Source organism: Asparagus officinalis, chromosome 8 (assembly GCF_001876935.1).
Source record: "Asparagus officinalis chromosome 8, Aspof.V1, whole genome shotgun sequence".
Classification (NCBI taxonomy): Eukaryota; Viridiplantae; Streptophyta; class Magnoliopsida; order Asparagales; family Asparagaceae; genus Asparagus; species Asparagus officinalis.
In genome coordinates, this window is record NC_033801.1 from 104,191,712 (window position 1) to 104,256,705 (window position 64,994).

Below are 64,994 nucleotides of genomic sequence, written 5' to 3' on the forward strand. Positions count from 1 at the left end.
CTGGTCTGTAGATTAAAGAAGTTAATATATGGTCTCAAACAAGCTTTCAGACAGTGGTACTTAAAATTTCATCAAGTGATAAAATCAAAAGGCTTCCGAGAGAATCCTGTCGATCGCTGCATATACCTCAAAATCAATGTAAGCCGATTCCTCATTCTAGTATTGTATGTAGATGATATATTGCTTACCAGCAACGATATTCATCTCCTACATGAGAATAATGATTTTCTTTCGAGGCATTTTGATATGAAAGACCTCGGAGATGCTCATTATGTTTTGGCCATCAAGATCCATAGAGATCGGGCTAAAGGCTTGTTGGGCTTATCTCAAATGGCTTATATTGAGAAAGTCCTTCAGCGATATGGTATGAAGTTTTATGCACCGGGTGAAGCTCCAGTTGTCAAAGGAAATATGTTCAACAAATCTCAATGCCCGAGAAATAAAATTGAGCGTAAGTTCGTGAACTCTGAGGAGTATGTCTCTACAGTTGGCAGTCTAATATATGCAGTGTCATGCTCAGGCCTGACATCAGTTATATCGTGGGAATATTAGGCGGGTTTTAGCAAAATCCTGGTGTAGCTCATTGAAAAAGCTGTAAAGAAGGTTTTACGGTATTTGCAAAGGACCAAGGATTTCATGTTAGTCTACAGAAGGTCTGAAAATCTAAAAGTCGTCGGTTATTTAGATTCAGATTTCACAGGATGTGCTGATAGCAGAAAATAGACATTAGGTTATATATTTCTACTTGATGGAGGTGCAGTTTCCTAGAAAAGTGCCAAGCAGTTCTTAGTGACGACATCCACCATGGAGACAGAGTATGTTGCTGTTTTTGAAGCAACATTGCATAACTCTTGGCTCAAGAATTTATCAGTGAACTAAAGGTGGTGGATTCCATTCAGAGACCAGTAAAATTGTATTGTGACAATCAGGCAGTCGTACAGTTTGTAAAGAACAAGAACTTTTCCAATAGGAATAAGCACATCGGTGTGAAGTACTTGTTAGTCCTTTATAAGGTCGAACAAGGATTGATTGAGGTTCCTCATCTATCGACTTAGTTGATGATTGCTATTCCCTTGACCAAGGGAATTTCTCCAGGGCTCTTCAAGGAACATGTCTCCAGTATGGGTGTTTTAGAGTCATATATATATATATATATATATATATATATATAAAGTAAAGAGTTTCAAGTTAATTGTAAAGAAACTCAAATTAAAGATAGTGGTCCATAGAGTCATAAAGGTTAAGTAAAGAGACTCTTAAATTTGTGCAAAAGCTGAATGTGATTGGGCACCATATTTGAGGCTTTCGTTCTGGACTAAAGGTGATGATTTTCACATGACGGATGCCGGTAAAAGTTTCAAAAACGCATACACATTTGTGTATGTTGCAGAGGACACTTAAGAGCATACATCGGATTTGACCATAAGGGATGTACGGCTCTATTACACTCTACTAAAACCACCATTAAGGAAAATGTCTTTAGAACATTAGCGGTACTAGCGGTTGGACCGTGGAGTGACCTTGTGCCATATTAGAGCATATAGTGTTCTCACGACCAACCATTAGTGCTACTTTTGTTTTAAGGAAAAGGTTTCAGAAACTATCCTAATTAGAATCATGGAAACAAGTTGTTTTCTAAAATAAATGGGTGCGCATCCGACTTTAAAAGTTTTTGAAAATTTAAATGTTTTTAAAATTAAAATAAGGTATGTTGTGCCAAGTGGGAGATTGCTGGGTTCGATTAATCCAACGAACCCGTGTGGCCCAACCTACTCGTTTTTTTATTTGATTTAAAGTTGTCATCGATTCAAGTTAGGATCAGGATGTTAACCACATTGTCTGGTTAGACAGTTTCATATTTATCAAGTTAGATGATTATCTTAAATATCTAAAGGATAGGATCGATTGGAGTATAATCCTACGGTTGTGATTAAACCATGATGAGTAGAGTTAATCACAAATATCTATTTAAGGGTGGGAGTCCCTCCTCTCAACCGTACGCAGAAAAGAGACCAAATTCTCATTGTTGGCTATGAGATGAGAGAGGAGAAGACTTCTATTATTTTCGACGGTGAACGGTAATTTTAATCTGAATTTCTAGTTCAACTATTCATGTCTAGATCGTTCAATAATCCAACAAAATGGACATTAAGCTCCTTCATTATCCTTTTCCTACAGCTTATATGGATCCTAAACAACCTCGATGTTGTTTCGATTGCGGTGATAATCAACATTCTGTCAAGTTTTGTCCAAAGGGAGCGTTCACCTGTTTTGCCTGTCATGAAGAAGGGCATATTGCTAAAAAGTGTAAATCTCACCTTCGACCTCTAGAGAAAAAGATTGACCTTTCTGATTCGAAAACTCTTTGCAACAATGCTAAAGTTCTTATCACCTTTGCTTTTCTTACAATTACTGAGGGATCCCCTTCTCTAGAGTTGATTAAGATTAAATTATCTTGGTTATTTCAATGGCACGGATGGTGTGGTAAAGTTATTCCTATTCTCAATAACAGATTCTTGGTAGAATTACCTTCAATCTTTTAGTTATCAAAAGCAGTGGATGAAAAAATTCTGAACTTCGAAGCTTTCAAAGGGTGTTTTGCACAATAGAGTGAAAGTATAGGCATGAAGATAGTAAATTCTGCTTTCTACCAATGGATTAAAATTAAAAATATACCTTTTCAATTTTGGTCCATGGATATTTTGGAGAAGATTGTAGTAGTTTTGGTGAATTAGTCAGAGGATGCAAAAACATAAAAGTCAAACTTAATGGTCAGGATGTACGCATTCTTGTTAAAGTTAAGTTTGTTGAATGCATCCCAAAAACAATTGTCTGCTCTTACACTTCTCAGGTGGATTCATTTACACGGGAGGTTTCTTTGGAGTTGATTCCAATTGGAATAGGTCAATTAGGCTCAGAAGTTATTGGTAAATATTTAACATTGATGGAGGCGCAAGGAGAAATTGTTTTGTATTCTAAATGGGTTGATCAAATCACTATGCAAGAAATTGATCAGAACAGGAAATCAACGACGATCAATCACGGTCAGAACAGTTCATCTATTATGAATAAAGATAAGGATATTTTTGTATCTACAAAAAATTTCAATAAAGCAGAAATTGAGGAGATTGACATCAAATCAACAAATTCTAAGGAAATAATTCAAAAAAATTCCATTCTTGTAATAGAGGCTGATATTCAGGCACCAAATCTGTCGAATCCTATTATTGCCAATTCGGATTCTATATCAGAGACTCACGAAGATTTTCCTTTTGAATTGGTCAAACAAAATTGGAAAGGCAGAACAATATACATAGAGAAATCAACTTGGGAATCTTATTTTGGAAGAAAAGCAGGATCTTCAAATTCAAATTCTTCATCTACATCATTCCCGCCAAAATCTAATCAGACACCAACAGTTCAATGTTCCTCATCAATTCCACCTGGTTTTCCAAGAAGAGTTACTTCGTCATCGGCTTCTCGTTCTATGCGCAAGACAATCTTTTCTCATAAGCATAAGAGTTTTTTGAATCAGGCTTCCTCATTATCTTTGAATTCGTTACACAAAGAAGTTATTGAAGAAATAGCTACCAATTACGGTGTTAATTTATCTGATAAATCTGTGGATAAATTAAAGACAAAGGAAATTGAGGAAAATTTATAGACTAATTAATTGGTTGTAAAAAGTTAGTTTTTTGGGAGTGATTAAAATCAATATGTTTATGAAACTCTTAACTTGGAATATTAGGGGTCTTAACGACCCACTAATAAGACATTTGGTCAGAGATTTTATTGCTAGTTCAGCCATTGATATTATTGGCATTCAGGAAAGTAAACTATCTAAGCCATCGGCTAAAAAACTGAGATTAATAGGTGGTTAGTAGATCCCATTAGTGTTTTCTTGATTCTACTGATTCTAGAGGGGGAGCAATGGTAGGGTGGTCTAATGCTTTCATTCTTATGCAATCGAATGTGGGTATTTTCTTTGTATCTGTTTCTCTTCATGACAAAGCAACAAATTGGAAATTCATTTTCTCTTCGGTCTATGCACCTACTGACAGGGAGGATAGAGAAGTATGTTGGTGGGAACTCAACAGAGTTCGTTCTATTCTTTCTGGTCTATGGGTTGTATGTAGAAACTTTAATACCACATTATCTTCTGATGAACACAATGGTAATAATCGGTCTATAAGAGACATTAATTCTTTCAGACATTTTGTTTCATCTTCATCTCTTATTGATCTTCCGCTTTGTGGAAGATCCTTCACATGGTCAAATAAACATTTGAATCCTTCTATGGCTAGTTTGGATAAATTCTTTATATGTGCTGATTGGGAAAGAAAGTTTCCCTCATGCTTACAATACTCTCCACCATCTCTGGGCTCTGATCATGTTCCTATTATTCTAGACAGTGGAGGTATCCAGCTGATTACACCAACTTTCAGATTTGAAAGAAGTTGGTTTCAGAATAAGGATTTTATTCCTTTCATTACTTATTCATGGAATTCTTTCAAATGTCAAGGTTCTTCTATAGACATTTTCATTATGAAACTAAAACTCTTTAAGAGGAAAATTAAGTGGTGGAGGAAAAATATTCTTGGCACTATACCTCAAAGGAAATCTGATATTTTATCAAAAATCAATTCCATAGACTTGATTGAAGAAATAAGACCTTTATCCCTATCTGCAACATCTCAAAGCAAAACTTTGTTTTCCTCTTATACATCCCTCATTAAAGAGAAAGAAACCTATTGGCATCAAAGATCAAGGATCCAATGGTTAAAAGAGGGTGATGCAAACACTTCCTTCTTTCATAAAACTACCTCTTTTCATAAGAAGACCAATTATATCATTTCCATCAATTATCAAGGCAAGGACTTATCAGAAAACCGGGATATAAAGCAGGCTTTTTATGAATATTACAACAATCTCTTTGGTCAGACCAAAAGTAATTACTTATCAGTAGACTGGTCCATTCTATATCCTGAACAAGATCTTCATCTTTCAGATCTAGAAACTATTTTTACAGAATCAGAAATCAAAGATGCAGTTTTCAGTATGAATCCTAATAAAGCTCTAGGACTTGATGGTTTTTCAATGATTTTCTATCAAACTTTTTGGGAAGTCATCAAAGAAGATCTTATCTCCATTATGAATTCTTTCCATCAGAATCCATCTTCTCTTCATAGAGTAAATAAGATCTATATCACTCTCATTCCAAAGATTAAGGATAGCTCTTTGATGAAGGATTATAGGCCAATCAGTTTAATCAACTGCTTGTTTAAAATTTTCACTAAAATTCTTGCAAATAGGCTATCCTCATACATGTCAAATCTGGTTTCTCCAATACAGTCTACTTTCCAAAAGGGAAAATGAACATTAGATTCAATCCTCATGGAAAATGAAATTATACATTATTGTTCTAAGAGGAAAAAGGAGGTATCTATGATGAAAATTGATTTTACTAAAGCTTTTGATTCGGTTGACTGGTCTTTTCTTGTTGATCTGCTTAAAGCAAGGGGCTTTGGACCAAAATGGTGATCATGAATTTATCATGTCATTTCATCATCAAGTTGTGCAGTGTTAGTGAATGGTTCCCCAACAAAAAATTTTAAATGTAAGAGAGGCCTTAAGCAAGGTGATCCTTTATCACCTATGCTCTTCAATATTTCAGTTGATGTCCTTAGTAGAATGATAATGAATAATGTAGAAGAGGGATTACTATCTAATCTTGATATTAAGGAACCCTTAAATCAAATAAGGAGTCTGCAATTTGCGGACGAAACCCTTCTTTTTGTCAAAAGCTCCCTTAAAGATATATTTGTTATAAAAACCATTCTATATATCTTTGACGAAGTCTCAGGGTTGGGTATCAATTATTCAAATCATCCTTGACTCACTTTGGCAAAAATGCTCAAAGAGGAAATGTTCCAGCCTCTTCTCCTAATTTTAAGCATGATCGTCTTCCTATAAAGTATATTGGTTTACCTTTGAAATATGGCAAGCTTTCCAAATCTGATTGGCAGCCAATTATAAACAATCTTTATAAAAGACTTGCTTCATGGAAAAGGAATTATCTATCATTTGGGGGAAGATTGGTTCTCTTGAATTCTGTCCTTACTTCCATTCCTCTATATTTCATGTCTTTTTTCAAACTGCCTAAATGGTTGATAAATGAAATTAACAGAATTAGAAAGAATTTTTTGTGGACAGGCAAATCTGAAACTAACAATTTTAAATGTCTTGTTAGTTGGAAAAAGGTATGCATGAGCAAAATAGAAGGAGGTTTGGGAGTCAATGATATCAGCACTTTCAATCAAACTCTTTTATCAAAATGGCTATGGAAATGTTTAGACAGAGACTCTTCAGTAGGCTCTTTCCTTCATCAACTATATATTAATAGAGGATCCATTCTTTAGTCTATAAGTTACAATTCTTCAAATTCACCTTTCTGGAATGATATTATCTCTACAAAGGAAGATTTTTTTCATCACATTATTTGGTCACTTGGCTCTGGGAATAATATTAGATTTTGAGAGGATAAATGAATTGGTGATAACTCTCTAGCTAGTTTATATACATCCTTACTTACTCTTTCTTACACTTTTAATTCAACTATTAGAAGTCAGGGTTTCCTTCAGGCTAATTCATGGCATTGGCGCCCATTGTTAAGAAGAAGTATATCCCCTATCTCTCAAGCAGATAGGATAACTTTCAGGCAATTGATAGACACGTACAATGTATCCAATCTACCTGATCAACCAAAATGGTCTCTATCATCAAATGGAGTTTTTTTTAGTTAAGTCTTTTTACAAGTTTCTAAACTCCAGAGGGATAATATCTTCTTTTTAAAAATTAACTTGGAACTTAATTCTTCCTAGCAAGGTGCAGATATTTACTTGGTTATTATCCCTTAATAGACTACATACTAAGGAAAACCTTATGACTAAGGGATGACAAGAAGATTCTATATGTTCTTTTTGTAACTTGCAATTGGAATCAAGAGATCATCTTTTCTTTTCATGCCCCTTAAGATTCTATATGTTCTTTTTGTAACTTGCAATTGGAATCAAGAGATCATCTTTTCTTTTCATGCCCCTTATCTGAAAAAGTTTGGAGACACTTACTTGCAATTGGAATCAAGAGATCATCTTTTCTTTTCATGCCCCTTATCTGAAAAAGTTTGGAGACACTTGAAAAACTATTATCTTCCGTTCCAATGGCCTTCAACTCTCGATGAACTTTTACAGACTTTGGAGAGACTGCAAAATAATAAAGGATACATGTGGCACACTATTTTCTCTTCAGTAAGCTAGAGTCTGTGGATTGCAAGAAACAAGTATCTTTTTGAACATGTTAATTTCTCCCATCATTCTATCATAAACTTTGCAATTTCTGGATTATATGATTGGACAGGCTCTAAAACTGGAACGAAAGCAAATAAGGTCTCGACAATGCTTGAAGCAAATCCTATTCCAAGGAGCAGTGAATGATGAGATATTCTACATGTTAATTGGTTATGTTTGCTTCTATATATATTTTATATTCAGTTATAAATTTGACTTCTGGATGTAAGTTTTTTTGACTGTTAGTCTATAGAAAATCTAATTTCTGCTAATTATACATATAGCTGCCTTTGGTTTTTCCCTATATCCATGTCAACGATGAGTGACGGCAATGCCCACTCATCATCTTCACAGATCTTTGGAAGAAGAAGGTTATACGTCACTAATTAGAAGAAATTATATTTTCTATCTACTAATATTAGGATACAATTCGTATCCGTGTTTTATATGTAACTAAACAACTTTGTACTCTTTTGGGTTTTTAATGAACATGGATCATCCCTTGTTTTTCTATAAAAAAGGTTGACTAGGACTCTCTCTACCCACTAAAAGTGCCATTTACATCCCTCAATTTTTAAATTGTTCCAAACTAATTCTCTTAATAGATATAACTATTCTTAATTTCAATATCAATTTCAATGATTTGAGAAATTATTCAAAATACAAAAGATTTTAATGGACTAATATTTAAAAAATGTTTAACTAAAAGTAATTGTACAAGAAATATATTAAGATGAGAGCTAGTAATGTCTTATATAAAGAACATGAGTTGTGGTCCTAGGAAGAGAATGACTAAGTCACGAGTCTTTGGATGAAAAGTACTAAGTGCTGTAACTAACAAATTAGTTAATTTCATATTTTCTCATCCTTAATTAACACAAAAGCTTCATTTTTTTTTTCTTTTTCTTTTTCACGGAGGGCATGTTTTAGGGTATGAAGTCAAATGGGAATATCTTCAATGAAATTATTTCTTGGGCATTGTGGGTTTTTCATTTCGGCCAAAATGTTGGGATTTTCGTGATTATCATTTGCAAGTAATTGTTGTTCAATGTTTCTCTTTATTTAAAGTTGTAGCAATTTGTAATGGATTTTTATTTAATATTTTCATTTAAACTTTGTTTGCATTTAATAATAGAACTGTGAAATGAGGTTATATTTTCATGTGTTTTTTATATTTTGTGGTGACATTGTGGAATAAGGGTCTTCCTATTTTATTAAGTTTTACATTAAGAAATAATATGGGAACTTGTATAACTTGACAAAGTCTAGCGATGACATTCTCTTTATGATTGGTCCAGGTGTCTCTGTTAAAAAAAATAGGGCAAAATAGGTTTTATTTGATCTTAGTTCAAAGGGTAATAACGTAATTATATTATTAGCTCATTCCTCTCTCTTTTTGCAGCTCTATCTGATGTAGGATGCATAACGAATAAATTCATGGAAAAATGGGATATTCACAAGTCAAATGCGGATACAGATGAATTATTGACTGGTCGCAGAGAAACAACCATATCGCATGCTAATCCGGAAGGCAGATTTTAACATATTATATATGAAAATCGCCTATCTCGACGAGACAGAGTCAATCAGTATGGTACCACAATCCTATCAGTAACACCTATTTTTAGCAGGATTTCAGAATTAATCAGCATTTAGTTTATTTTTAATAATAAAGTTAGAGTCAATTTAGATTAGGAAACAAAATTAATTTTGATTTAATTAGAACCGATTTGTTTCCTTTATTATAGAGAGTCTTTTTTAGGATAGAATTTGATACTTTCTATTTTTTTGTAATTCTAGTCTTATTAAGAGTCTATTTTATTTTTCTATTTAAGAAGAAACATGTAACCCCAAAGGATCAATTCACTTTTATTAATAAAATTCTCTTTTATGTTACTCTGTGGATTCGAGGTTGTCTCTTCATGGATTCAAAGATTGTTCTTTGTGAATTCAAAAAATACCCATTGGTGGATTCCGAGCTTTATCACTTCCGCGTTGCGTTAATTGGTATCAGAGCCCTGTTTCTCTGATCCGATGGTAGGTGACGAAGACTCTATTTCCCTAACTCAGATTAAGACACACATAGACCCGACTTGCGTTGGCATTGGAGCATCTGAACCAGGGACGAGTTCGAGATCACGTTGATGGTCGCCAAAGACGAGATCCAACACTGCAAGACAAATCCTATAGCGATGATTGTAGAGGTTACCAAAGAAAGGTAAACTATGACGCTGGAGGATTAAAGATACCATCATTCAATAGGAAGCTTCATGTCGATGATTTCCTTGATTGGATTGATGAAGTAGATAGATATTTTGATTATGAGACAATTGGAGAAGCTTGGAAAGTTAAATTAGTGGTTTACAAACTTAAAGAAAAAGCATATGCATGGTGAGATGAAGTATTGTTGAAAAAGCATATGCATGATGGGATGAAGTATTGATGAATCGATACCATCAAGGAAAGGATCTGGTTTGAACGTGGCAAAGATGAAGAAGTAATTGAAAGCTCATCTCCTTCCTACCTATTATTATGCGTTCAATCGATATCTGAGTGTAGATTCTAAATATGATCATATAGAGATTAAACAAGTCTTATCTATCTCTAAGCAAGACCTTGGAGTTATGAAGAGGACTGAAGAAACAACAATGAGAGAAGAACCACCTCAGAAGCATAATATTTTCCGCACGAGATGCACCATGATGCAGAAGATATATGATGTCATTATTTACAGTGACAGTAGCAAAAATCTTATCTCGCAGCGTATGATGGAGAAGTTAGTCTTGAAGACAAAGAAATGTCACACCCCGTGTTTGATCAACTAGATTTGCAAGGATAATGAAGTGCAAAACAATAACATATGTCGGGTACCTTTTTATATAGGTAGGCCATAGCAGTTCGATGTTGGTTAAGGTGTGATTAAGATGGATGTTTGTCATATGCTCTTAGGTAGGCATATCAGTTCGATGTTGGTGCCACCCATAGAAGTAGAGACAATGTTTATGTCTTCAAGAAAAATGGACGTCGAATTATACTCATGCCTCTTTCAGAAAAGGAGTCATTCATGATAGAAACCACTGAGAAGAAGAAAATTATGGTGATAGACAACAAGACTTTAGCCGAAGGCTTGAAGCAATCTGAAGAGGTCCCTGCCTTGGTTGTAACTGGAAAATGAGAAACTACCCCTACTGAATTTCCTCCTAAGGTACAAACACTCGTTATGCATGAGATTCATGATGCTGATATATGGTGATATGATAGTGAAGATGGATATTATGCATGATATTCCCAAAGAGGTTGTAAGCGATATTGCACATATTGATATTGTCTCGATGGAGGAAAATAATAAAATAGAGAGTGAGACAATTGATGATATGTATAAACTGCTTAGGGGAGGGCCTAAAAAAAAGGAGATGGAGCACAAGAAATTTTTTCTAAAATAAAGAGTGTCAATGATTTTGACAAGATTGAGATGAAACTGAAGGCACAATAATATAAAAAGCAACAAGGAACTAATTTGGGGAAGTTTTTCATGTCATCTTTAGATCCACGTGCCATAAGTCATATTAAAATAATGTAGGAAAGATTCATTCAAAAGTTTAATTCTGAAGAAGCCTTAACTGAGAAGGTAAAAGAACAGATGGAGAAAATCAATGCTAAGTATTAGGTGGATGTTGATCGATGCATGAGAAGAAAAGTGTTTATCAAGAAAGATGTTATCCAAATAAATATAAGCTCGGGGTCGAGCTTCTTTCAATAAAGGGAGACTGATGTAAGACGTATAACGAGTAAATTCATGGAAAAGTGGGACCTTCACGAGTTAAATGTAGATACAAATGAATTATTAACTGATTGCAGAGAAACAACCATATCTTCTAACAATCTGAAAGGCGGATTCTAACATATTATATATGAAAACCACATATCTCTATGAGACGGAGTCAATCAATATGGTGGAGTCCCACAATCCTATCAGTAACACATATTTTTGGCAGAATTTTAGAAATAATCAACATTTAGTTTATTTTTAGAAATAATTTTAGAGTCAATTTAGATTAGGAAATAAAATCAATTTTGATTTAATTAGGACCGATTTATTTCCTATATTATAGGGAGTCTTTTTTAGGATATGAATTGATACTTTCTATTTTTTTTTATAATTCTAGTCTTATTAGGAGTCTATTTTGTTTTTTTATTTAAGAAGAAACATGTAATCCCAAAGGATCAGATCACTTTTATCAATAAAATTCTCTTTTATATTACTTCGTGAATTCGAGGTTGTCTCTTCGTGGATTTGAAGACTGTTCTTTGTGGATTCAGAGAACAGTCCTTAGTGGATTCTGAGGTTTATCACTATCGAGCTGCATTACTATCTACCCAACCAACGGAATCAAAACCCTGTTTTATTTATTTATTTGCTATTTGTTTACAAGCATCATTATGGCATAGAAGTTTTAAGGATTTCTTTTTCGTTTCCCACTTTGTTTCCTACTTGGTTTTTCTATAAACTGAATTTTGGAGCTAGAGAATGGCGGAGAGGAGGTAAACAAGGCAGAAGCAGATCGAACGAGGCAGATAATGAGGGCTAAGAAGTAAATTGTGCATTTTCACCCGTGGTATTTGGTGAGGAAGCTCAAACGTTTAGGAGGGTTTTGTCAGACACCCAAAAGTTTAGGGGGTAATGTAAATAAACATGTTTTAGGTGTTTGTATAGAACGTCCCCAAAGTTCAGGGGGATTTGTGCAATTAACCTAAAGCTAAAAGATACAATACCGTCTAAACGGGCCGATAGATTGGTTATCTGAGGCCCAGCCCAACATGCTCAACTATCGGGTTCGGACACAAAACAACCCATCATAACCCGACCCACTAACATCCCACCCTCCTAAATCCCCTCCTCCTCAACCTTCAGAAACCTCGACTAAAGACTCCAATGGCGTTCTCCTTCTCTCGCAAACTTCTATCTCGACGACGACTAATCCAAAGATCGTTTCTTTCGCTTCTAGAAGCTTCCTCTCTTCCGGATCCCTCCACGTGCCCGTCAAAATTCGTGCGGAGGCTTGATTTCCCTACCGTTTCTAGGGTTTTCTTTTCGTCGAATCCTTCGCACTCCAACGAAGTCCAAGGACCTGCAGCCATAGAATACAGGTGAATTTACCAAATTTTTTGGATTTTGTGATGCAAGTTTCAGCTTTTTAAGGAAATTTCGTCTTTTTTAATTATTAAATATGAACCTGAAGTTTCTAAAAGAAGTTTATATTTCCACGAAAATTCAACATTCCAATTCAAAATCGCTACATTGGTTAAAAAACGAAATCAGACTATACTGTTACAGTGCACAAAATTGTTTCCTTACAGATATTTACAACCTTAATTGAAGATAGCATCATTTTAATCTGAAGCATGTTTTGGGATTGAAGAAAGCAACATTTATTTGCTTTTTTACACAAGAAAACGATTTATGTTATAAATTGTGTTCCTTTCTGTAAGTATTTATAAGGCTAGTAGTAGGATTTAAGTTTGTGTACGGCCAGATATAATGTTGATTTTGTTTAATTCGTATAGTTAATGAAATCATTATGCGTGTTCTTGTGTGTAAATTTGGATGATCACTAGTCGTGAAAAAGCAAAAGGTGAGTCCTTTGATTTCTTGCTCAGAATTAGGGTTTTCTTAGAGATCAACTAGATCTCTATGAGACTTTCTGTACGTGAATTGTTTCAGCTGAAATTATTTATTATTTTGTTTTAATCTTATTTATTGGCAGCTCTATTCTGCCAGAAGAAGAGTACCACAAGTTAGCGGATGAAACATTGCATGATCTGCAAGAGAAGTTTGAGGTAACTCTTGATATTGTCATGAATTCCTCGATAGTTATCTTCTGTTGTTATGTGCTTGAGAGATTTGGATATAGGAAAAGTTGATCAGAGCATAAAAGGTCATTCTGTAATATATTCAGTTTTTAATCCTTGACAGGAGTATGGTGATGAGATCCAACTCGATGGGTTTGATATAGATTTTGGGGTAAGGTGATACACAGTTAATTGTATGGTCTTATGTGTATACACCAATAAGCTACTTGTGACATTCATTGTGCATTTGAGCAGAATCATGTTTTAACACTAAAGCTTGGCAACATGGGCACATACGTTATCAACAAGCAAACACCAAACCGACAAATCTGGTTGTCTTCACCAGTGAGGTACTTGTTTTTTTAGATTTATTTTTGTGTTTGGCATATCACTATGCATTTGATTTTGCTTCTTACTATAAAATCAAGTATTGTCCTTTTATTCTTTGGTTTAGCATTGCGATGACCTTGATTCTATTAGCTGGTCCTCCAGCTTTTCTGTTTTTCTGAAACCGATGAATCTATTTAACTTGCCTAACAACTAATATTGACATAGCCCCTGTTCCGTGTTTTGTTAGGAAGGGTGCTTGCTAGTATGCATTGTATTCTTGAACTTTATCAAGTGATATCCTCCTGACTTTTCTGCCTTGATAAAATAGTAGTTTTTTTCTATCACTAAGCTAGTGACCATTTAATCTTATTATATACCTATGGGGTTTAATTGCTATGTCTAAAAGTTTGATTTATTCTGAAAGATAATTCTTTTGCAAGAGATATTGATATACAAGATTTCCATTTTTCTTGCAAATACTAATTCTCTTTGGTTTAAAAAAACTTGGTTCCTCTTTTGCTTGAACCTGTCAATCGAGTTTATATAGCTTTTTTCTGACAACTATACAGAGAAATATTTTAGGATTGGTTCTTTATTTCAATTAATTTGAGGGAAAGTAGGCTACCTATGAATACTTGGTTCAAAATTACTAAACGTAGACCAAAGCCAGCAAGGCTAATTTCAAAAATCTTTCATATAGGCTAATGTTTCATAATTCCATCCAAGAATGCTAGATATATTGTTACAGGGTGCTTTTAGTTTAAGAGGAGTATGAAAGAATTTGGTGATCCGTTTATCAAGTTAATTTTTTTCTAGATAGTAGAACTTCTTTAGCTTAAAGAATTTCCATTCTTCTGTTATATATGGAAATGGGCATGGAAGAAACTAAGGCAAATTGAGCTATTAGCCAATAGTGGTACTCAAGCAAGAATTATATGTGAGTTTGAGTTCGCAGAGAAAATTTAGACCTTAGGTTAATAATATGTTGAGCTCACATTTAGCAGCTGTCATAGTCAAAGATGAGTGCAATTACTTGATATTAAATCTTGTTCATCCCCTCCCCTCTAGACGTCGCCTTTTCTAGGAGAATTTGAACAATTCTTCTCAGCTACTGAGTGATGAAGTTGACTGTATGAGAAGCCTCTTTCTCGCATCAATTTAATCCTGTAAATTAGTGATATATACGATGTAGCAACCCTATAGGTTGTTTTCTTATCATACAGAGAATATTAGAGAAATTTGCTAAGTCCTTTTAAAACTTTTCCAGAGTTGTCATTGTCTTATTTGATGGTAAAAAGCATTGGTATGATTCCTCGGTGCACGTTACAATCATTTGAGCCTAATATATGTATCTGACAATCTTTCTGTGGTACATTGACAAAACAAAACAAGAATTATGACATATATATCAATGGTTATTCTAGTGACCAATTAGTTTATCAAATCACTTTGCGGATTGGGATTGATTGTCTCTATCCTTTTGTAGTTGTTGCACTAGTTTCAGGCCCGTGCAATGCGCGAAATTATTTTATTAATAACTTTAAATATTTTCTAAAAAGAAAAATATCACATTTTAAAGAATTTTATGTACTAAAAAAATTAAACTGATTATTGTTTAATTGCAAATCTGGTACGTAATAAAAAACAAACTAGCAAGAGATTCATTATCACGAATACCAACTTAGGTCAAAAAATTACAACATATAGTCATACATAATAATGTCACATAAGAGTTATTGTTTGCCAACACAATGATCAACAACATTATGATAGCACAAACTTTCAAATCAACCTTACCTTACAAATTTTTCATCTTTTAATACTACTGAAGTTTAAAAACAAACATCCCTAACAATTTTTGATCCTAATACAAAACATTTAAGAAACAACACCATACCGAATGTTATTAATCAATTTCCATAGAGGTGCTTCCTCATATGAGAGTTCTTAAAAAGAGGCAGATGAAGACAGCTAAATGAATCAAATTATGCATGATAAAAGTAATCCATAAATAAATGGAAGAAATGAGATGAGTATTTAGGAAATTCGTTGCAGACTCAAATATACTAAGAAAAGAAGCAATATTTCCATGACAAATAGAATGCACAAATAAAGAAAACAATAGAATTACCACATTGAAGCAATTGGAAATATGATAACTAAGCTGTAGATACATGTTTATTTTTTAACGCAATAAATTTCTTCATTTTTATGCAACAATTTCTTCCATTAGACTAAATTATCTTTAATTATAAAGAGAATTAAGCCAATGAAAGAAGCCACAAGAAAATAAAAATATAGGAAAATACCTCAGAACTTTTGATTGCTCAAGTAAAGAATTGTGCTTGGAAATACTATAGAAAATTTAGAAGACCATTGAATTGCTCAAAAAGTAAAAGTTTTACCTTGCAAATTGTAGAGTTACATGTATAAGAGAAAGAAAGGGAGGGAGCAAAAGTTAAGAAGGAATTGAAAGTAGTTTGTGAATCTAAAATGGGTCATAGTAAAAACATAATCCAAAAAGTCATTAATTGCTTTCTTCTGGGTAGTTCAGAGATCTATTTTGAGCATAGATCCCTTTTTTTTTGTTGGAAAAGTGCAACAATGGTTTGAATAATTCAGATTTGTTCTAGTTAACAACAAAGCTCTAATTTCATCAATCAAAACATCTCTTGTACCAGTAAAGTCATCAAAATCTAACAACAAATTATCTCTGCATCCAAGTTTTGTATTAGTTTTTTTTAAAAAATAAAAGAAAGAGGAAATAAATCTATATTCTCATTTATTCCCTAAATTATTTCTAACAGTCCTCCTCGAGCTGGCACATGTATCACAATCATGTCTAACTTGTTACAAATAAGATTCACCTACTTCCACTGTTTTAAAAAACCTCCGCCTAGTCCGCTTAGGCGTACGCCTAGACCTAGGCGGTACCTAGGCCGCCTAACTAGCGCCTAGCGCTTAGGCGGTATTTAGGTTACCCACCTAGATTTTACGAGCGTTTAGGAAAGCATTGTCTGCTTACGTGGATTGCACCCTGTAGGCCTTGATTGTGATTTTATATGTCGTAGCCTACACGTCCTCCAAACACCATTAACCTCCAAATATGAACACCTCCACTACCTCCTCCGACCTTCAACAAAACCTCATCGACCACCACTTAAATGAAGAAAGAAAAAAACGCCCATAAACCGTTTAGACGTCCGCCTAGGCGACTAAGCGCTGGGCGCCATGTCCGACGCCTAGAAGCGCCCAGCGTGTAATGTAACATTGCCTACTTCAGAATTCAAAGACTTGAAATCTTTTGTATTACATTTCTTTTTGCAGTACTCTTGATCTTCTACTCCTCTAATTGAATATCCTCCACAACGAACAACATCAAATGTGATACCTCGATCTTCTTCACAGATCGATCAAACAAAATGATCCTTTTCAGGGATCTACTAAATAAAGGTTTCTTTAGGGTCAAACTAAACAAATGATTCTCTCTAGGAAACAACCAAGAAAACGATCCTCTCCAGGGATCAACCAAGAAAACAATCATCTCTTAGGATCAACGAAGCAAACGTCATTTCCAAGGATTCACCAAACAACTGATCCTCCTCATAGATCAACCAAACAAACAATCCTCTCTAAGGATCAGTGAATCAAACAATTCTCTTCAAGAACCCACGAAACACATGATACTCTCTACAGATTAACCAAATAAACGATTCTCTCTTACTGAGATTGATGATGATGTAGAGTCAATATGACATGAATACTTGATATGGCCACACTTCTTATAATAACAACACATCATCCTCTCCAATTGAAAAACAAATACCGAGCACCTCCCTACCTCCCTTTCAAACCCAACTCCTAGCACCACCCTTCCACCCTTAAGCAACCAAACAAACTAGCAGTAAATAATCCTAAGCTTTGACACCATCTGCAAATATAAATAATGCTGACTAAAAGCAGCAAACTCAAAAAAACCTCATCAGAAGAAAAGACGATCTAATAACTACACCAAAGCCGTCTCTATAGCAAGAGAGATGATGCGACGACGACCTAAAACAATGGTGGCGGCAGCGGCGGCAGTTCGACAGTGATGACAACAGCGATGGAAGTTAGCCGGCAGTGATTAGCAGCCTGACGGTAGCCGTGCGATGTAGAAAAAATAATAATACATAGTATAAAAATAAAGAAAAAATAAACAAAAGAAATTAGGAACTAAACAAATCACCGAAATAATAAATAGCTCGCACTGTTCTTCTTACAGATCTGTTGTGCATTTGACTTGATGGCTTCCTCGATCCACCTTTCGTGCACCTCAGTCACCACTGTGGATGCTGGCACCATAATGTGGCATTCAAAATCAACAACAAATACAAAATTAAGAAACTTAAAATTTTAATTCTTCTCTGTTAATTTGGAGAGAGGTTCTTAAAGAGAACTCAGGGATGGCAGGGGATATGTAATGAAAGAACTGGATCGTGTATTACAACCACAAGATTCAAGCTATTACAAAATACTTTTCAAAATCAAAGTCTCCAAAACTAGTGAGCTCTTCCAAAGTTTCATAACTAAAGTACTCAGTAAAGTTGACACTTTGAAGTGAATGCAATGAAAATGCCTCTGATATACACGGGAAAAAACATTAAACATAAATAAACATAAGACCCTCACGGTGGTGGCAAATTGCTGCATCGTTGAAATCTAGTGGTTAGACCAGTGAGGGAGAGGCAGACGGCGTGGTGTCAACGAAGAGTGTCCGTGGTATAAGTCGGTGGCGAGGATGTCAAGGCAGTGGTGGCGGAGCCTGTGGCAGGTGGCAGGCTGCAGAGGAGGGTCATATATTTTCACAGTGATTGTTTGAGAAGTAGACAAAAATTGAAAAAAAAAGTGCTTCGTTTCTTGGGGAAGAGGGAGGAGAGTGATTAGGCAGAGGGAGAAGAGTGAAAGAGGATTTAACTGAGAGGAGCTAGAAATTGAACTAACTTATTCTTGACAGAAGTTGCAACTGTTGAAGAGTCCTTTGAAAAACAAAAAATTAGATATTTCTAATCATTAATATTACTCTATTGGGAAATTAAACAGCTAGCCATGTTGGTTAAGGTGAAGATCTAGGTAGTCTACGTTTTCAGAAACTGTAATAGGGAAAGCCAAAGGGATTTAATGGGTGCTGAATAGCTGAGAATAATAGCTTAAAGTTTAATTTTGGGTTTCTTTTCCTCTATGAGTTCACCTAATGGGGGTGTTTCTCAACGTAGGAGGTGGAGACAGCTTTTTCCCTGGGGGCTTCCCGGTGTTTTTTTTAGGTTTTATGTTTTGTTTTTATTTTATTATTATTATTATTTTTTTTTTTTTGGGGGGGGGGGGGGGGGGGGTTCAATTTCAAGATGGGAAGGATGTTCATTCATAGAGGTTACACAAATACTGAAGTTAAAAAGTCAGATTGATGATGATGCGCCAAATGAAAGAATGCATAGAACTATTTATTTCATTGACATATAAAAAAGATGAAACACAGATGGAGAAAAAACTGATCTAGAATTTCTTTTTCCCAGTTGTTGACACGTGGCATAGAGATGAAACACTGTAGTATGTAGTAAGGGGCTGTTTGGTTCCCTGTTTTTGAGGGAAAGCCACTGTTGAAAGTGTCACTTTTTGGCAGGCTTTCAAGCAAAATCCTCTTTTTTAGAGGCGTTTTTGCTTAAAGCCTGCCAAAGAAGTGACACTTTGGCAGGCTTTCAAGGGAAATTTTTTTAACCAAACAGCCCCTAATAGATTCTGTTTATTTGTTTTGGCTAAATTTCAGAAAACCCCCCTTTACTTTGAAAGTATCACAAAAAACCCCATAAGTTTAGGGTTATCACTTATCAATGAGCCTATGCGTTATTTTACCCACCCATGTGAAAATTTCACGTAACGCTGTAAGATGGTTTTTTGAAAAAAAATACTAAAGTTAAAGGGGGTTTCTGATGACCTCTAAATTGAAAGGAGGTTTTCTGGTATTTTGAAAGTTTTGTGGGGTTATCTGACGATTGTCCTAACTTAAAGAGGGTTTTCTGAAATTCAGCCCTTTTTTCATCGACATATCTCCTCTTGTATTTATTATGTTGGTAATCTTTCCTTCCTTTCTCTTTCAGTGGGCCTTCTAGGTTTGATTGGGACGTGACAAGTCAAGCTTGGGTTTACCGGCGAACCAAAGCAAATTTATTGCAACTTCTCGAAGAAGAGGTTACCCAACTCTGTGGCAAACCAGTTTCTCTTACCTGAAAGCAGACGACTTCAGGTTGGATTTGTTGCCTAAACTGAGAGCTGCCATTGTAACAAATGCTGAGGGAAAAAAGGATGAGTCTGTCAGAAATTTTCGGACTCAATCTGGAAATCAAATGTTTTGTTTATGTATCTTGCAACTTACGGTTTGTCATAAGTTGATGTCGGAATTATTTAAATATTGAAATAAAGCCTTGGTTTTTTGGCTGAGTTGTTCTTGAACAGTTATTTCTGGTGCAGTTCTGAAGATCCTGATAAATTTCTTTGTTTAACAGCTTAATAGTTGACCCCTATCAATCTTAGTATTCTGACTTTTATACTTATATGCTGCTCAATTTAGCAGCAAGGCAGCAATGACGAGATAGTAATGTCGCTTTTGTTCTCCCTTAATTGGAGTTCAACAATATCGAATGTCTCGTTACGAAGTAACTAATTATGAGGCTGGGTTTCCAGTTATTTGAAAAATCATCTTCAGGAATCTGAAAAGCACATCTATATTTCAATTACAGGTAACCATATGTACCAGAAAAAGATCAATATCGCTGAAGCCCCAAAGTAAGGAGTAGATTTTAAAGAGTAAATTTTGTAATATTTGATGATAATTTTCATGTCAAATCGTAAACCCTGCTAGTGGCATATCCATATCCATTAATTTTGTACGTACATCAACTATGTGACTATAATTCTTAGTTGTTGCTTCACTTTTGCGTTAAATATTTCCTTTGTGTCGACATATATGAATCATGACTGAATTACGTACAGAAATAGATTTTTGACTTGAAAGCAGGTTATAGGGTTAAAAGCCAACATGTTATCAGCTCCAGACAGAGCATATGATGTAAACTGCTGGCTTTAAATAAAGGCCAGGCGATTTAAACTGCAATCTGAACAATCTACTCATATTTTGGCGAAATCAAGGCTAGTAATACTTATAAATAATTAATTAAATAAAAAAGAAGAAAAAGAACACAAAACTCGTAAACTTTTGCTTGCAGTTTTGCAGTAGCAACCAACTTGTAAGGGGCTATTTGGATCATCGCAAGTGGATAGACTAGTTGCATGCAATTGGAACAGTTTGAATTGATCATAATTGTTTATTTTATTGCAACCGATAAATACAGTTACAAAAAGACCTTCAGTTGCATCTGATGACCTACACTTAAGTCGAGCTAGCAAACTTTTTACAATGTAATGAGATTTAAATTGATGTAAATTATAAATCCAATCGTAATCAACCATCAACATAATAGGGAAGAAAAAACTAATACCCCAAAAACCAAACAACTGCATTTACAAGTACATTCGACAACCGTTGCAGTTGCTGCCGTTGTATACAACTGATGCTTGCATAGTAATTACTGTTGCAGCAAATGAAACAACCTTGATATGCATAGTAGATGATAGAATTCCATTGAAATCACGGACAAGACGCTCTATTAGAGATCAACATGACCAATAAACCGACCAATATAGTTTCTCGTTGTATAGATGAATCAAGAACTGATTAGTGGATCAACAGCTTTGAATCTGAGTCTTATATTGATCCCTGCCGAATGTTGAATCAAGTGCATTTCCGTATATCCCAATTTCTATCCATGATCAATTTGATGAGATATTCCCAGTTTACTGCAGGGCTGCTCAACCTGCAAACAACAAGTCTACATTAAGGGAAAAGATAAAACACTGTTATGATCACATAATAATTGATTCATACTTTCTGCAAACAATCTGGATATTGACAGATAAACAATAACTGAAAATTGCTATTTCTAATTATGAGCATTCAAAAAGTTCGAGAAAATTGGAACTTCACAATTTTTATGATGTATCACAAAGTGTGCATGCTTAAGATTTACATTCAAAATCCTCGTGCATCTGCAGTTAAATTCCATAAATTGAGCAGAAATTAAAACAGAACTAACAAATATTCACTACATGTGAACATTTCAATTTATAATATAGCACAATCTTTCGGCAAAACAATCAATAAACATTAATAATAATAATAATAAAATCAAATTCTTACCTACAGATTCCCTTCAAGAATCCAGAGTACCTTTCATATCCTATATCATGCTAATAACAGTAATTCTATTCCCGTACTCTTATTTATTTATATGGATAAATAATAAGAGAATACAGAGTTTAATGTCCATGTCCACAAATTAAGTTGCCTTTTCAAGTGTTTCTGAAGTTCCAAGCCACAAAAAGGCAAACTTTAACGAATAAACGGTAATCTAATTAGAAGATATAGTTCCTCAAGTAGTTGCATGCTTTGCCTTGAACATGTTACATGTAAATGACATCATAAACTTCTCATATTCCTCTTCAGTAAGGATACCAACTTGAGGCCTGCAGGAAGCTTTAATTAGCTATAAATAAGTTTGTGATCCTCTGCAACAGACGTTTTGCTGTTTGAGTACTTCAGTGGCTATATGTCACCTTAATACACCATGGAAGGAAAAATATCTGAAAATGTGATGTCTTCACTATCACTGGCATGAGGTATAATCATGTCTTTAATTAAGGAGTCCACATCTCTGAACTTACAGATTTATTAAGTAAATCAGCTGATGCATACACATCTTGAAACTTACCGGTGTATTTTCTGTAGCACTTTCTCAAGGGTAGCATGAAACAATATCTTGTTGTTTGATCTATAGCTACGTGCCTGTGTTTTATTAAAAAAATCTCAGAGTTACTCAATTGGGTCTCTTATGCGTGTAGATATCTCCAGTAGAGAGGCCTACTATAATGTTTCCAGTAATGTTGATGCTAAGTAGTGATGTTGAATTATTGATCTTTCTACAAGAAAGCCACCTTAATGTTTTGGCAGAAAAAAGAACCCTCAGGACTTTATTTCTTCCTTCTACTACCGAGGGCAATGGGATTTGCTCAGTGAATGATCTGACATTTATGAGAGTGGTTAGATGAATTTGAAGATGTGAACTATAAACACTTCGTTTATAATAGAATAAGCTTTTGATTTGAAGAATTATATATGTATCCAATTGAACGGGAAAATTATTGGTTGATATTACAAGGTACATGGATCAAAGGACTTTGCGCGACATTAGAAAACCTTTGTGCCGAAAACTAGTAACCATAATCTGATACAGTAAAGTTTAACTCTTGCCTTGGCTGTGAGGTAAGCATATATTGTTGAATCACATAAAGTTTTTTCCTATAATTTTCCTGAGACCTCTATGTACCAATTGTAACAATTTCAACACAAATTTGATATTAATATGCATGCTAGTGCAAAACGCTGAATATTTATATAAGCTTCAGTTAACTAATTAATTTGAAGTATTCTATTGACCAACTATTGAGCTACGACCTTTGACTGCAATTTTTTTCTACTTGTTGACCTAAGTTTTGCATGTTGTCATCTATAAAATTAATCCTATAGTTTATATCTTTCATTATTTCGTATATCTGATGGGTTGAATACATTTCAATGAAACAAGTATTTTGCCCGTGCTCGCACGGGTGAGTCTTACTTGTAAAGTAAGTAATGTGGAGCAGGTAGTGGGAACTAAACCCACATCATTAGGTTGGAAGGTTAGGGGCCTGATTTTTTCTTTCATATTTGATTTGTATGGTCTCTGCGGGTTTCTTCTTCATATGCATGTGCTTCTAAATTAAATCAAACAGTTTTTTTTATGAATTGTTATTCCTTTTTTTCTATTTTTATATATACTATTTTTTATGGATATGAGCATACAAATAGCTTATACCAATGACTTATAGCATATAGATTATTGAAAATTAGATAATTGAGATGAAGCTTTTTCTTCAAATAGTTTAAAACTTAAATGAACTTCAAAACAAGGGAACAAATTACTTCTTATTTCAAAATTAAAAATTTAGAATTAGATAATTTAACTATTAGCCTCTCCTTTACATTATTCCACTTTATTTATTATATTTTAAGATAAAAAGAGAGAAAATTAGCTTGTCCAATGAGCGCATAGATAGGTTTTATTTCAAATTTTCAAACTTAAAATATAGATAGTTTAACCATAAAACTCTCCTTTATAATATCAATCCTTGTTTATAACATTTAAAATTAAAAAAAGAGCTAAAAAATTCGGCTCACCTTGTGTGATCACAACATCGGAAATATATCTTTGATGTTGAAACTGCCACTGCTAAAAAATGAGGCATCCTAGACGGAAAATTCCGTCTAGGATACACAGAATTCCGTCTAGGATACCACTGCTAAAAAATGAGGCATCCTAGACGGAAAATTCCGTCTAGGATACACAGAATTCCGTCTAGGATAAGTATCCTAGACGGAATTCCGTCTAGAATACGAAATTCCGTCTAGGATACACAGAATTCCGTCTAGGATAAGTATCCTAGACGGAATTCCGTCTAGAATACGCGTCTAGAAAGTTTCCGCCTATGATGTAGTATTCTAGACGGAAATTCTGTCTAAAATACATACTAGACGGAATATTCTAGACGGAATTTAAAACCGTCTAGAATACATCCTAGACAGATTATTCTAGACGGAATTTTCGTCTAGAATAATTCATCCTAGACGGAAAAAATTTCCGTCTAGAATGAGTATTCTAAACGGAAATTTCCGTCTAGAATACTCATTCTAAACGGAAATTCATGTTTTTTATTTTTTTTTATTTTTTTAAAAAATAGGTATTCTAGACGGAATTTGAGCATCCTAGACGGAATTTCCGTCTAGGATACTATGCTACAGTATTTTTTTTTGAATCTGCTTTAGGTGCATGTACACAATATTGAACAACAAAAAATTATATTCATATCCAATACAATCTAATTATATTCCAATATCAAATCCAATTATATTCAAATAATACATTAACCAAAATACTAGAGAGATACATAAATTGTTTACAAACTTTTACCATACAAAGCTAATAGGGGCTGAAAATATCCCCTTTAGTAATTAAATGCACCATCAGATAACGCATTGCACATGTGTGCACTATGAAGAAACTCCAGATGAGCATATTCAATGTTAATGGCATCAATATGGACCTTTTTTCCAAGGTGGGTTGGATAAATTTGTTCAACTTACAATTGCTTGCAAAGGCAACCCTTTCTTAGCATCTTCATATGCTGTTGCTCGCAACTCTTCATAACTGACATCGCCAACAATGTCACAAGGCCGACTGAAAATTGAGATGAATGCATTGATCAGATAAAGATTGTTTATCACTGTTAGCATTTCACAAGGCCGACTGAAAATTGAGATGAATGCATTGATCAGATAAAGATTGTTTATCACTGTTAGCATTTCAATAAGAGGAAAACAAAAGAAAAGGAGGGATTGGACAAGAAGGCATCCAATTATTTCTTTCGAATGAAAAGTGAAAGTTGATCAAAAAATTATATGAGACAAAGAGCTTCTGACTTATCCAGCACAAATTGATCACCATTAAGGCATTAACTAATAAGTAAAATCCTTTCACTTACTTTTGTTTTCATTTGTAATATTAAGTTGCTCCTTTTGTTTTCATTTGTTTTCATTGTATGTTGTGTTATGATACAGTGTTGGATTTGTTCAAGTGTTTGGATGCTTATTTGTTAACATTACGAAACCATATAAACCTTAGCCTTCTAAATTTTGAAACAAGCGAGTGAATTTTGGGCTTTTTTTCCTTGTTCAAACCCCGCAAAATTACACCCCCTACATTGAATTATATTTATGCGTTTATTAGAGATCAAAGCTCATAGACAAGAACAAGAATACATATATTCATCCAAATAAAAATACAATGCAAATACAACAGTAATTAGTGAACACTGCATTAGTGAAGACAAAAGGAATGATTACCGAGGAAAATCGTGCAATGGATTCTCTCTCAACAATTCTGTTTTCCTGCTCAAACAAGTACAAAGCAGATTGATCATTGGAAAGATCGAACTTAGAACGAGATATTAATAAAGAATTGTCATTTGTTAATCCTTACTTCTTAAGATTTTTGCTATTTTCTTTTCTGAGCTGCAATGTAGAAGGCTTGGGGCTTTTGGTGATCTCCACTGGTTGTTCACCTCTGCAAATTTTTTGTGAAAAGTTTAGGAGGTAAAACATGAATATGGAATGCAAGCGTCGTACAAGATTTACAAGTACCCGGTTCTTTTACAAAAATGTAAGTGTTCTTGACGCAGCGCGGAAGTGATAACCTCGGAATCCACCAAGGGTGTTCTCTGAATCCACAAAGAACAATCTTCGAATCCACGAAGGGCTTCGAATCCACGAAGAAATATTGAGGAAAAATGAAATTTTATTAATCAAAAGTTATACCTCTAGGGCTTACAAGACTCTTCTTAAATAGAAAAAGAAACATGACTCCTACAAAGACTCTAATTCCTACAAGGACTCTGAACTTACCAAAAATAGTAAAGAATTTCTAAAACATTAAAACTCCTAAAAAGAATCCTTATGAATAGGAAAGTTCACCGGTCAAATCTGAGATCAAATCGGATTTGTTTCCTAAACAAAACAGACTCCTGAATTATTACTAAAAATAGTAAAAACGGACAAAATTGCAATTATCTCTCAAACCGTAAGGAATTTGGCGAAACTGAGAACGCAAACCGAACCCAAAGGGGTCGGTTTGGATGGCTCCGTCTCGTCGAGATAGTCGATTTTCATATATAATTCGTCTAATTCCGGAGATAGTCGATTTTCATATATAATTCGTCTAATTCCGACGTACGGTTTGAAAGTTACGGTCGTTTCTTCGAAACAAGTTATTTTCTTCGACCAGGTAATTCCGACGTACGGTTTGAAAGTTACGGTCGTTTCTTCGAAACAAGTTATTTTCTTCGACCAGGTCCGCATTTGCGACTGTCCCACTTTGACATAAACATGTCTGTTGTGTGTTCTACATCAGTTCTCGCCCACCTGAAAGAGTGCCCTCTAACCTCCTGCATCAGTTTGAATATCCAAGATATGGATATATTTAAGTTAGCAAGAAAAATCAAGATTTCACTTAATGGTTTCTTATTCAACGAGCAAGGAACTAAATAAACTAAGGGTGTGTTTGGGAACTTGGATTTGGGTCTGGATTTAAAATCCAGAGTATTTCAAATCCAAATATATAGTTTGGGTTTTGATTTAGAACTAGATTTTAAATCAATTGATTTAACAAAGAGGAATTTGAAAGCCCAAAACCCCTGATTTCAAATTCCAACCCAGACTTTGTCATTTATCAAATCCCGACCCGATAACAAAGAGGAATTTTCGCGATCCTCTCTCTCTCTGGTTTCGATCTCGCCTCCCCCCTCCTGCCGCCGCCCCCCCCCCTGCCTCTCTCTGGTTTCAAGTCCTGATCCTCTCTCTCTCGCTGGTTTCACTCACATGTAATAAAATGTTAGGGTTTCGAAATATCGCTCCGGTCTCTAGAAATCGATGAAGATAACATCGATCCTCATTCTTCGATGCCCGGACTCGTCGTCGTCATCGGATCCGGTCGTGGTCGCTAGCGCCACCGACGTCCGCCACTTCTGGTTCTTTCAGCGGAACGCCACCAGGGAGTTCATCCTCTTCGCTGCTCACACCGTCGCCAAGCGAACGCAGCCTGGCCAGCGCCAGTCTGTTCAGCATGAAGGTGAGCAATCATGATTAATTTTTGTTAATTTTTGTTTGGATTATTTGAATGAATCTGTGTGTTGGTGGAATTGGTGGATGTTTTTTGTTTTGTTTCCATGTGGATCATTATTTTGAATTGTTTGATAGGGATAAGTTGATTGATTGATCTTTTGAATCGCAATCTGGATTGTGAATTTTTGACGGATGGTTATAATTGTCCAAGAGATTGGGGGAAATTGGAGGGTTTTGAACGTGTAATTGATAACGATGCATGATTCGATGGTATTCATAGCTCTAGTTTGCAAGTGCAGAATTGTGTTGGTTACATGTTTTGTTAGGAAAACGTGGTTCTAGGATTGAAATTTTAAAATGTGAAAAGTGGTAGTATATATTCGTCTATATGTATTATATGGATGTGATTACCAAAAGTTTTTGTATGTGAATTGCTATGCATGTGCATCTTCAGATATCCTTGATATATTTGCATCATATGGTAACAGTAGAGCACTTTTTTTGAAAATATGCCGACCAATTACGGATTCATACTTGTACATATGCACATGTGTGTACACTTGTGACTCCTAGCATGTATCAGGATGATTGTTATACATAGAGAGTAGCTCTCTAGCATTATCTTCTTGTATCATTAGAAATTCGTTCTGAAATGCCCGCCTAGGAATTCTTGTAAAATAATTATTTCTAAAAATTATACGATTAAAAATACGTCAATTAATCATATCTATTGATCAGGCATGGGAGGGTATGATTTTTTCCTTTCAATGTATGCAAATAATCTTGCACTTAGATGATTGTGAACTGCATATGGGAGGGTATGATTTTTTCCTTTCAATGTATGCAAATAATCTTGCACTTAGATGATTGTGAACTGCATATATCCATGCATATATTCATGTGGACACGGTATGCAAATAATCTTGCACTTAGATGATTGTGAACTGCATATATCCATGCATATATTCATGTGGACACGTCATATATCCATACATCCATGTATTTCACTTGTATGATTGTGAACCGGCATGTAACCATACATATATTCATGCGAAAGTGAATGGGTTAGTGTGTGTGTGTGCTTATTTGTGGAGACCAGTGTCTTGACATATTCATTTGCATCCCTGTATCTTCATTGTAAATCTATGTTCTCTGTGATTTCTGCTTTGGTTTGGATATGTTAATCACAGCAGAGAGTTATTTGTTCATTCATTTATATGTTCACAAGTACGGATAGAACGGGTGCACCTCTCATACTACTTTTCTTCATCTCAATGTTATTTGAACAATATTTTTAACCGAATATTTCTAATTTTTTTGATGATTTCTTATGAATGCATTAGGGTTTGGCGATTTTGATGGATTCTTTGCTAATTCAAGTAAGGAGTGCTTGTCTCATCTCAACGGTACAAATTTTTCATTTTATTGAGAATTTTGTTCTTTTTATTTAGTGTATACTTGATTATGATGCATTTCTAAATGCATTTCTTACTCATACTCTAATAACCTTGGCATATCTTCCATTTCTTTTTATTTAGTTTCTAAATGCATTTCTTACTCATACTCTAATAGTGTGGAAATCAAAAGTTCCTTTTGCTTCATTTACATGCTTATATTAGAGTGCAAAACCACGATGTAACAAGTTTTCAATTTGACAAACTCTCAATATATGGTGGAGTAGAGCTTAATGCAATCCCACTATCATTTCAAATTAACTCCATCCGACATCTTGTTTAGAAATTCCGTTAGCTACTATATATCAAAGCTGATATATTAACAAAATATTAAAGAGACAGAAGTGTATGAATACGCACGCTTAATAATATAGCAGGGGTAAAGATAGGTGCATACTGATCCATATTTACTTTGTTGAACCTAAAGAGCGTGATTCTCGGGAAGCAGTGCCATAGCGTCCAAGTGAAATAATTAGACATTGAATATTCAATGTAATTTTAGAAAATTAGGGGAAATAGCAAGGGAGTTTCTTGTAGATTTAATCCCAAGTGAGTAATAAATAGTACACAGACTATGTAATACCATCTTCCCCCATTGTTTAGTGCAGAAGCTTGAGACTATTTCGTTTTAAAGGACTAAATAGTCCCACTAGTATCCTCCTAAATTTTGAACCAAACACATGGCTACGTTATTCTAAAGGTTAACGGTAAAAAGTTCAGCTTTTTTCCCTCGTTTGAAAGATGATCTACTCAATGGTAAAAAAATTATTGATCTGCTCATTTTCTCTTCAAAGCATTGGCTATTTTTATCACTTGTATACATGCTTATCTTATTCAGTCTCACTTATCCGACATTTTTGTTTAATTTGTTAGCTTGTTAGCTTGATTAAAAAAATTATTGATCTGCTCATTTTTTTTGTAGGTTTTGGGCTCATATCGTGATGGTATATGAATTACTCTTTTGTTGCTGCGGATAGAGTTTATCATACAAGAACTTATGAATCCTCGGTTGTAATTTATTTACATCAAGGATACTTCTCTTCTCACATGCTATTCAGTTTGCAACTCTTTATATTTTTTATTAACATTTCTCTTGGTATATCAAAGACCAAATTGACTATGTAATTGTCAGTTGTACATGCATTTGAGAAGATAATGAAATTGTTACTTATTTGCTCTGATATCAACTTATTCTCACTTTGAATATGTATGAAATATGAAACAAGCCTCACGTGTTTTCCAGCTTGGATATCTGTGAAATATGTAATGGTAATGTATTATTTAATTAGATGTTTTTTTTTGTAAGATACTTGATATGTTTGTAGAGTTTTATTCACTTTCATTTTGTTGAAACTCTTGCAAGTTATGGTGGGCAATGAATTTGAAAACTTAGCAAATGTAGCTATCATCGTCAAAATTATCTATATTTGTGTTTTTTGGTTACTATTTTACACATCTCCATTGCATTTGATGTAAACAAGATGAGTTAAGAGAATAAATTTTTATTAATTTTAAATTCAAATTCATGTATAATAAAGTACCCAAACATTAGATTTTGAAATCAAAGATTTCAAATCCTTTCATTTAATAAAGATATCCAAACAAAAGATTTCTTAAATCATGGATTTCAAATCCTAAATTTAAAATCCCTTGATTTTAAATCAACTTCCCAAATCCAAATTAAAGTTCCCAAACGCAGCCTAACTACATTGATTATGTAATACTAGGCACTGGTTTAATCATGTAGCATAAAAGTAGCTTCTCAGAACAAGAGCTTCAGCCAAATTTACTTAGATTATGGGAAAAATCAATTATATAAGCTTCTGAATATCAACAGAAGAATCAGATACACAAGGTTAAAACATTTACCTGACAAAACAATTTACTAATTCTAATACAACGTTAAAATAACAAAAACAAAGCCTCATCTATGTAGGTAAGACGGACCTACTTCTCAAATCAAGCAATTGCATCACTTAGCATACACAACCAATTTCCTCAATTTCCTACAACAACAAATAAATCTTGAACATGGATGATGACCATTCTGACCTAGAAGAACAAAAATTTCAAACCTGCAGATTGAGCTAGTTCGTCCATCCATCCAAACAATCGCCTTATAAAGAGGCAACCAAATTTCAAACCTGCAGATTGAGCTAGTTCGTCCATCCATCCAAACAATCGCCTTATAAAGAGGCAACCTCGTCGACTTGCTCCAGATGACAGTCGTCTCTCTCTGATTTGGAGCGGTGGATCGGTGGAGCGGGGGCGAGCGGAGGAAGCAGGCGAAGAAGTCGGCGAGGTCGAGGCCGCAGAGTGAGATCTGGTGGTCACCGACGAATAAGACGGGGTTCCCGGCCAGAGAGGGGAGGGAGGGAATGTAGCAGCGGTGGAAGACGGGGATGAGGAGGGGGGCCCGCCTGAGGGAGGAGCGCCAGTTGGGGAAGCCGGGAGAGGAGGGGAGGGAGAGGGAGGACGGGGATGAAAATTTTCATTTTGTAGGGGAAAAGAGAGCGGCTGCGGGTTTTGACGGGTTAATTTTTTTTTTTTTAAAATGGTCAGGTATTCTAGACGGAAATTTCCGTCTAGGATACATTCTAGACGGAAATTTCCGTCTAGAATACCTGACTATGTTAAAAAAAAATTTAAAATACAGGAACCGTCTAGGATATTATTCTAAACGGAATATTTCGTCTAGAATGATTTATTCTAGACGGAATATTCTAGACGAAAAATTTCCGTCTAGAATAAGTTATTCTAGACGGAAAAATTTCTGTCTAGAATATTCCATCTAGAATATGTGATTTTCTACTAGCGTGCGGAGATTTTTGTCAGGTGGCAAGGTCATCTTGCATTGACATAAAAAACCTTTTAGGTGTGCTATGTACTAAAGAGTACATTGAGTTAAACCCTACAACATGAACCAATAAATAAAATATCGCTATTAGATGTGATATAAGACATTGACATATTGTTTTAATCTAAAACAATCTCACACGTAAACCTTAATATTGTGGTGCTTGCATTAGAATTTCACTTAATTATAAAGGTATATAGTTTTAATATATCTCTAAAATAATCAATAATATTTTCAAAGGAAGACTAATCCATCAACTTTATATATAATTTGACACATGTATAATTTTGCATATATAAATTTAGGGTTAATTTCAGAAACCTACCCCCCAACTATGGTGGATGTCTTAAGAACCTCCACCCCCCAACACTATTTTAACTTGAGGAAAACTCCCATCAAATTTGAGCACATTATAGTAGATATTCCCACTCAACTTTGAAAATTAGAGAAAATCCCTCTGAACTATGGGATGTCTTACAAAAAACATTTTTGACACTTTTCTCACCAACCCTCATAACATCATTTCAAATTGTAAAATAACTGAAACACCCTTTTGAAAATTAACCATTCAGTTACAAAGAAACTCCTAACCAGTAAAAAAAAGATCTTGATTAATTTATAATGCATTTTCCCCATCTTTCTCCTCTCTCTTTTATATTAAAAAAAAATCAAAGTAACTTTTTACGATTATCTTGGTCTTTTCTTAGGCACCTACTTGTCATATGACATGCTAGACCTAACAGCGTTATCTTTCAGGGAATAAAGTGAGAAGAATTTATAGAGGTTTCTAGAATTTTCAAACTTTGAGGAAGATTACCTACAACAGGCCCAAAATTGATGGCGATTACTCAAATTAAAATAATTGATGGGCGTTTTTTGAGACACGCCCATATTAGAGGAGGGTTAAGTGAGAAAAGCTCAGGCAGCTATCTCAAATTTTTATTGTTGATGGGTGTTATCTATAATATTCTCAAACTTGAGGTTTTCTCAAATTAAAATAGTTGAGAGGGGTTTTCTGAGACACCCATAGGCGAGAGGTTTTTTCTAAAATTACCCCATGAATTTATGTAGAGAGGCTCTCTACATGAGTTTTTTTTCTTTTTAATATTTATATTTGAATTATATGGTTATGAGATTTTTAACTTGAAGGGGATTATCTACAATATGCTCAAACTTGAGGGGGTTACTCAAATAAAAATAATTGAGGGCAGGGGTGGTCTAAGACATCCTATATTTGAGGATGATTAAATGAGAAAAGCTCTTGGAGTTATTTCAAATTTTCATAATTGAGGGGGCTATCTATATAATATGCTCAAACTTGAGGGGGTTTTCTTAAATTAAAATAGTCGAGGGGGTTTCTGAGATGACCCCACAACTGAAGAGGGTTTTCTAAAATGAACCAGTGATTTTATGTAGAGAGGCTCTCATGAGCTTTTTTTTTCTCTATATTTAAGTATATGATTAGAAAATTTTTATTTTCAAACTTAAGGGAGATTATCTACAATAAGTTCAAACTTGAAGGGGTTATCAAGATGAAAATAACTTGGTGGGGTGGGGTCGGGGGGGGGGGGGGGTTCTTATACATACCCTATATTTGAGGAGGGTTAGGTGAGAAAAGCTCAGGGGGTATCTCAAATTTTCACAGTTGAGTTTTTTTTTTTTTTTTTTTTTTGGGGGGGGGGGTTTATCTATAATACACTCAAAACTTGAGGGTGGTATTGTTAAATTAAAATAGATTAGAGGGATTTCTGAAACATCGCCATAGTTTGATGGCAGTTTTCTACAATAAACGGACAAAGAGGCTCCCTACATGAGTTTTTTTATTTCTACATTTAAATATATAATTATAATATTTTTTAATAATAAATAGTTATAATCTGATAAGAATTACAAAATTTTTAATTATTTAAAATTTTTAATTATGAATAGTTTTAACTTGATGACAATTCTTAGGTGCATATAATATTAAGTGTCCACATGTCATCTTCTGACTTATCAGATGGACACGTTAGTACCTATAAAATGACATATATTAATTTTTTGTATCTTTATAATATGACACATGTCAATTTTTTGTGCCTATAGAAGTTCCCCCAATTTCTCTTTATATATAAAGGAGGGATCCTTAAGCAACCTGATGGACCAAGTCAATTTCATATTATATATGAAAGCCCTGGAATATATGTGAGAAGATCATTTCTATATGTGTCCTTAAATTTCCTATTTATGTTTCTTATAGGTAACCATCAAAATCTCACTTGTTTTGATATATCTCTGAAAAGTCTTCTGTTATTATGCATCCTTCAAGATTAAGCTGAAATAACAAATCACCACTAAAGTGATGGTCAAAGAGAACTACTGGTAACATATAAGGGTGTCTCAGTCAGCTTATGTAGCATTTGAAATAACTTAATAGCTTGTTTGGATACTCTGAGATTGTTGAAATGTACTGAAGCGTACGGAAAATGTTCTCAAGGACTATAAAAAATAATATGCAATCATCTTAAGGATTATGAAATTATTCCCCTTTTCTTCCTTTAGCTTATAAGCAACAATCTCTTCTTAATCTCATAACAAAATGAGTTCTACCTCCATTATCTCCCCTATCCTCCTCATAATTCTCTATCTCCCTTGTCTCTTCATCATAGCACAAGCCACAGACACATTGACTTTTGGCCAATCACTCACTGACGGCAATTCCTTAGTATCAGCTGGCAAGCTCTTCGAGCTTGGCTTCTTCAGTCCAAATAGTTCAACCAACCGTTACATCGGAATTTGGTACCACGACTCACCTAATAACATCCTATGGGTAGCCAACCGTGAAACTCCAGTGCCAGACAAGTCAGGCTCCCTGAAAATTTCTTCAGATGGAAATCTCAACCTCGTTGATGGTTCAAACAAAATCCTATATATGGTCATCCAATGCATCATCACTACCCTCAAATGCAACTAAAGTTATGCTATTTGACTCTGGCAATCTACAACTCAACAACTCAGTCACGATCGTATGGCAGAGCTTTGATTATCCTACTGACGTGTATTTACCAGGTATGAAGATTGGGATCGATCTAGAGACTAACAAGAATCAATTGCTCGATTCATGGAAGAGCACTTCAGACCCTGGAGTAGGAAAGTACTCGGTAGCCATGGATCCGGATAAATCGACGCAGTTGTTTTTGTGGGAGGGGACACAGCCTAGGTGGCGGTCAGGCCGCTGGAATGGCCAAATCTTTACTGGGATTATATATAAGGTGCCATTCTATATAGATGGATTCCAAGTTAGTAACTATAAGAAAGAGGGGAAAATGTATTTTTTTTATCCACCTGGGGACTTCTTTCATATATATGTCGTAACTTGGGATGGAGTACTAGAGCATAGGGTTTGGGATCAGGACACTGAAGTTTTGGTCTGCGAGTCTGGGCACGAAAAGTGAAAAGAGTTGTGCAATTGGCTACAATAGGTGCGGAAAAAACGCCATTTGTGCAGATGAGGAAATCCCTATATGCAAGTGCTTGCAAGGATTCATGCCAAAGTCGACGAAGGAATGGAGAAATAGCAATTGGAGCGGTGGATGCATCAGAAAAACACCATTACAGTGTGAGGGGAAGGACAATAGTACCGGAAGCTTAGAAGAGAGAGACAGGTTCTTGAAGTTAGAGAGAGTAAAGGTACCAGACTCATCTGATTGGTATGAGGATGTGACTGACATTAGTGGATGCGAGAAAACTTGTCGGGCAAACTGTTCATGTATAGCCTATTCATATGTAACGGGTATCGGGTGCTTGATTTGGGGTGTGGATCTTGTAGATGTTCATGCCTTATACAGTGCAGGAAATGATTTGTATCTGACACTAGTAAAAAGAGGTCCAGCCCCAACAGGTGGACGCAACCGTTGGGGCTGGTAGCACAGGCCCCAACGGTTTCAACCGTTGGGGCCAAGTGCTTTTAACGTGAACACCATAGAGGGAAATTTCCCTCCGTTTATTTTCGCCAAAATTGAAAAAAAAGAAAACAAAACCCCCAAACCTGCCCCGTTCTCTCTCTCACACACATCAAAAAACCCCCAAACACCCTGTTGCGCCTTCTCTCCTCCCCTCCCCCGCCACCAACTCTGAACTCGCCGCCCCTGGAGGTCGCCGCCGGAGGTCGTCGCCGCACCTGGAGTTCGCCCTATTCTCTCTTTCTCTCACACATCAAAAAACCCCCGTCGGAGGTCGTCGCCGCCCTTGGAGGTCACCGCCGCCGTAGAGCCCTTCAGTTTGCCGCCGCCGTTGACCCTGCAGTTTTTCGCCGAACCCCCATCAAAAAACCGCCTCTCCTGCTCAAATCGGACCTCGCCGCCGTGGACAGAGGTGACATTCGATTCCCCAACTTGCTCAAATTAATGTAACATCCATTTTCTCTCATATTTGGCATATTAATTACAAAATCTTCTAATAATGGTGAGACTGCCCAAGAGAAAAGAGAGATTATTTTTACTAATCTTGTGCAATCTTGTGTGCAGGAGCAAATTTGAAACATTTTCTTGTTTCTATTCGGGGAGACTGAGTTCCATATTGATTGACCAAATTATTATGTTACATTCATTTCTTTTCAGAGGATGAACATGAGGCTTGTCTTTAAGCCTTGTCAATGCATCATCAAATCATTGATGACAACTTTTAATCTTGTTTCCTCAATTTTCTTTATGAAAAGCAGATTAGTTTTCAACATTTTCAATCGTATACAATTTGTGGTTTTTTTTCGCGCTCTTTTTGTTATATATCAAGAATTATATGCATGGAAAAGTGTATTTGTATCTGGCTGTCATCTATGATATCCTGCACCTGATAACGATTGTGAGGTCTTCATTGTCTAGAGTGTTTATTAACTTCCAAGTTCAGTTCTTCATTATTTGGTTGCAGCTATCCATCCTGATGAATGAAATAGATGCAGACCTTAATTTTCACAATTCTTCCATGTAAAAGACATTGTTTGTGCAACTTCAGTATGTGTATGTGTGCAGTAAATTTGGCATAGTAATGACTTCATTATATACCCTCTGAATGATCCTCTCTTTCCTATGATCTCTTATAAGCAAGCCTATTTGCAATAATCTCTTGTTTCTCTGCACATAAGATGAGGGATAAACATTTTGAAGAAATAAAGAGATGATCTTTTCAAGAAAGAGGTGTTCGAAGGGATCGATAAAAAATGGTGCGACCTCTTTAAGTTTTTTCTTCTAATAGGAAGCATGTATATGGTTAACAAATAATTCAATGATTGGCATGTGCTTATTTTTGGATCACAATCTAAATCTTACATTTTTGTGCAGGCGGAGGCAAAAAGAAATAAAGATAAATTGAGAGTCAAAGAAGCGAGGTCCAAGGTCTGAAATGTTCTGTGTGTACTTTCTCTGCATTAGTTTCTAATTTACTGGCCACCATTCTGCCGTTTCTTCCTCTCGAGCTCTGCTATGGTATCTATGGCATCAAACAACTCACAATATTTGTGAATAATCATTTATTCACCTTCCAGCCCACATGACTGTTACACTATAATGGACTTGTTTTCCTTTTTTAATTTTACACTGATTTAATTTTCCATTTAGGAGGTCAATTAAGAATACTGGTTGCAAGTTAAAGGAATTAAATGAAGTATCTTACTGGATGAACATCTAAAGAGACTTTAGTCTTTGGTTTTCTAAAGACATCTAAGCGAGCAAATTGATGCTCGGCATCGTGTATATCTAAAGACATCTGCAGATCCTTTAAAAATATTATCTTGAATATCTTGTATATTTGATTCCTCACAGGCCTTCTGCAGTCCTCATGTATTCTTTTCGGTATATTTTCCTCACAGGCCTTCTGCCAATTGTATATAGAAGTGATTTTATTACTGTTTTCCTCACAATATATTGCTCTCTACCTCTTTTTATCGTCCGTTTACTTATTCATTTGGTTTTTTTAGGATATTTCTATTTCCCTGCTCAAAATAGTTCTCAGCAAGATTGAACTCATCAAGTGCTCCAGATCAGGTTCTCCTAATTTTGAATCTCATGAGGTTGAATGCTACAACTTGTAGTTAGTAATTGCAGAATATATGCACCTCAGGGGTTCAGCGAAGGTATACCAATTTGTTCATGTTTATGGCTCTCAATTGCTTTTGTGTTTTTCTCCATGTCCTAACCTTCTTCTGTATATTCTGTATATCCCTCAAGAAAATGCACTTTCATGACGGTGATGAGCTTGAGTCTGAGGTTGAGCTTGAATATCCCAAGTCTTCTTTTTAGAACATCATTCACTATTACATAATTTGTTCCATAAGTAATTAGTTTAGTTTCATTTTCCCTCTAATTGCTGAGATATATTCAGTTGGAGAATAATTTTAAAACCCAAAACTCTGCCAACTAGAGCTTTGGATATGATTTACTCTGTCAATTAGAGCTTTGGATATGATTTTGTTTTCTCCTTCATGGACAATTTACAAATTGTAGGTGTCGTATTATTGTGCTAGTGGAAGATTTTAATATAGAAGTGCTCGTTTGTGGTTAGTTCATTGGAACTTCTTTGTGTAATCTTTAAGCTGGCTCTCGATTTAGCTTGCACTTCCATCTTGTAGGGAACAGGTTGCTAACCGTATAGATTGGAGACTTCATTATGCAACTAATCTTTGTGGTATCAAGAATTCTGCTCTCATCTCACAGGTATATATTAGCATACACCTGTATATATTAGCATATATAATAGATAAGTTTGGTACAAAATGCTTTATTGTTTCACTTGTTTTATCTTATTTTGTACAAAAAAATGCTCACCATGATTGTATTTCACGGCATGCTGTGAGCATCATCAAAATTTTGTATGTGTTATATGCTTATTTATCAATGGTCTTATAATCTAGTATGTCTTGCATACGTACCCAGTTTGTTGTTTCAGTGAAATGACATTAGCGGTGACAAGTTAGAACTGGTGGGATGTGGGCTAGAACTAACGTGGAACCCAGAATTAACAACTTAGCATGAAAAAAACAAGGGCTTTGATTAGAACTAGCAAGATGTGAGCTAGAACTGGTGGGATACAAGTTTGGGATGTGGGCTAGAACTAACGTGTAACCTATAATTAACAACTTAGCATGAAAAAAACAAGGGCTTTGATTAGAACTGGTGGGATACAAGTTAGAACTGGTGGGATACAAGTTAGAACTGGTGGGATACAAGTTAGAACTGGTGGGATGTGGGCTAGAACTAACGTGAAACCCAGAATTAACAATTTAGCATGAAAAAAACAAGGGCTTTGATTAGAACTAGCAAGATGTGGGCTAGAACTGGTGGGATACAAGTTAGAACTGGTGGGATGTGGGCTAGAACTAACGTGGAACCTATAATTAACAACTTAACATGAAAAAAACAAGGGCTGTGATTAGAACTAGCAAGATGTGGGCTAGAACTGGTGGGATACAAGTTAGAACTGGTGGGATGTGGGCTAGAACTAACGTGGAACCCAGAATTAACAACTTACCATAAAAAAAACAAGGGCTTTGATTAGAACTAGCAATATGTGGGCTAGAACTGGTGGGATACAAGTTAGAACTGGTAGGATGTGGGCTAGAACTAACGTGGAACCTATAATTAACAACTTAGCATGAAAAAAACAAGGGCTTTGATTAAAACTAGCAAGATGTGGGCTAGAACTGGTGGGATACAAGTTAGAACTGGTGGGATGTGGGCTAGAACTAACGTGGAACCTATAATTAACAACTTAGCATGAAAAAACAATGGCTGTGATTAGAGCTAGCAAGATGTGGGCTAGAACTGGTGGGATACAAGTTAGAACTGGTGGGATGTGGGCTAGAACTAACGTGGAACCTATAATTAACAACTTAGCATAAAAAAAACAAGGGTTGTAATTAGAACTAGCAGGATATGGGCTAGAACTGGTGGGATACAAGTTAGAACTGGTGGGATGTGGGCTAGAACTAACGTGGAAACCAGAATTAACAACTTAGCATGAAAAAAACAAGGGCTTTGATTAGAACTAGCAAGATGTGGGTTAGAACTGGTGGGATACAAGTTAGAACTGGTGGGATGTGGGCTAGAACTAATGTGGAACCTATAATTAACAACTTAGCATGAAAAAAACAAGGGCTGTGATTAGAACTAGCAAGATGTGGGCTAGAACTGGTGGGATACAAGTTAGAACTGGTGGGATGTGGGCTAGAACTAACGTGGAACCTATAATTAACAACTTAGCATGAAAAAAACAAGGGCTTTGATTAGAACTAGTAAGATATGGGCTAGAACTGGTGGGATACAAGTTAGAACTGGTGGGATACAAGTTAGAACTGGTGGGATGTGGGCTAGAACTATAGTTTTGTGCCGACTTCGCACGCACTTTCTGATCGTCTCCAATCTCCGTTTTCGCCGATTTTTTCTTTGGTGAGTAGCCCTACATGTTGCATATCACTCCAATTTGTATCACGCTCTAACTCATTCTCTATATCTCTCGGTAACATCCGAAACATCGCTCGGCGGCAGCAGCGAGCAGAAAACAGCAGCGCCGTGCCGACTTCGCGCGTGTTTTACGGCCACCTCAGGTCTCCGTTTTCACTACCGTCTGCGCCAGTGTGTAGCCCTTTATATTGTCTATCACACGGTATCTTTCTTTTATTTGGGCTCATTTTCTACCTCTCGTTATATTATTTCGAATATCGCTCGGCGGCACTGTGGCAATTTCATTCATAGAGATACATTAATACACATTTTTGTTATTTCTTAATTACAATATTTCTCTTCATTCCCCTTCTACTCTACTTCTCCTTACCTTTCTTTTTTCTTTTTTTCTTTTTTTCTTTTTTTCTTTTCTTCTTCTAGCTAATAGATTAATGCTCTGTGCGTCTCGGCCAGGACGACGAGCTTAATAAAGCTCTTAGTTTTAGAGAGAGGTGAGAGAGAGAGAGAGAGAGAGAGAGTAGATGAGAGAGAGAGAGAGGAGATGTGAGTGCTGGGTCAGAGAGGAGGGAGGATAAGGATAGTTTGGGAATTTTACTTTAGCTGGCATGTGATAATTAATAAAAAGGGGCTGCAGTACAAAGTGTCACACTTCAAGGGGCTGATCCACATGGAGAAAAATATGAGGGGCTTTGTCACATGAAGTTTTTGCTTTTGAGGCCTGGACACATTTTTCCCTTATTTCTTTTGTTGCAAAATAAAATAGGATGTAAGTGCTCCACGCACAAGACTTATAATCTGCGCGCAAAAAGCTTATATCTTATATTTTGACATTCTTTGACTTGTTTTTATTTTTTCTTTTTTTTTCACATAGCATTGTTATGGCATGTAATATTCTAGAAAATAAAGAACGAAAGAGAAAAGAAAGAGAAAGAGAAAATATTTGTATGATAGGGAATATTCTAGAAAACGAAAAAGAAGGAAAAAGGAACAGAAAGAGAAAACTCTCCCTTGATAAATTACCCTTGTATCCTAATAATTATAGTACAAATGAGAGCCTGTCCACCGCCCACCGGTCATACAAATTGTAGATATCCCCTGCTTGGTTATTAATATAGCAGTATAGACTTTATATAAGTCTTCCGAGAATACATATTTTTAAAAAGAAAACTCCAAAACACTTTGAGCTGCAAAAGACCGGTCTCTCCAACAAGCTAAATAGCTGTTAAATAAATACCTTATATTTTTACTTATTTTGCACTTATATGTACTTAATGTTTTTCGTGGCATTATATCTTAAGTTGTTTAAAATTAGCATGATTGTAACCTCTTTTATGCAAACGAGAAAATTACCACCCGTTGTGTAACATTCACATGTTAATCTCAAAGTTTTTTTTAACCAATAATATTTGTTAAATTTAATGTTCATCCTATCAAAATTCTAATTTAAACGTGTCCCAATCTATTTTAAAAATAGAAGTTAGTTAGGCTTCGCGATAAAATCTATATCCCCTTCCCCAAAATACCATAGCGAATGTGACAACTAGAGATTTTTACGAACAAGTTATAAGCAAGAATAATTTATGTATCTTTGAAATTACTTAAGTATTATAATTGCACATCTCTGAAAAAAGTGAGTTAGCATCTTCTTCTATGAGAATTGTAGAATTGGCAACACAGCTAAAAAGTTCAGGAAAACAGATGCCCAACACAGTTTGGGTGATTGTCGGTCGACCGCGAGACAGCTACGGTCGACCGAAAACGTGCACAGATTGCAGGGGGATTATAGAGTTGGAGACGGTCGACCGCCGCGAAAGACTGTCAGGGATCCTGTAGGATTCTGGGTTTCTGGAATTGGTGACGACCGACCGCCGCGATCGACCGCCAACCCTATAGTTGATTTTTATGTTTCTGTCGATTCTTAGGAAACCTGATTAATTAGGGTTAATTAAGGATGACTTTGAGCAGATTTTGAGAGAGAATTGTGCATCCTTTGAGGGAGAATTTGTGAGAGATTTTGAGAGCTTTGTTTGAGGGTTTTTGGTGAGCTTGTAAACCCTATTTGTATTCTATGTATCTCTAATAGTAAAAACTCCCCCCTCCTTGCCCCGTGGATATAAACAAATTGCCGAACCACGTAAAATTCAGTTGTCTTTCTGTGGTGATTGTGTTTTACTTATTGGTTGTGATCTATCTCGTTCTTGCTCGTGCTTTTTCGTGTGTTTCGAGTTCCGCTGTGCACAACAAGTGGTATCAGAGCCTCGGGTTTGGCTTGGGGCTTTTTGGATGATTTTCTGAAGGATTCTTATTTGAAGAGTTAGATCATCAACATGGGTGAAACAAGTACATCGGGATCATCCCTTTCGAAGGCGATACAGAGTCTGAGCATTAATAATACAAAGATTAATATTCTGAATTTTGATGGTAAGATTAATTTTGGTTTGTGGATGTGTCAGGTGATGGATACGTTGGATGCACAGAATTTAGAGGAGACTCTTGAATTACAAGAGAAACCAGCTGATATGGAGGATAAAGTTTGGAAGAAGTTGAACTAAGCATGTGGGGTTATTCGATCATGCTTAACACCGGATTTGATTTATGATATGATGAATGAGACGTCGGCAAAGAGATTGTGGGAAATACTCAATGAGAAGTATCTTACGAAGAGCATTGAGAATCAGCTTCACTTGAAGAAGAGATTTTATCAATTCAAGATGAAGAGGGGAGTTTTCCTTAGAGAGCATGTCAATAATTTTACAAAGTTGCTTTCCGATATGGCCAATGTGGACATCATGGTTGAGAATGAAGATAAGACGATGTTACTATTGTGTTCGTTGCCCGAGGATGATTATAGTACCTTTGTTCTTACTATGATCAATGGAAGAACTATTGTTATCTACAAGGAGGTGACCTCAGCATTGGTGAACTATAAGTTGAGGAAGAGTGATGGCAAACCCTCGAAAAGGCATCGGGAGATGCATTAGCAGTTCGAGGTCGTAGTCCAAACCGTCGCCAATTCAACTGTTCAAAGTCGAAGAATAGAGGTGGCCATAAGAGTGTTGGTAGAAATAATATGCCTTTTGTAAAGAAGAGAGACATTAGGAGAACGAATGCCCAAAGTTGAAGGATAAAGCTGGGAAGAACAAGGGGAAAGCTGTACAAGCTTCAGAGGTGAATGTTGCCAAAGCAGCTGACGACAATTCAGATTCGGATTCTTCGGGCTACTCAAACCCTACACTATCGTCAGTTTGTTATGCTGACTCTACGGATTGGATGATGGATTTGAGAGCTACATATCATATTTGACCTAGGAGGGATTGATTCTCCAGCTTTGAGGAGTTAGAAAAAGAGGATGTCATGCTTATGGGTAATGATCATATATACCCTATTAGTGGTATTGATACAGTCCGGATCAGGATGTATGACAGGATGACTAGGGAGCTGAAGGAAGTGATGTTCGTTCCGTAGTTGACGAAGAATATTATTTTTCTTGGGACTTTAGAGGCAGTTGGCTATCAGGTGACCTTAGAGAATGCCACTTTGAAGGTCACAAAGGGGTCTATGGTGGTGATGCGAGGTGTCAAGAAAAACAACCTATACTACTTGAAGGGCAAGATAGTTACAGGGGGTCTGGCTGCTTCGATCACTACAGAGGAGGATACTACCAGCTTATGACACATGCGTTTAGGACACATTGGTGATAAGTCTCTACAGACATTGACAAAACAAGGGCTATTGAAAGGTGTAAAGACCTCCAAGATGGAGCTATGTGAGCATTGTGTACTTGGGAAGAAGACTAAAGTAAAGTTTGGCACTGTAATTCACAACACCCAATGTATATTGGATTATATTCACACAGATGTTTGGGTCCCTTCCAATCATACATCACTTGGTGGGACCAATTATTTTTTCACTTTCATTAATGACTATTCCAAAAAAATTGGGTATATACCATGATACATAAACATGAGTTTCTGGATATTTTTGTAGAGTGAAAGGAGAAAGTAGAGATGCAGACAGATAGAAAGGTGAAAACACTTCGTTCAGATAATGGTGGAGAGTATAAGAGTGATCTATTTCTATAGTTTTGCCAAGATCACGTCATTAGACGACACTTCACAGTTTGAAAGACACAGCAACAAAACGGGGTGGCTAAAAAATTAAACTGTACCTTGTTGGAGAAGGTGCGATGTATGATGTCACAAAGTGGATTGTCGAGATCCTTATGGGCCGATGCATTGGTTTATGTGAGCCATCTTGTGAATAGGTTGGCGTGCACTGTGATATATATGAAGACTCCTATAGAGCTATAGTATGGTTTGGTAGCTAGTGACTATGAGTTACTTCGGATATTCGAGTGCCCAACTTATTATCATGTCAGTGTTGGAAAATTAAATCAGAGGGCAATGAAAGCAGTCTTTATGGGCTTTAGAGAAGGAGTTTGTAGGCATATAAAATTGCTTATAGGTCCCTTAGCTCAGCTCGGCACAAACCGACAAACCAAGAGGCAACGAGATTGACTAATCGCACGCAACAACGGAAATACGTCCATCGCGTGGCGGGATCAAGCCAAGTGTTCGAGAGTCAACGAGTCACCAACAGAGATACTCGGACGAACCCGATCGAATCAAGATCGGTTTCGACTCGAAACTCAGAATGGGGGGGGGGGGATTTACTGCCAATGTCAGGAATCCGACTTACTGCCAAATCAGAATCAAATCAGGTCTGGATCACCGAATCGACACACCAAGGTGCGAAAAACAAGCAGAAAAACAACACCCGGAGGGGCTCGGAAACCAAGTCACCAGGCGGCTCACGAGCACCTTGGCGGTGGCTCGGCCCCTCCGCAGCCACCAAATGGGTGGCTCGGAGGCGGGCCACCTCTAGGTGGCTCGGCCACCTGCCGGCCACCATTGGTGGCTCGGAGGTAGGACGAGCCACCTTCCTTGGTGGCTCGCGCGGCCACCAAGGTGGCTCGGCCACCACCGAGCCACCAGAGGTCGGTCGGCCGGAGCCACCAGGGTGGCCGGCCGAGCAACCTTTGGTGGCTCGGCATGAGCCGAGCCACCTTGAGGTGGCCGGCCCACCTTGAGCTGGCCACACTGCACACGGGCGGCACAGTAACAAGGCCTATAAATAGGCCAAGGCGGTCTTCATTTCACAAGGGTTGCGAAATTTTGGAGAGAAGGCCGAAGCCCTGGCCTGAACTCGAGACTCAGATCCAAACAGAGATTCAAAACTTTAGGACTCAGGACTTGTCATCCAGATCTGCGTGCTCACACGGTCAACGCAAAATAAGGCAGGTATTCAGAGAGGACAGATCTCGATTAACGCGGTTTACGAACTCACGGATCTAAGCTTGGTCTTAGATTCCGAGACTTGAGCGATTGTTTCCTTTGGTGGAATCAATCCCTCCCGGCTATTGATTTCCTTCGTTGGATAATACCCGTCGTACTGCGTAGATCCGACCAGGATCCAGATCAGGGCGGTGGTCCACGGCAAACAACCCGGCGCAGGCAAAGACCACAGCGGCGACCGCAAAACAGAGACATCGTGCATTGTTCACAGAGGAGAGTTGTAATTTTTCTATTCTTTTGACTTGTTGTAAACCGGATCTATAAAAGACCGGACTTTGATAACTCAAAAAGTTGTAACTCAAGATGACAATTATCTCATTAATGAAGAAAGCTACGGTTTTTCCCGCGAACAGAGTTAAAGGGTTCAAATTGTGGGATCTATAGGACAAGAATATTGTCATTAGCAGAGATGTCACGTTTGATGAGACGTACATGATGAAACCTCAAGTTCCTCAGCAGGTAGAGGAAGACCAGATTAGTAGGATATCACAGTAGCTGGAGGATGATGTAACTCTACCTACTCCAGATAGTATTATATCTATTGAGGCTCCTACAGAGGTGACACTGGGAGAAGATAAGATGACAGACGGGCATTTGGAGGATACAGTGAATGGTGAAACTCGGGAGTAGGGTCATGTTCAGGAGTTGATTGTAGCAAATAGACCTAAAAGAGTGATTCATCGGCCAGCTAGATACAATAATGTGTTGCTTACATATGTTTTATCAGTGAAGGTTGTTAATGATTTGGTTCCTCCTACATATAGGGAGGTAGAGTCTAGCTCTGATTCGATCAGGTAGAGGGAACCTATGGAGGAGGAGATGCACTCTCTTCAGAAGAACAACACTTGGGAACTTGCAAAGCTACCAAAGGGAAAGAAGGCTATTGGATTCAAGTGTGTATATGCAAAGAAAGAGGGATCTTCTATTGAAGACATTTGTACAAATCCAAATTGGTTGTCAAGGGGTATGCTCAGCTTGAGGGCGTTGATTACAACGAGATATTCTTACCCGTTGTGAAACATTCATCGATTAGGATTCTTTTGGCATTGGTAGCACGATTGGATTTGGATTTGATTCAGATGGATGTTAAAAGAGCCTTTCTATATGGAGACTTAGAAGTGGAGATCTACATAACACAACCCATGGAGTTTGTAGCTGCAGGAAAGGAGGATTTTGTGTGCAAGCTGAAGAAGTCTCTTTACAAATTGAAGCAATCACCACGACAATGGTACAAGAGATTCGACAGCTTTATGATTGGCCAAGGATGAGCCCAAATGACCCATGTGTTTACATACACAAGCTACATGATGGTGACTATATTTATTTGTTGTTATATGTTGATGATAAGTTTATTGCTTCCAAGAATTCTTCGGCTATTCGAAAGTTAAAAAAGGAGCTGTCATCCGAGTTTGAGATGAAGGATCTTAAAAAAGCTAAGAAGATATTGGGTATAGAAATCAAGAGAGACAGGGTGAACGAGAGATTGAAGCTCACACAGAGAAGCTACTTGCAGAAGATGTTGAAGAAATTCAGCTTTGATGGTAATGCGAAGGCAGTAAGCACTCCATTGGCTTTCCACTTTAAGCTTTCAGCTAAGATATCACATGCTTCAGTTAAGGATAGAGAGTACATGTCAAAGGTTCCATATGCCAATATGATGGGTAGCTTGATGTATGCAATGGTGTGTACGAGGCCAGATTTATCATAGACAGTGAGCATGGTGTCCAGGTACATGCACGACCCTGGGAAGGATCATTGGGAGGCCGTGAAGTGGATTCTACGGTATATCAAAGGTACCGTGGATGTTGGTTTGATATTTCAGAAGAATGAGAATATTGGGCAGGATTGTATTGGTTATGTGGACTCTGATTATGCGGGGTATCTTGACAAGCGCTAGTTTACTTCAGGATATGTATTTACATTAGCAAAAGCATCAGTATATTGGAGATGTAAACTTCAGTCTATGATGGCTCTCTCTACTATGAAGGCGGAGTATATGATGGTGACTGAAGCTGTAAATGAGGCTTTATGGTTGCATGGATTGTTGGATAACTTGGGGATTGCACAGGAGACCATTCGGGTGTATTGTGATAGTATATCAGCTATCTATTTGGTGAAGAACTAGGTATATCATGCACATACAAAGCACATTGATGTCAGATTCTATTTTGTTCGAGATGTTTTGGATGATAGAGATGTTATATTATAGAAGATCTACACAAAGGACAACCATGCGGATATATTGATCAAAGTTGTCTCAGGTGAGAAGTTTAGTCATTGTTTGGAGTTATTAAACATTCTTCGATGTTGAGGGCCTTTGGAGGCTATTTAGGTGAACTACGTGAGCCTTGATTCCTTGGGCAAGAGGATACGTAGGCAATCAATTTTGATGCAGTCGGTTGGATTAGTTGATATTGATGGGAGGATATTGGTTGACTCTTGTTCGGGTTCTTGACTTGTTGTGGATTGAGTCCGTTGTTGTGAGTTTATTCCACTTCGTATTGGACACAACAAGTGTGACATTTGGTTATTTTTTGTGTCGGCTCAGTTTTAGGAAAACTTCATCGAGGTGCAAATTTGTAGAATTGGAAACACAGTTGAAAAGTTCAGGAAAACAAATGTAGAAAATAATTTGGGTGATTGTTGGTCGACCACGAGACAGCTGCGGTCGACCAGAAACGTGCACAGATCGTAGGGGGATTTTGGAATTGGAGACGGTCGACCGCTGCGGTCGACAGCCAGGGACCTTGTAGGATTTTAGGTCTCTGGAATTGGTGACGATCGACCGTCGTGGTCAACTGCCAACCCTGCAGTCGATTTTTATGTTTCTGTCGATTCCTGGTTGGTCGACTGCCAGTCGGGTTTGAGTCTGGGTTTTAGTTTTTGACCCGTTTTGTTTTGTGTTGATATATAACCCTAAACCTGATTAATTAGGGTTAATTAAGGAGGACTTTGAGTAGCTTTTGAGAGAGAATTGTGCATCCTTTGAGGGAGAATTTGTGAGAGATTTTGAGAGCTTTGTTTGAGGGTTTTTTGTGAGATTGTAAACCCTATTTGTATTCTCTGTATCTCTAACAGTAAAAACTGCCCCTCCTTGCCCCGTGGACATAAGCAGCTTACCGAACCACGTAAAATTTATTTGTCTTGCTATGGTGATTAGGTTTTACTTATTGGTCGTGATTTATCTAGTTCTTATTCGGGCCTTTCATGTGTTTCGAGTTCCGCTGCGCACAACAAGAACTCCGTTTTTTCTTTTTGTTTTTGTAATTGCCCAGAAAAAACATATAAAAATGATAATATATATAAAAATATATAAAATAAACATGAAAAAAAGAGAGAGAAGCTTACCAGCTTGAGTTGTCCTATTTATAGCCCTTGGAGAGTTGTTAGCTTCTTTTTATTGGAAGCTTGAGATGGTTCAGAGGAGGTGTTCATCCTCCGTTAATCCCTGAGAACCTAGCCTATGAAATCCCTAGCAGCTCAGGTTCAATAATTTCCTCGAGATCTCACAACTCCCCTTTTTATCTAGGCCGAGCAATTAGGACACGGAGGGATAAAACAAGAAGAAAGAAAAGAAAAAAAATAAACACAGAGAACATCCTCTCATACTCCATAAAACTCTATAAATCAGTAGAAAGCTTGTAAAGGGAGAAAAGAAAATCACAACAACGAATTAGGATTCCAAAGTATAATCTCCTTTCAAATTTTATAGTAAATCTTAGTAAATCGAATCAAAATAGAATGAATGAGGAAGTTAACTTGTTATGAATATGAAATAAAAAAAATCTAAGGTTTGCAAAGGATTTTTTGTGTGTTAAGGATGCATGAAACAAACTGAAAAAAAAGAAAAAGAAAATAAACTAACCTAGATTTGGTGGGTTTTTTGCTGCCGGGCCTATCTTGGTCGTTGGCGGTTCCTCGTCGCCATCCTATCACCATGGCAAGAGAGCTAGAGAGAGAGAGAGAGATACGAGCGAGAGAAAGGGAGAGATGCCTCTGATGCCCAATCGAAAAAAAAAACGAAAAAAAGAGAGCAGAGGAAGAGAAAAGAGGAACGGAAAAAAAGAAGAAAGGAAAAAAAGAAACAAAGAAAGGAGGAGGAGGAAGATGATCAGTTGAATTAATTTAAAGGGAGGAAATTTTATAAAAAACCCCTTAGTTATTTTTAGCTTTGTTAATGAACCCTCTTAGGTGGAGGATAATTCATTCTAAGTCCCTAAAAGCCACAAATATTGTAAATAAATACTAACAGAAAAATCTAGGATCATATATGAACAGAACAATTACATATAGACCCCTATCAATTACTCTATTTGCAAATAAGTCCAATTTGAAGAGTAAAAGATAACTATGTGCTTGATTAATTCCCTATAACCCTCTGTCTTATCATAAATTATTAGAAAGTCCAGAAGCTAGTATATGAGAGTTATAAAATTTTGATAAATTGCTAAAGTTAACAATAAGCTCATATGTACTGTAGAATTTAATTATTATTGATTATATCTGAATTTATTAAGCTCTAGATTATGAATTGATTTACCTATAATGTATGTTTATCTTGAGTTAATAATTAGTCTTATATCTTATATTATAGGATCTGGTTGATATCAAGGGGACATATATTTTGGGATAATCTTGTCTACTAGAGGTGAGTTCATTTCTCACTAGTATTTTATAATATAAAATTATATGAGTATTATATTTGATTTATCTTGTGATCAATAAATAAATAATATGTCATTTTAATATATATAATGATTTGACCTATTTCTGTTGTGGTCTATCCTATAATACGATGTTAGCTTCATACAATATATGAAAAACAAATTTGATTTTTATGCAAAATATGAAAAAAGAATTTGGCTCTAGTGAAAATTTCAAATAATTGTGTGCATTGTTTTATCTGAAAGTTTTGATGAAGTATTTGGAACATATTTCAACAGTTTAACGGATTAAAAGATTTTTTGTGACTTAGTATCTGATAAAAGAAAAAAGTAAAAAATCTATAAACTATTTTAACTTAAATGAGGAGCTTTACCTTTATTTAAAAATATCTAAAAATTCTGATATGCAAAGTATTACTCATTTGACTTGTTTGATCTTGATGTTTTCAAACCCTCAAATAGTCCACTATTGATTGTTTCTGCCTACCATATGGTGAATGCACCGTTATTTCACCCCTCTGTATTGGCTCCTCTATATTGGCCCTTCTGAAATTTGTTCTAGCCCCTCTGTATTTGGTTAGTAACCTATGGCAGTGTTAGGTGCATTCGATTCCCGAGAATTATCTGTTATGTGATACGTTTTATGCATTCCCTTACTACTGAGCTAAAATTCGTAGCCTTAGTGTGACCTATAAGGTGACTTTTATATTCATGAATAACTCATCGAGAATTAAGATTTTGATAATTGATTGTGAAATTGAGAAAACAATAATTCTCTGGTTTTGTACAAATTAGTAGTTCTTTCCTTCTTAATGTTTACCTTGATTCAAAAAGGGTTTGATTCCAAGAAACTTTACAGTATATTTAGTTGCACATAAGAAAGAAAATATAATTGTTACATTCTTTCTTGAAGATGATAATATTATGATATTTGGATCGTATTTTGCTATCTTTAAATTTCTTATGCAAAACTTATAATTCGTTATTTCTGAAAATTATGCTTATTACTATTTTGTTAGTTATCTAGGAACTCTAGTGGGAAATGTTCTCACTGAGTGCTAGCTCACCCCGTTGTTTTAAAAAAAATTTCAGATCCGGCGTACCTTCATACTAGCCGAACTTTTGGTTAGGGCTTTTGGCTAAGAAGCGTTATATGGAGAGCCTCTTCTTTTTTATGTTACCTTCAGCATAATTTATTTTGTTTTGTAAAAATGCTTATAACGGTGAGCTTGTGGGCTGTAAGTACCAACTATATACATATATATAGTTGCTCTGATTTTTATCATTAGTAAGTTTATGAATATTTTGAGATAAACTATATGATATGAAGTGTCAGGCTTAACCCGTGCATAAGACTTGTCTCGTGCACGGGTTGCTGCTGTCGTGCACCCCGCATTTACAAATTTCTGCTGCAGTTTTAGGGCGTGACAGTAAAGTGGTATCAGAGCCTAGGTTTCGACGGTGGAAGCCGTGTAGGGCATGTTAGCATAGTGTATATGCGCTAGATGAGTGTTATCGTATGGATCAACTATGTGATATATATGCATGTGTATATATATGTATATACATGTATGCATATAAATATTTTATAGTAAAGCCTTTTAGGTTTGTTAAGGAGTACTTAGATGTTTATTTTATTTCACTTTGTCCTTTTTCTTCAGTAAGCTGATGGATGGTTCCCCTTTTTGTAGGATAGCAAAAAACAATTCATCTTCCAGTTAATCATCTACACCGTCCAGCTCTATGATTTTTGTAGATAGCTCCTGGGAACCCAGCTTAAGAGACTGGGGATATACTTCTGATGAAACTGACCCAAGCTTGATAGTGGCTAACCATATGACCCCAAACTCAGTGCAGATCGAGTCAATAGAAGTTATTATAATAGATTCATCAGAGTCTGAGCTTAATCATGCTGAGAACGAGGATCTAGTGGTAGAAGTTGTTCCAGTTGAGTCATCACCTACAGAAATCATTATGATTTCATCCGACCCCTCTGACATTGAGTCCCTTATAGCCCAGATTCCTAGTGATGTCCAAGGACTTGCCCCCTCTTAGGGTGAGTCGAGTACCCTAGGCATTGGTCCAGACCTCGACCTTGAAGGATGGTGGACTAGTGGCATAGATCCAGATCCAATGTCCGATTCTGTTGATAGCCAAGACTAAGAGGAGACCGAACCAACTGAGGAGAAGTCTAGTTCCAGCAGCTCCTGTTCCTCAGTGAAATAGAACATAACTGTTAGGACAATTTTGTAATATCAGTATATGGGTTTTCGTAGTCACTCTATTGGTATATGTAGGACATTTTGGTAGAAAATATGTATGTATGTAAAACCCATATACTCAGATATATGCATGGACAAAAAAAATTAAATATTAATAATATACTTTTGGTTTGTAAATATTGATTTGTGTTATTATGTTGAGTAATGATTGAGTTCCTAATTACTTAAATTACATATATGTGACTGACTTAGAAATTATTTCTTATACAATAGTTGACATAAACATTTTATTATAGGAAGATATGGCTTCAGGTAATGAGCAAACCCCTCCTAATGGAGATAAGGATCTAAATTAGACAATAGGTAAAATGATGAGATCTAGAATTATGCGTGCATCCATATTAGGAAACTCAATAGACAAAAATGCATTGATGGATATGCTGCAAGCGGTGACATCTGTAGTCACCATACAACAAGATCAAATTGATCGTAATCGGACGAATGGTCAAAACGAGAAGCACTCAAAATTACAAAGTGGCATGGGAGAATTTAAGAAACTATTTTCACCTAGTTTTGAGGGAATGACTGATCCTATGATTGCTGAGCATTGGATCACAGAAATGGAGAAGGTCTTCACTTGCATGAGATGTCCTGAAGAAGAAAAGTTGATTATGCAGTATACATGTTAAAAGACCGTGCTTATAGGTGGTGGCAAATGCAGGCAAGTACGTTAGGTGAGAATGCATACAAGATATCATGGGAAGAATTTAAAAAGATTTTTTTATGTAAAATACTTTCCCTCAACTATTCGCAAGCCAAAAGAACAAGAGTTTCGGAAATTGGAGCAAGGTGATAAGACAGTAGCTGAATATGAAGAGGAGTTCACTTATCTATCAAAATTTGCCATTCACTTGTTGGGTAATGAGGAAGATAGAGCTCATCGCTTCGAGGAAGGGCTTCGACCGGACATTCGGAAGGCGGTTAGTGTATTTGAACTCCCTACATATGGAGAAGTATTAAAAAAGGCCTTGTTAATTAAGAAAAATAAAATTGATACAAAACCAAAGAATGAGGCGAGCAGCTCCTATCTAAGGAAGCGGTTCTGGCAAGATAATCGTGGTGGAAGAAATAAAAATTAGAGAAACAAAAAGCAGAATTTTGGACGCAGAGAGGAGCAATTTCCTAACCAGAAAACTTTGAGATGTGATGTTTGTCATAAACTTGGGCATGAAGCAAAAAACTATTGTAGAAATACTGGAGCTTGTTTGAGATGTGGTCAGAAAGATCACAAAATAGCAGATTGTCCCCTACAGCAACCATCTCGGAATACCTTCCACACTAGCCAGTCTAGTGGTGGGAACCGTTATCCTCAAGCCAAAGCCCGAGTTTATTCTTTGACTGAGAAGGAAGCAGAAGCAAACAGGGATGTGGTGACAGGTATGCTAACTTTTGCGTCGGTTCATGCTCTAGTACTATTTGATTCCGGTGCATCGTATTCCTTAATGACTGCACAGTTTGTTAAGAGAAATAAATTACCTTGTGATGCCCTACAACAAGAATTGCTTGTTAGTATATCTGGAGGTAGCATATTAATATCAAATAAGGGTTATAGGGGTAAAATTTATATTCTGGACAAGGAACTCCCCGTAGAATTAATGATGCTATAAATGCATGATTTTGATGTCACATTAGGGATAGATTGGTTATCCTTAAATCATGCTTTTATTTTATGTCGAGAAAAAAAGTAGTATTTAAATTTCCTGGCCAAACCGAATTTTGTTTTGAGGGATGTAAATCTCTAAAACCCTTAAAGACCATATCAGCCCTTGAAGCATATCGAGCGCTGAAAAGTGGATGTATGGGTTATTTGGTATCAGTTGAAATGATTGATGATGGAAAATCAAGCTTAGAAGAGATATCAATTGTCTGAGAATTTCTAGAGGTATTTCCAGAAGAACTTCCACCTAGATAGAGAAATTGAATTTTTAATTGACCTAGTACCTAGTACGAGTCCCATTTCTAAGGCTCCTTATTGAATGACACCTGCTGAATTGAGAGAACTCAAGGTACAACTATAAAAACTTTTAGGTAAAGGCTTCATTCGGCCTAGTGTGTCACCCTGGGGTGCACCAGTGTTATTTGTGAAGAAGAAAGATGGAAGTATGAGATTGTGTATTGACTTTCGTGAGTTGAATAAAGTAACCATTCGAAACAAGTATCCATTACCAAGAATTGACGATCTATTTGATCAACTGCAAGGAGCTCAAGTATTTTCCAAAATTGATCTTCATTCTGGTTACTATCAATTAAAAATCAAGCCAGAAAATGTGCCAAAAACTATATTTCGAACCCGTTATGGTCATTATGAATTCTTAGTTTTACCATTTGGGCTCACTAATGCACCTGCAGCATTTATGGATCTTATGAATAGGGTATTTAAACCTTTCTTGGATCAGTTTGTTGTGGTATTTATTGATGATATTCTGATATACTCAAGAAGCAAGGAAGAGCATGAAGAACACTTGAGACAGGTGTTGCACACTTTAAAAAGAGAACAACTATATGTGAAACTTAAGAAATGTGAATTCTGGTTGGAGGAAGTAGCATTTCTTGGGCATATAATCTCTAAGGAAGGGATTTCTGTAAACCCTGAAAATGTAAAAGCTATTGTTCAATGGGACAAACCAACTAATGTGACCGAGATCCGTAGTTTTCTTGTAATGGCTGGCTACTATAGAAAATTTTTGGAAGGATTCTCTCATATTTCTTCACCCCTAACTCGTCTTACTCATAAAGGAGTTAAATTTAGTTGGTCAGATGAATGTGAGAAAAACTTTCAAGAGCTAAAAAGGCAATTAGTGTCTGCTCCAATACTTGTATTACCCACAGGAGACACGGGCTTTGCTATCTATAGTGATGCCTCTAGAAGAGGATTGTGATGTGTACTTATGCAAAATGAGAAAGTCATAGCATATGCTTCAAGGCAGTTAAAACCTTAACAAAACTATCATACTCACGATCTTGAGTTAGCGGCAGTAGTGTTTGCTCTCAAAATTTATAGACATTATTTATATGAAGTACATTGTGAAATATATACTGACCATGAGAGTTTGAAATATATATTTACCCAGACAAAAAAGATGGTTAGAGCTTCTGAAAGATTATGATATGACCATCAATTATCACCCCGACAAGGCAAATGTTGTTGCTGATGCCTTGAGCCGTAAGAATTCATGCAATTTAGCTTATCTAATTACTTCTCAAAGAAAAACATTAGAGGACTTGGATCGTACTGGAATTAAAATTAGAGTCCACCAAATTAGAGTCAAATTAGCAAATATGGTAATACAACATTCTTTGCTAGATGAAATTAAAGCAAACCAGCAGAATGATGCTCAACTGTTAAAGATAAAGAGAGATATGGAAGAAGGCACTCGAAGAGAATTTAATATACATAAAGATGGATCATTGAGATTTGGAACTAGAGTTTGTGTGCCTAATATACCAGAGATAAAGAAAAAGATTCTAAAAGAGGCACATCACTCCCTATATACTATGCATCCTGGATCGACAAAAATGTATAAAGACCTGAAGCAAATATATTGGTGGAATAATATGAAGAAAGAAATTGCCATCTATGTTACAGAATGTTTCACTTGCCAGCAAGTAAAGGCTGAACACCAAAGACCAGCTGGATTAGTCCATAACTTGGACATACCAATGTGAAAATAGGAAAAGATCACCATGAATTTTGTCACTAGCCTTCCGAAATCTTTGAGAAAGAATGATGCAATATTAGTGATTGTTGACTGATTGACAAAGTCAGCACACTTTTGACCTATCAATATAAATTTTTTATTAGAAAAGCTGACTAAAATGTACATTAATGAGATAGTGAGATTACATGGTGTACCAATATCAATAGTTTCTGACCGAGATCCTAGATTCACATCAGAATTTTACAAAAATGTGTATAAAGCCCTGCAAACTAAACTAAATTTCAGCTCAGCTTACCATCCACAGACAGATGGCCAATCAGAAAGGACAATTCAAACACCGGAAGATATGTTGAGATGTTGTGTACTGGAAATGAAAGGGTCGTGGGAAGATTATCTACCTTTGGCCGAGTTTACATACAATAACAGTTACCAAGCTAGCATTCAGATGACACCATATGAATTTCTTTATGGAAGAAAGTGTAGATCTCCTGTTCATTGGGATGAAGTTGGAGAGAGAGAAATTCTTGGACCAGAATTGATATAGCAAGCAATTGATAAAATTCAATTAGTTCGGGAGCGTCTTCGCACTGTACAAAGTCGTCAAAAGAGTTATGCTGATCAAAGAAGAAGAGAATTAGAATTTCAAGTAGGCGATCATGTTTTCTTAAAGATTTTGCCTACCCGAGGAGTGAAAAGGTTTAGAATCCAAGGGAAGTTAAGCTCGAGATTTATCGGTCGTTTTGAAATTCTGGAACGCGTTGGTCCAATGGCGTACAGATTAGCATTAGCATCATCCTTCTCTGGAGTACATGATGTATTTCTTATATCCATGCTTCGGAAGTTCATCCGAGATCCAAATGCGATCATTGAGTTGTCTCCAGTGAAGCTTAAGCCAGACTTGACCTATGAGGAAAGACCAGAACGTATTGTGGATTATAAGGAACAAGTGCTTAGGCGTCGAATAATCAAATATGTGAAAGTTCAGTGGAAAAATCACTCTGAAAGAGAAACTACTTGGGAGATGGAAGATTCTAAGCGAGAGAGATATCCAGAACTCTTTCAAGATATAGGTATGTTAAGTTTCAAGGATGAAACGTTTTATTAGGTGGGGAGAGTGTAATAGTCCAAAAAAAACATATAAAAATGATAATATATATAAAAATATATAAAAATAAATATATAAAAAAAGAGAGAGAAGTTTACCAGCTTGAGTTGTCCTGTTTACAACCCTTGGAGAGTTGTTGGCTTCTTTTATTCGAAGCTTGAGATGGTTCAGCGGAGGTGTTCATCCTCCGTTAATCCCTGAGAACCTAGCCTATGAAATCCCTAGCAACTCAAGTTCAATAATTTCCTCCAGATCTCACAACTCCCCTTCTTATCTAAGCCGAACAATTAGGAGACAAAGGGATAAAATAAGAAGAAAGAAAAGAAAAAAAAGAAACACAAAGAATATCCTCTCATACTCCATAAAACTCTATATATCAGTAAAAAGCTTGTGAAGAGAGAAAAGAAGATTACAACAACGAATCAGGATCCCAAGGTATAATCTCCTTTCAAATTTCATAGTAAATCTTAGTAAATCAAATCAAAATAGAATGAATGAGGAAGTTAACTTGTTATGAATATGAAATAAAAAAATTTAGGGTTTGAAAATGATTTTTTTCTGTGTTTAGGATGCATGAAACAAACTGAAAAAAAAGAAAAAGAAAATAAACTAACCTAGATTTGGCGGGTTTCTTGTCGCCGACCTCTCTTGGTCGTTGGCGGTTCCTTGTCGCCGTCCTACCACCATGGCGAGAGAGCTAGAGAGAGAGAGAGAGACGGGCGAGAGAAAGAGAGATGCCTCTGATGCCCAATCAAAAAAAAGATAAAACCAAAATAAAGAGAGAGCAGAGAAAGAGAAAAGAGGAACGAAAAAAAAGAAGAAAATAAAAAAAAAGAAACGAAGAAGGGAGGAGGAGGAAAATGATCAGTTGAATTAATATAAAGGGAGGAAATTTTATAAAAAAATCCTTAGTTATTTTTAGCTTTGTTAAGAAACCCTCTTGGGTGGAGGATAATTCATTCTAAGTCCCTAAAAGCCACAAAGATTGTAAATAAACACTAACAGAAAAATCTAGGATCATATATAAACAGAATAATTACATATAGACCCCTATCAATTACTCTATTTGCAAACAAGTCCAATTTGAAGAGTAAAAGATAACTATAGGCTTGATTAATTCCCTATAACCCCCTATCTTATCATAAATTATTAGAAAGTCCAGAAGCTAGTATATGAGAGTTATAAAATTTTGATAAATTGTTAAAGTTAACAATAAGCTCATATGTACTGTAGAATTTAATTATTATTGATTATATATGAATTTATTAGGCTCTAGATTATGAATTTATTTACCTATAATGTATCTTTGTCTTGAGTTAATAATTAGTCTTATATATTATATTATAGGATCTGGTTGATATCAAGGGGACTAATATTTTGGGATAATCGTGTCCACTAGAGGTGAGTTCATTTCTCACTAGTATTTTATGATATGAAATTACATGAGTATTATATTTTGTGATCAATAAATAAATAATATGTCATTTTCATATATAAAGAGTTGACCTATTTCTGTTGTGGTCTATCCTATAATACGATGTTAGCTTCATACAATATATGAAAAACAAATATGATTTTTATGCAAAATATGAAAAATGAATTTGGCTCTCGTGAAAATTTCAAATAATTGTGTGCATTGTTTTATCTGAAAGTTTTGATGAAGTATTTTGGAACATATTTCAACAGTTTAACGGATTCAAAGATTTTTTGTGACTTAGTATCTGATAAAAGAAAAAAGTAAAAATCTATAAACTGTTTTAACTTAAATGAGAAGCTTTACCTTGTCAACTTTATTTAAAAATATCTAAAAATTCTGATATGCAAAGTATTACTCATTTGACTTGTTTGATCTTGATGTTTTCAAACCCTCAAATAGTCCACTATTGATTGTTTCTGCCTACTCATTTGACTTGTTTGATCTTGATGTTTTCAAACCCTCAAATAGTCCACTATTGATTGTTTCTGCCTGCCATATGGTGAATGCACTTTTATTTCACCCCTCTGTATTGGCTCCTCTATATTGGCCCTTCTGAAATTTGTTATGGTCCCTTTGTATTTGGCCGGTAACCTATGACAGTGTTAGGTGCATTCGATTCCCGAAAATTATCTGTTATGTGATGTGTTTTACGCATTCCCTTACTACTGAGCTAAAATTCGTAGTCTTACTGTGACCTATGAGGTGACTTTTATATTCATGAACTAACTCATCGAGAATTAAAATTTTGATAATTGACTGTGAAATTAAAAAAACAATAATTCTCTGGTTTTGTACAAATTAGTAGTTCTTTTCCTTCTTAATATTTACCTTGATTCAAAAAGGGTTTGATTCCAAGAAACTTCACAGTATATTCAGTTGCACATAAGAAAGAAAATATAATTGTTATATTCTTTCTTGAAGACGACAATATTATGATATTTGGATCGTATTTTGCTATCTTTTGAATTTCTCATGCAAAACTTATAATTCGTTATTTCTGAGAATTATGCTTATTACTATTTTGTTAGTTTTTGAATTTCTCATGCAAAACTTATAATTCGTTATTTCTGAGAATTATGCTTATTACTATTTTGTTAGTTATCTAGGAACTCTAGTGGGAAATGTTCTCACTGAGCGCTAGCTCACCCCGTTGTTTTTAAAAAAATTTCAGATCCGGCGTAGTTTCATACTAGCCAAACTTTTGGTTAGGGCTTTTGGCTAAGAGACGTTATATGGAGAGCCTCTTCTTTTTGATGTTACATGTAACACAATTTGTTTTGTTTTGTAAAAATGCTTATAACGATGAGCTTGTGGGCTGTAAGTATCGATTATATACATATATATAGTTGCTCTGATTTCTATCATCAGCAGGTTTATGAACATTTTGAGATAAACTATGTGATATGAAGTGTCAGGCTTGACCCGTGTATAAGACTTGTCTCGTGCACGGGTCGTTGCTGTCGCGCACCCCGCATTTACAAATTTCCGCTGCAGTTTCGGGGCGTGACAGTTTTTGAAGGCTATAATCTTATGGCAATGCGGTTATGTCTTTGTTTGACATTGTGTCCTGTTCTTAGCTCGTAAATATTGTACAAGCATTGACAATATCGTTTGTACTTTCAGATAGCATATATATGCATTGAAGTACAGTTCGATTGAGTTATTGGTGTTTCAATGCTTTTTCCAGATATTTTTATCTTCATATCCAATATTGAACTAGAGACTACACATTTCAGACCCGTCAGTTATTGTAACCTCCGTCCCTAGAAATTCAATTCAGGAATTGCACTTACATTTTTCATTTCATGCTGTCATTTTGAGCTTCAGCAACAGATACAACGAAGCTGAACCCAGGAGTTAACGCAGCTCTCTGAAGAGTATCACCCGTCCATAAAATAGCAGTTAGAATTCCGGACAGTTACAAGCTATGGCAATACAAAGCTGTACTGAATTTAATTCGAGATTAAAGGACTCCCAATGTTTGGGTCAGTAAGTAATTGCTTTTATTTATCAAAACTCCATATGTACAAGGAGCAGTAAGAATTCAGCTTGTGTAAATTAGTTTCTCGGTAACATATTAAAGAACAGTCAATTTTAAAATTACATATTAGCAGGAATTTCCCCTTTTTTTAATCCCCTTCACATTCTTTTAAAACTTCACTTCCTGATCATAATTCATAATAAAACGCATGACACTTGATACGTATGAAACAAACTGTATTTCTACTTCAATGAACAGTATTGTGTAAGACTGAGTAAATTATCAATATTTTACTGATAAAGGAATTATCTGGCTTGACAGCACTGCATAAATTATCAACACAGTAAGGTAATAATAGTAGAATTTGGCATGCTTCGTGCTGTTGTATAAAGATCAATTTCCCTGACAACGATCAGCGAGAAACCATACATCACAATTAGTAATTCACAGAAGGCAAAAATATAATACTAGATCTTTTCTTAATGAAAATGAATACTTCTTTTTCTTTTTAAAGAATCACATTAAAGAAGTAATCATCTTATTAAATATCACATGTAAAGGGTCAAAAACATTCAATCATAATTGTTGTAGCGAGGGGCTTCACAGATACAGAAGATGTCTATACAAGAGTGGAGAATAACAACACTGAATAAACACAGTGAAGACAAAGAGAACATCACACAAGTATATAACGTGGTTCGGTCAGTATGACCTACGTCCACGGGCGAGAACAATAGAGAACTTCACGAATCATAAAAGAGAAGATTACAAAGGGAGATCACTCTAATATCTCATCAAACTGACACAAAGAAGAGAACACTCAAAGAAAACTATCTTTTTCTTTTTCTTTTCAACTCTCTATTTCTTTTTCTCTCTGTTCTGGATCTCTATTCGATGCTCTAACCATTCACCACTCTTCTCTTATTTATAGCCTTCAAAAGGATTGGTGGAACAGTATTTTGGGTTGGTGGAATAGTGTAGTTTGGTGGGTCAAAATTTTGGATTCAAAGTCACATGTAACAATAATGTGAAAGAAATGCTAACCTTTCGAGTAAAGCCCACAAATGACTATTCTTTGTGACACTCAGCAACTGAGGACCAAAACTTACCGATTCTTTCAGATATAAGCTCGTATAACGGCTAAACTCATTTCAGGGTACAGGACCTAAATCAGGAACTTGTATTAGAGAACACTGTCGACAATAGTGAAAAATCAGATATTCTAAGCAACTTTTTATGTGAATGCATTCTTCTTAACCAAATGAACTGGCATAAAAATACCAAAATCAGAGGGGAAAGGAAGTCCATTAACACAAAAATCACACCCATTAAAGCTCAGGAACTAATATTTGAACCTTGATATCTGATTCAAATTCAGGGCCGTAATCTTCTGTAAAACAGCAATCAATTTGCACTTGTTCCTAAATAATTCACAATTGCTCGGTAAGTGTCACAAAATGCATGTGTTTGATGCACAGATACATGCATTTGAATACAAGTGAAAGTGGATTACTAATGAACTTTCAAAAGAGATGATCCTGCATGTTACCTCCGGGCACAAGGCAAAAGGAAACACTGCCACCAATGGTACAAACTGGAGATCCAATAACTTCTGAGACCACTATGTGAGACGGTTTATCAGGCCAACTCTAAGGAGGGAAGGAGTTGAGACCGGCCCATTAAGGGGAGTGTCCCTAGTTTGTAGGAGTCCAAGTTAGTGGATAGAATCCTAGTTAATGGATGAAAATTTAAGTTGTAATCTTATCCTTATGATCTTATATATATGTAAACAATCATGTAAATAAAAAATCTTGGTGGGTACTTAGGCCGATCCCAGTTAGAAGCCAACAAGTGGTATCAGAGCGGGGTGTATGCCCAAGTTTCAACCGAGATCTGAAGATATGACAAGTGCGGAGAAGATGACGACCAAGGTGGGTTCGCTCACTCTTCAATACCCGACACTATCGAGAGATAACTACGCTTCGTGGGCAATCAAGATGAAAGTCTACATGAAGGCTCAAGACGTGTGGGACGCCGTTGAGACCGCGGCAGACGTGATCGTGGAAGACAAGAAGGATCAGATGGCATTGGCGGCCATCTATTAGGGGATTCCTGAAGAGACTTTGATGGTGATCGCAGAGAAGCAGATGGCAAAGGAGGCATGGTAGATGCTAAAAACGATGCATCTAGAAGTGGACCGTATGAGGAACGCGAAAGTGCAGACCTTGAAGTCCAAGTTCGAACTTCTCCGGATGAAGGAGAGCGACAACGTCGATGATTTTTTGACAAAATTGACAGGAGTCGTCAGCAAGATCTCGGCTTTAGGCGGCGAGAGCAAGAGAGCTACGTCGTCAGGAAGCTACTTCGGGCGGTACCAGAGAGATTTCTTACTATCGTCTTCACGATTGAGCAGTTCGGGGACATCGACAACATGACACTCGAGGAGGCGATCGGGCGTCTCAAGGCCCACGAGGAGCGGGCACGTGTTTTTCGAGACAACGTCGACGACCACCTATTGTTGACGCATGCGGAGTGGCAAGCAAGGGCCAAGAAGAATAGCGGAAACTCCTTCTCAACACAGATGATAAGCGGGGAGGCCATCTCGTCGGTAGTTTCGACCATGGTGATGTAGCTTGCCAGGAGGACACGAGTAGCATGAGCGGTGATCGAGACAAATCCAATATCAAGTGCTTCAATTGAGGAGTCTACGGGCACTTTCAGTTGGAGTGTCACAAGCAATGCCGCAATCACGACTAGGAGGCTCATCTCACCCGAGTCTATGACGAGGAACCAGCCTTAATGATGACTGTGTTAGAGGAATTACCCACTGTCATCTTACTCAATGAAGAGGAGGTGGTGCCAGACTTACTCACAGCGGGGGAGGCACAAGTTGACAATGACGTTTGGTACCTTGACAACGGAGCTAGGAATCACATGATCGGCCACCGAGGCAAGTTCAAAGAGCTCGACGAGAAGATCACCGGAACTGTCAAGTTTGGTGATGGATCCGCAGTGGAGATCAAGGGGAAAGGCTCTATCCTCTTCCAGTGCAAGAATGGCGATCAAAGGTTACTACTTGAGGTATATTATATTCCGAGCTTGAAATCCAATATCTTTAGCCTTGGTCAGATGACTGAAGATGGGAGTAAAGTTATTATTGCTGATGAGTTCTTGAGGGTGTTGGATAGGAACGGTACTCTCTTGATGAGGGTGACACGTTCAGCTAAACGACTGTACAGGATAGAGTTAAAGACATGCAGACCGGTGTGTTTGATGGCGAGCATTGATGATCCAGCTTGGTTGTGGCATGCTCGTCTTGGGCATGTCAATTTCTTCGCCCTTAAGATGATGACTGATAATAGGATGGCTGCCGGGTTACCGAAGATTTTGCACCCAAACTAACTATGCGAGGGGTGCCTCGTCGCCAAGCAAGCAAGACTTATGTTCCCTTCGCAAGAAAATTTCAGAGCTCAGAAGCTGCTGGAGTTATTACATGCCGATCTATGTGGCCCCATCACCCCATCTACACTTGCTGGTAACAAATATTTCCTTCTTGTTGTCGATGATTTCAGCCGGTGGATGTGGGTGTACATATTGAAGGCAAAGAGTCAGGCCTGTGAAGTCTTCAAAAAGTTCAAGACTGAGGTGAAGAACATATGTGGCCACAAGGTGAAGACCCTGAGGACAGATCGAGGTGGCAAGTTCTTGTCAAAGGAGTTCACCCAGCTATGTGAAGACTACGGCATCAAGCGTCATCTCACTGTACCGTACACCCCCACAGCAAAACGGTGTAGTAGAGAGGCGCAACCGCACGGTGATGGCCACGACGAGGAGCTTACTCAAGAGCATGCATATGCCAGGAACGATGTGGGGCGAAGCAGTCAGGCATGCGGTGTACTTGCTCAACCGACTACCAACCAAAGCGTTGTGCGACTGAGCATGCATATGCCAGGAACGATGTGGGGCGAAGCAGTCAGGCATGCGGTGTACTTGCTCAACCGACTACCAACCAAAGCGTTATGCGACCTCACACCTTACGAAGCGTGGTTTGGTAAGAAACCCCACCTAGAACACTTAAGAGTATTTGGATGTGTGGCACATGTGAAGGTTGCAAGTGCTTATCACAAGAAACTCGACGACCGGAGCATGCTAATGGTGTATATTGGCGTAGAAGAAGGGAGCAAAGCGCATTGACTCTATGATCCTCAACACGGCAAAATTCATGTCAGCAGAGATGTCGCGTTCGAGGAAGGAAAAGAATAGGAGTGGAGTGCAGACGGAGACGAAAGACCACCCAGCTGGGTGGAGTTCACAGCGGAAGGGGAATCAGCAGCAGCCGACA

General features: G+C 36.5%; 3 protein-coding genes across 3 annotated transcripts; all 3 read left to right on the forward strand.

Annotated features, from left to right (window-relative positions):
* Positions 12,240–20,000, forward strand: LOC109822382 (frataxin, mitochondrial). The gene is made up of 5 exons (XM_020388575.1): positions 12,240–12,494; positions 13,112–13,184; positions 13,321–13,368; positions 13,452–13,546; positions 19,661–20,000. The coding sequence occupies exons 1-5, from the start codon at positions 12,280–12,282 to the stop codon at positions 19,788–19,790; spliced, it is 561 nt and encodes a 186-aa protein (XP_020244164.1). The 5' UTR covers positions 12,240–12,279; the 3' UTR covers positions 19,791–20,000.
* LOC109821638 (G-type lectin S-receptor-like serine/threonine-protein kinase At1g11330) lies at positions 34,277–46,752 on the forward strand. Its single transcript, XM_020387813.1, has 6 exons — positions 34,277–34,589; positions 34,747–34,976; positions 35,071–35,553; positions 37,014–37,067; positions 38,280–38,384; positions 46,447–46,752. Exons 1-6 carry the CDS (start codon positions 34,277–34,279, stop codon positions 46,750–46,752), a joined length of 1,491 nt encoding a protein of 496 aa, XP_020243402.1.
* On the forward strand, positions 55,539–56,096 carry LOC109821640. The gene has a single exon (XM_020387814.1). The coding sequence runs from the start codon at positions 55,539–55,541 to the stop codon at positions 56,094–56,096; it is 558 nt and encodes a 185-aa protein (XP_020243403.1).

Excerpts from the sequence above, each read along its gene's own strand:
- LOC109822382 (XM_020388575.1), top strand. The coding sequence starts at position 12,280 with ATGGCGTTCTCCTTCTCTCGCAAACTTCTATCTCGACGACGACTAATC. Across the intron at positions 12,495-13,111 it reads CCTGCAGCCATAGAATACAG|CTCTATTCTGCCAGAAGAAG; the intron begins GTGAATTTACCA and ends ATTTATTGGCAG. Across the intron at positions 13,547-19,660 it reads TGGTTGTCTTCACCAGTGAG|TGGGCCTTCTAGGTTTGATT; the intron begins GTACTTGTTTTT and ends TTTCTCTTTCAG.
- LOC109821638 (XM_020387813.1), top strand. The coding sequence starts at position 34,277 with ATGAGTTCTACCTCCATTATCTCCCCTATCCTCCTCATAATTCTCTAT. Across the intron at positions 35,554-37,013 it reads ATGATTTGTATCTGACACTA|GCGGAGGCAAAAAGAAATAA; the intron begins GTAAAAAGAGGT and ends ATTTTTGTGCAG. Across the intron at positions 38,385-46,446 it reads ATTCTGCTCTCATCTCACAG|GGGTATGCTCAGCTTGAGGG; the intron begins GTATATATTAGC and ends TTGGTTGTCAAG.
- LOC109821640 (XM_020387814.1), top strand. The coding sequence starts at position 55,539 with ATGACCATCAATTATCACCCCGACAAGGCAAATGTTGTTGCTGATGCC.